Below are 72,089 nucleotides of genomic sequence, written 5' to 3'. Positions count from 1 at the left end.
GACCTCTCCTATAGGATTAGCACCCTCCTCTCCTGACATCCTCTGTGCTGCTGGGACCTCTCCTATAGGATTAGCACCCTCCTCTCCTGACCTCCTCTGTGCTGCTGTGACCTCCCCTATAAGATCAGCCTCCTCCTCTCCTGACATCCTCTGTGCAGCAAGGGACCAAACATTATGTTTATTGGGGACAGCAGTTGGGGGGGGGGCAGTAGTGGATTATAATGTGGGCGGATTGACCGGGGGGGGGGGGGGGGGGGCGTCATTCTATAGTTCGCCTCGGGCAGCAGAGAGGCTAGAATCACCCCTGAGTGTCTGTATGTATATACACTGCACAGTACCACTTCCCTCAGTGTCTGTATATATATAGACTGCACAGTACCACTTCCCTCAGTGTCTGTATGTATATACACTGCACAGTACCACTTCCCTCAGTGTCTGTATGTATATACACTGCACAGTACCACTTCCCTCAGTGTGTGTGTATGTATACACTGCACAGTACCACTTCCCATATACATTGCCACAGGGGCTTTATGTCATCGGCTGCCGGGGCTATATATATATATATATATATATATATATATATATAGTAGATCATTGCCGGTAAGATGGCAGCTGGCTGAGGGAACACACCGGCAGCAGGGGGGTATATGATTGTCAAGTTGCAAGTTTCCACGTTGATCGTTTTCAAACTAAGAAAAGAAAGAATCTAAAGGAGGAGGAGGCTGCCGTGGCCTCTGCACACAGTAAGTCCCTTTTAACATAACATTAATTTTACATGTTTTAAAATGTTGGCGACCAAATATTCTATTTGGCGCCTACATTTTTCAGGTTAGGAGCCAATGGCTCCTAGGTAAATTTTTTAGTCTGAAGCCCTGATATAATCCCCTCATGTGGCCCCTCAGTATACCACCAGTATAATACAGTGAGGTGTGACTGGTGTATACTGGTATATAATCCCCTCATGTGGCCCCTCAGTATACCACCAGTATAATACAGTGAGGTGTGACTGGTGTATACTGGTATATAATCCCCTCATGTGGCCCCTCAGTATACCACCAGTATAATACAGTGAGGTGTGACTGGTATATACTGGTATATAATCCCCCTCAGTATACCACCAGTATAATACAGTGAGGTGTGACTGGTGTATACTGGTATATAATCCCCTCATGTGGCCCCTCAGTATACCACCAGTATAATACAGTGAGGTGTGACTGGCGTATACTGGTATATAATCCCCTCATGTGGCCCCTCAGTATACCACCAGTATAATACAGTGAGGTGTGACTGGTATATACTGGTATATAATCCCCCTCAGTATACCATCAGTATAATACAGTGAGGTGTGACTGGTGTATACTGGTATATAATCCCCTCATGTGGCCCCTCAGTATACCACCAGTATAATACAGTGAGGTGTGACTGGTATATACTGCATACCTCCCAACTTTTGCAAAGAGCAAAGAGGGACATGTGCGCCGCGGCCCCCATAGCCACGCCCCCATAGCAACCCTCCATAGCCACGCCCCTACAGTCACCACATGCTGCTGACTGAATAGTGCCCTATACATTATTCAATCCTGCCAAAAATGCCCTATATAGTATCCAATCCCCCATTATAGTGCCCCACATAGTATCCAATCCCCCCCATATAGCCCCACATAGTGTCCAATCCCACACATAGTGCCCCACATCCCACATAGAATCCAATCCCCCATATAGTGCCCTACATAGTAGCCAATCCCCCATATATGCCCCACATAGTAGCCAATCCACCCATATAGTGCCCCATATAGTAGCCAATCCCCCATATATGCCCCACATAGTAGCCAATCCCCCATATAGTGCCCCACATAGTAGCCAATGCCCCCATATAGCGCCCCACATAGTAGCCAATCATCCATATATACCCCACATAGTAGCCAATGCCCCCATATAGCGCCCCACATAGTAGCCAATCCCCCATATATGCCCCACTCAGTAGCCAATGCCCCCATATCGTGCCCCACATAGTAGCCAATGCCCCATATAGTGCCCCACATAGTAGCCAATCCCCCATATAGTGCCCCACATAGTAGCCAATCCCCCATATAGTGCTCACATAGTAGCCAATCCCCCATATAGTGCCCCACATAGTAGCCAATCCCCCATATAGTGCCCCACATAGTAGCCAATCCCCCATATAGTGCTCACATAGTAGCCAATCCCCCATATAGTGCCCCACATAGTAGCCAATCCCCCATATATGCCCCACATAGTAGCCAATCCCCCCATATAGGGCCCCATATAGTAGCCAATCCCCCATATATGCCCCACATAGTAGCCAATCCCCCATATAGTGCCCACATAGTAGCCAATCCCCCATATAAAGCCCCACATAGTAGCCAATCCCCCATATATGCCCCACATAGTAGCCAATCCCCCCATATAGGGCCCCATATAGTAGCCAATCCCCCATATATGCCCCACATAGTAGCCAATCCCTCCATATAGTGCCCCACATAGTAGCCAATCCCCCCATATAGGGCCCCATATAGTAGCCAATCCCCCATATATGCCCCACATAGTAGCCAATCCCTCCATATAGTGCCCCATATAGTAGCCAATCCCCCATATAGTGCCCCACATAGTAGCCAATGCCCATATAGTGCCCCACATAGTAGCCAATCCCCCATATAGTGCCCCACATGGTAGCCAATCCCCCATATAGTGCCCCACATAGTAGCCAATGCCCATATAGTGCCCACATAGTAGCCTATGCCCCCATATAGTGCCCCACATAGTAGCCAATACCCCCTATTAGTGTGGCCCCAGCGAAAAAAAACAATAAACCAGTAACTCACCTGTCCGCCGGTCCCAGCAGCTCCTCTCCCGGCAGAGAGCGCACTCCCGTCATCCTCCGGGGCGGGCAGCGGGATACAGAGTCACTGACTGTGCCGGAAGTGACCTTCAGCCTCTCATGAATCACTTCCGGTACAGTCAGTGTCTCTGTACCCCGCTGCCCGCCCCGGAGGATGACGGGAGTGCGCGCTCTGCCGGGAGAGGAGCTGCTGGGACCGAAGGACAGGTGAGTTACTGGTTTATTGTTTTTTTCGCTGGGGCCACATGTAATGCGGGACACGGGGGGCCATTCCGGGACCGCGGGACAGAACCCCGAAAATGGGACTGTCCCGCGGAATCCGGGACGGTTGGGAGGTATGTATACTGGTATATAATCCCCTCATGTGGCCCCTCAGTATACCACCAGTATAATACAGTGAGGTGTGACTGGTGTATACTGGTATATAATCCCCTCATGTGGCCCCTCAGTATACCACCAGTATAATACAGTGAGGTGTGACTGGTATATACTGGTATATAATCCCCTCATGTGGCCCCTCAGTATACCACCAGTATAATACAGTGAGGTGTGACTGGTATATAATCCCCTCATGTGGCCCCTCAGTATACACCAGTATAATACAGTGAGGTGTGACTGGTATATACTGGTATATAATCCCCCTCAGTATACCATCAGTATAATACAGTGAGGTGTGAGGCTGCTGGTATACTGAGGAGCCCACATGAGGGGATGATGCTGCAGGAGGTATACAGCTATACACATTGGTGTGAGAGGATAGTATACTGGTAATCAGAGCTGTATATACAGTGTATACCAGTCACAGCCCTGATCACTGGCCTCTCACACCAATGTATATAGCTTTCCCTCCTCCACCATAATCCCCTCCTGTGGGCTCCTCACCATTACCTGTCTCCCTGCAGCACACGGCCATCATCAGCCTTCAGGCTCTTCTAGCCCAAGGTCAGGAGTGGTGTACCTTCCAGGGCCTGTAGCTGGGAGGAGAGAGCGGCATCTAGTGGCTGGAGGCAGAATATACAGCCTCCAGCCATTACTGCAAGCTTTACTTTACTTCGGCTTACAGTTTGCATTAGGGGCTGTCAGAGGGGCGGGGCTTGCCAGGACATACCCAGGACTGCCCTTTTAAAACTCAGGCAGTCCCGGCAAAACCGGGACTGTTGGCAACTATGTACCTGCCCCAGCACTTGGTGTACTAGGGCAAGTGCCGGAACCCACATTGCCTCTAGGGGCCCAGGTCGCCTACACTTTTTATTTCCGTCACTGTGGCTGCTGGAGGTGCCATCAGGACGGGTAAATGAAACATCTACTCCCCCATCCCTGCCTCCCCGACTCCTGCACTCACCACTTTAGCTGTAAAGAGCTCATAACAGGCGCCTATATTTAAAGGGATAGTTCAGTAAAAAAAAAAAGTACCAAATATTTGTAATTTATTTCTGTAAAAAAAAAAAAAAGGCTTCCAGTACTTATCAGCTGCTGCGTGTCCTGCAGGAAGTAGTGTATTTTTTTTCCAGTCTGGAGCACAGGAGAGAGAGGGCAGAGGTGGCAGCAGAGACCACTGTTTCAGACTGGAAAGAATACACCACTTCCCGCAGCACATGCAGCAGCTGATAAGTATTGGAGATTTTTAAAAGGTATTAAATTAAAAATCTATATAAGTTTCTGACACCAGTTGATTAAAAAGTAATTTCCATCCCTCTGTATACTGTTCTGTATGGCGTCCCTCAGTATATACAACCACAGACTGTTTGTTATGGTGAAGTGTTAGTAATGTTGTGGACGGTTTATTACTATGAGATGAAGAACAATCCATCTCCCCCCTACACACCCTGCTCCTCCTTCCCTCCATGTCACTATGACATCATTACTGACCAGTAGCGGATAATAATAGGTCCATTTCGGGCCCTGAGCTCCTGGGGGGCCCGAGACCACCCAAAAAGACCACGATTTGCAAAATATCACTGCTTTTTTTACTGCATTTTATTTTTTTTTTACCACAAACCAATTCATCATGATATTATCTATCCTGTAGTATGAACACCACGCTAGTGTTGCCATAGTTACTCCGTCCCTGTTACTGACACAGCCTCCCAGTACAGCTCTGATGAGTGATGACATCACAATGGAATGTGCAGTGTCCTATGACATCACAGTGCTGTGTGCAGTGCTCTGTGTGTCCGGGCTGCACCGGCCTCACTCCTGATTCTGCTCTTGTAGATGATGGAGGCTCCGAGTGTGCTCGTGCTTTATGTGCTATGTATGCTCTGTGCTTGGTGCTTTGGAGTAAAGGAGGTGACGGAGACATCAGGTAATGGCGGCATACTGGGGGAACTCTACTGCTCTACATGGAAATTACATTTCTCTATATAATCTCTGTATTTTCCTTCCTGGACAGTGACCTCAGGGATAGTGACCCCCAGCGGGCAGGACGGCGGCCAGAACAGTGAGTAGTCACTCCCACAGTGATATATACACACACACACATCATATCATATACTACTACTACCACAACTACCACTACTACTACTACTACTACTACTACTACTACTACTACTACTACTACTACTACTACTACTAATAATAATAATAATAATAATAATAATAATAATAATAATAATATCTGTCTCTGTTATTACCAGGCGGAGGCATTATCATCCTCATAGTCGCTGCGGTCCTTGTGTTTGTTGCCATAATCCTCTGGTAAGTTTCTGCTGCTTTTTTTTATTTTATTTCAGATCAACTGGTGTCAAAATTTTCTATAGACTTACAATTTGCTTCGCTATAATAATCTCCAGTCTTCCAGTACTTATCAGCTGCTGTATGTCCTGCAGGAAGTGGTGTGTTCAGATAAATGAATTATGTCATCTTTAGACGTTTACCTAAGGACTTTGCTTTGTTTTACAGCGCTATATATTGGATCAGACGCCGGCGTCGCCACAAGCTAGAAGGGACCGAATTACGAGAAGTCATTGTCCACAATCCAGGTAATACTTACAATATCATAAATGTCTTAAAGGGGGACTCTGGCATTCTTTTTTCTTCTTTTAAATTTACTGACGTCAGAAAGTTATATAGATTTTTATTCTACCTCTATTTAAAAATCTCTAGTCTTCCGGTACTTATCAGCTGCTGTATGTCCTACAGGAAGCAGTGTATTCTTTCCAGTCTGACAAAGTGCTCTCTGCTGCCATGTCTGTCCATGTCAGGAACTGTCTAGAGCAGGAGAGGTATTTGCTTTGTGTCAGACTGGAAATAATGTACCACTTCCTGCAGGGCATGCAGCAGTTGATAAGTACTGGACAACTGGAGATTTTTTAATAGAAGTAAATTACAAATTCATATAACTTTCCAAAACCTGTTGATTTGAAAGAAAACATTTTTTGCAGGAGTATTGCTTTAATATTTAGATTGTGATCCCCCTTTAGTTATCCTGTTAGTGTTATACTGGGTGTTGTTTATGGCGGCCTGTACTCTGTCTATGGCGGCCTGTACTCTGTCTATGGCGGCCTGTATTCTGTCTATGGCAGCCTGTATTCTGTCTATGGCGGCCTGTACTCTGTCTATGGCGGCCTGTACTCTGTCTATGGCGGCCTGTACTCTGTCTATGGCGGCCTGTATTCTGTCTATGGCAGCCTGTACTCTGTCTATGGCGGCCTGTACTCTGTCTATGGCGGCCTGTACTCTGTCTATGGCGGCCTGTATTCTGTCTATGGCGGCCTGTACTCTGTCTATGGCAGCCTGTACTCTGTCTATGGCGGCCTGTTCTCTGTCTATGGAGCAGCAGATAGAGGCTCATAACACAGGATGATACTGATGTCTTGCCTTTTACATTGCAGACGTTCCAGAGGTGGATATAATCCCGGATGTGGCGATTGGCTGCGGAGATGAAGCCGCCATTGTCGAGGAGGCTGAGCCCGTCATCCATCGCCTGCCACATATAGAGATCACCACCATGATCAAAAAAATGGCTGATTTCACGTCCAAGCCAAAAAAACGTCCACCAGTGGCAATGACGCTACATGAAAAGACGGAAGAAATCAAGAGGAAGAAGAGATTCCGTTTTAAGAGATTCCGCTCCTTCTTTAAGATCCAAAGAAAAAGATCTCTGACGAGGAGCCAAAAAAGGAAAGAACGAGATGAAAAATGCCGACAGGTCGGCCGGTGGCTGGAGCGGCGCAGAAACAAAAAAAATAGGATAGAAGAAAGAACTCCCAGAAAGAGCAGGAGATCCTCCCTCCTCTGCTGTGGATAAGGTGCCGTGCCGGCCATGGACCCAGCCTCATCCCCCATTATATTTCTCACCCACAATAAATATCTTCTGTGGAAATACTGATGACTTATGGCCGTTCCTTTTCCCATCACTCTCAATGGATTAGATCCCTGTGATTCCTGCAGTTACTAGGAAACCATTACTATAACTGGTGAAACACGTAGGGAGGTAGGGGCAGGTACCAGCGGGGGGGGTTCTTTTCCAGGACAATCTCACCACTCCACCAGAGGGGTCTAGATGAGAAGGATATACAAACGCGCTGACCATATGCAAATAGGAATACATTATCTATCCAGGTTGCAGGGCTCCTCTTCCTCTGTGCTTCTCCCCAGGTCCAGCGCGCTGCAGCTTCAGAGTGGCCTGTCTCAGTTGGCAGGCCGCTCAGCCAATCACAGTTCGGGACCGCCATGGTCAGTGATTGGCTGAGCGCCCTGCCAGTTGAGACAGGCCGCTCTGAAGCTGGAGCGCTTGGGACCCGGGGAGAAGCACAGAGGAAGAGGAGCCCTGGACCATGGATAGGTATGTATACAGTTTAAACAAAGGCTGCAAGGACATCGGTAACGATGTCCCTGCAGCCCTTGTTAAACGATTATCAGGCTGTGTAATAGGCCCAGTAAACGAGCGCCGATCTAGCAGATCGGCGCTCGTTTACAGGTATTATCGGCCCCCATCGGCCCGTGTAATACCACCCTAACTCATGAAGGACCAGGACCTGGTACAATCTAAACTTTTCAAGTCTGGAAAACATGTCAAAGAATTAGATAAATGACAGGAACACATTAAAAGGGTACTTTGGCGAAAATCTTTTTCTTTCAAATCAACTGGTTTCAGAAAGTTATATAGATTTGTAATTTATTTAAAAATCTCCAAAGCTCCAAATTTCTGCAAAAAATAAAAATAAAAAAATAAACGAGAGTGACACTTTAAGTCGGTACTTATCAGCTGCTATATGTCCTGCAGGAAGTGGTGTATTCTTTCCAGTCTGACACAGTGCTCTCTGCTGCCACCTCTGTCCGTGTCAGGTAGTCAGGTACTGTCCAGAGCAGCAGCAAATCCCCATAGAAAACCTCTCTGCTCTGGACAGTTCCTGACATGGACAGAGGTGGCAGCAGAGAGCACTGTGTCTGACTGGAAAGAATACACCACTTCCTGCAGGACATACAGCAGCTGGTAAGTACTGGGAGACTGGAGATTTTTAAATAGAAGTAAATTACAAATCTATATAACTTTCTGACACCAGTTGATTTGAAAGAAAAAGATTTTTTGCCGGATAACCCCTTTAAGGTATATTCTGAGAATTGTTTAAAAGAAAAAAAACTGCATAGTCAATAAAAGAAAAAAAAAAATTACGAGAAAATACCCCACTAATGCCAGGGATCGGGCGTTGTGCAGTTTACTACAAAGCTGCACATTCTAGTAAATACGTTACCTAGACCTGGCGTGTATGATGGGATTTTCTAAAATCCAATTCAGTATCATATAACATCTGGCTGAGGCTGTAAAATACCACAGGATAACCATGAGGTGTGAACAGAGCCCATTAGGGACAGCTAATTGCCTCATTATACCAAATGGGAATCCGCAACCATTAAAGAGATGAATGAGGAACGTTCTGCATTTTATCACAGATATCTGGAATATAAGGAGATGTGTCATGTTTAGACCATTGAAAACTTAGGAACGGAGGTGTAAGATGAAAGTCCACCACTTCAATTCATTCGCTGTAAAAGACCCCCCACCTGCCATGCACCATTGAGTGGCGGGGACTTTCTAACTTAAAAGATTCATCAAAAGTAAAAAAAAAAAAACTTTAGTTTTAAAGGGGTACTCCGGCAAAAATCTTTTTCTTTCAAATCAACTGGGTTCAGAAAGTTATACAGATTTGTAATTTACTTCTATTTAAAAATCTCAAGTCTTCTAGCACTTATCAGCTGCTGTATGTCCTGCAGGAAGTGGTGTATCCTTTCCAGTTTGACACAGTGCTCTCTGCTGCCATCTTAAGAATTGTCGAAGAGTAGCAAATCCCTATAAAAACCTCTCCTACTCTGAACAGTTCCTGACATGGACAGAGGTGGCAGCAGAGAGCACTGTGTCAGACTGGAGAGAAAAAAAAACACTTTCCGCAGGATATACAGCAGCTGATAAGTACTGGAAGACTTGCGATTTTTAAATAGAAGTAAATTACAAATTTATATAACGTTCAGAAACCAGTTGATCTGAAAGAAAAAGATTTTTGCTGGAGTTCCCCTTTAAAGACAGATGTGATGTCAGAAAAGGGGACGAATTCTGCTGTACAGCCCAGTAATTTGCAGTGGAAGTTGTATTGGTGGTTAAAGTGAATTTGTCACCTAGAATTTCAGGACCAAAGTGCTGACGGTGTCACATAGGTCCTAAAGGAGGAGTCTGGTTCAGGGCAAAAACAATTATTCTGGGCTGGGGGTGGGGGGAACATACAAAAGAAGTTATATTTATCAGTCCCGGTGCCTACGGAGCCGACCCCAGCCGGCTGTCTTCTGAGCTCCCAGCCGGCTACATCACGACCCGGTTGACGGATGCCCCACTCAACCAGTTAATGACTGGGGCGGGACACCACTGCAGTCACTGATTGGCTGAGCAGGCTAAATCCCACCCACTTGTGACGTTCAAACCGGGTGGTGACGTACCTGAAAACCGGGAGAGGAGAACAACCGGCAATGTACAGGAGCCGGGGATGGAGCGCAACGCGGGGACAGGTGAGCAGTTAAAGAAGCAGTTCACATAAAATTATTATTGGCCCCCTGGTAGTCGCTGGCAGGTATACTCACCGCAGCAGATCGGTGTCCCGCAGAGCGGCTTCGTTCTGGTCCTTCGGCACTGTTCAAATCCGGTGCGCGCTCACTTCATCCTCTGCAGTGACTCCTCTTCTGTGTCCTGTGATTGAACGCCGGAAGGCATAGAGAATGCATTGAAGCGCGTAAGTTCCGGTGTACAATCACAGGAGACGGAAGAGGAGTCACAGCAGAGGCGGATTTGAGCGTGCGCCGGATTTGATACTCACCACAGCTGATCGATCCGGTCCCTCAGCACCATTCAAATACGGTGTGCGCTCACTTCATCCCCTGCAGTGACTCCTCTTCTGTGTCCTGTGATTGAACGCCGGAAGTCACACGCTTCCATAGAGAATTCATTGAAGCGCGTAAGTTCCAGTGTACAATCACAGGAGACGGAAGAGGAGTCACAGCAGAGGCGGATGTGAGCATGCGCCGGATTTGTTACTTACCACAGCTGATCGATATCCCGCGGCACGGCTTCGTTCCGGTCCCTCAGCGCCGTTCAAATCCGGTGCGCACTCACATCCGCCTCTGCTGTGACTCCTCTTCTGTGTCCTGTGATTGAACGCCAGAAGTCATAGAGAATGCATTGAAGCGCGTAAGTTCCGGTGTACAATCACAGGAGACGGAAGAGGAGTCACAGCAGAGGCGGATGTGAGCACTCGCCGGATTTGATACTCACCACAGCTGATCGATGTCCCACGGCGCGGCTTCGTTCCGCTCCCTCGGCGCCGTTCAAATCCGGCGCGTGCTCACATCCGCCTCTGCTGTGACTCCTCTTCTGTTTCCTGTGATTGAACGGCAGAAGTCACACGCTTCCATAGAGAATGCATTGAAGCGCATATGTTCCAGTGTACAATCACAGGAGACGGAAGAGGAGTCACAGCAGAGGCGGATGTGAGCACGCGCCGAATTTCATACTCACCACAGCTGATCGATGTCCCGCGGCGCGGCTTCGTTCCGCTCCCTCGGCGCCGTTCAAATCCGGCGTGCTCTCACATCCGCCTCTGGTGTGACTCCTCTTCTGTCTCCTGTGATTGTACACCGGAACTTACGCGCGTCAATGCATTCTCTATGACTTTCGGTGTTCAATCACAGGACACAGAAGAGGAGTCACTGCAGAGGATGAAGTGAGCGCGCAGCGGATTTGAGCGGGACCAGAACGAAGCTGCGCCAAGGGACATCGATCAGCTGTGGTGAGTATACCTGCAAGCGACTACCGGGGGTGGGGTGGGGAATAATAATTTTTTGTGAACTGCTCCTTTAACCATGGAATCTCCAGTATATTTGTCTGTATACTGTGTGTATCAGTCCAGATTTCTATAGGACTAGGAGTGGAATATATACATATATATATATCTCACTCCATCCGGCACCCTCATCACCCCCCCCCCCCCCCCTCTGTGATTGAATGTGAGCCATTGCTGACTTGACTGTGGAAATTATCCCTCCAATTCATTAGGTTAAAACCGCCTTGTAAAGATTTCATTGTATGGATCCTAATAAAGCAGAATCCGTTAGTCAGAAGTATTGTTTTCTCCATGTGCCTAATGCATGTTAATGAGAGCGCTATATAGATGCCATTTGTTATTCGTGATAATGTACAGCCTGGGGAAGATAGCAGATTGAGGAAGCTGTAGACTCACAAATCACCTTGGTCCCTTCGGGGAACCCATGACACAGCCTCATTAATTTATATAGGGATCCGGAAAATATCAATATATCATCAATATTTACTTGGGGGGTTTAGAAGTTGCAATATTTATGAGGCGAGGACACTTTCTTTCTTCCCTCACGTCCGCTTCCTATTGATGTTTCGCAGGGGACAAGGCTCTGTACTGTTAATTAAACTATGCATGGCTGCCAAATGTCACTATTTATACTGATGATCATCAAATTATGACTGTAAGAGAAGCCAAACAGTATATCACCGCAACGACACTGCTGTAACGCTTATCACCGGACTACTGTAACTAGCGTCCACCATGGATGATGTCTAGGACACCCTCAGACCACAGGGGCTTATCTACAGATCTATAAAAGGGTTAAATAGAATGTTTTTTAATCAAATCAAAGTTATATAGAATTTTAAACTACTTTTATTTTAAAAATGTCAAGACTTATCAGCTGCTGTATGTCCTGCAGGAAGTGGTGTATGGTTGACAGTGTGACACAATGATGCCATCTCTGTCCAGAGCAGTAACAAATCCCCATAGAAAATCTCTCCTGCTCTGGACAGTTCCTGACATGGACAGAGGTGGCAGCAGAGAGCACTGTGTCAGACTGGAAAGAATACACCACTTCCTGCAGGACATACAGCAGCTGATAAGCACTGGAAGATTGGAGATTTTTTTTTTTAAAATAGAAGTAAATTAATCTATAGAGCCTTCTATATAACCAAAATAAAATAGAATTTTCTAAATCTTTATAACCAGTTGATTTGAAAGGGGGAAAAAAATAACACCGGAGTACCCCTATAAAGACTCCATAATAAATTGTCAATACCTTATCGTTACATGCTAGTAACACTCTATACGAGCCTAATTTACATCACAACAGTATAGACACCTAGGGGGGAGATTTATCAAACATGGTGTAAAGTGAAACTGGCCCAGTTGCCCCTAGCAACCAATCAGATTCCACCTTTCATTTTTCACAGACTCTATGGAAAATGAAAGGTGGAATCTGATTGGTTGCTAGGGGCGACTGAGCCAGTTTCACTTTCCACCATGTTTGATAAATTTCCCCCCTTTAGCATAAACTTCTACTGACGGACAATTACAAAATGATATATTATACCCCCCAAAGCCGCACATCTCAGCACATTTTGAGTCTAAGGCCTCTTTAATCCATTAATTCTGTCCTCATTTATGAACACGCAAATACAGGCAGAATGCGGACCCATTCATTTCTATGGCCCCATACACATATCGGTACATGGTATGAATCTGTGTTGCGGCTGTGATTCGTGCCAGGGGGCTTGGATCACCTATCTTGAATGAAGAGGCCTGTGCCATGGACGGTTGCCGGTGCTCGTCCATAGTCCTGTCCATAGCTGGCGGTCTATGACTATTGGAAGGACTATGGGTGTGTAAATGGGGTCTCAAAGAGGAACAAGTCTAAGGGGTGTAGGGGTATGGTTAAAAGTCCAGAAGAACCATAGGCCCCTCCGGCTCATATGTAGAGATGAGCAAAGCGAATCTGACGAATTCTGATTTGTAGCGAATTGGGTGTTTAATTCGCCTCATTGCGATTCACGAATTCGCCAGATTCGTGTAACATGGCGACCGCAATAGCGAACGCACATGTTAGCTTACACTTTACGCAGTTTTGTACATCACGAGATAAACGTTTGCATGTTGGAAAATGATCGTTATAACCATTCTGACCACCGAACAAATTGTTCATATCGGCGAACACGGACAATTAGCGGCATGTTCGTACGGACATACTAACATTGCCACTATTTTTGCCACTATTTTTAATGAAATTCGTTTGTATGAAGGGAGATTAGTCGCCAGCAGAGAGCAGAGAACAAAGGATTACACAGTGGGAGCTGCATGAAAGACGGTATTCAGAGGTCAGAGAGGTCAGTGCTGACTTCAGAGGAGTTAACCGGTGATGTAGCTGTAAATTAACTCTTTGTTGTCCTGTTTTGGTGCCTCATCTCCCTCCACCCCTCCTCTCTCCATAGACAACCATGAAGACAGAGGGGAGAGCTTCAAATAGCTTTTTCATGATATGGCTGGGTTCACACACAGTATACAGTATTTCAGTCAGTATTTTGCAACCTCAAACAGGAGTGGATTGAAAACACAGAAAGGCTCTGTTGACACAATGTTGAAATTGAGTGGATGGTTGATTTGATGAAATTGATTTAATGGTAAAGAACTGCCATTATTTCAATACAACAGCCATTAAATGGCGGCCATGCACTCAATTTTAACATTGTGTGTACAGATCCTTTCTGTGTTTTCAATCCACTCCTTGTTTTGGTTGCAATATGAAGACCACAATACTGCTTGAAATATACTGTGTGTGAACCTAGCCTTAAAATGCATTTTTCGGCTAATAAACCCAATTACAAAGTTTCTTAAAATCACCTGTACGATTGATTTCTCAAATAATAATAATAATAATAATAATAATAATAATAATAATTAAACGACAGTGACACTTTAAGACATGGTATAAACCAGGACTTGGTCTTCACTCTTAAAGGGGTACTCCAGGGTGGGGGCTATTTTTGGATCTGGCCGGGGAGGAGGTGGCTGAAAGAAAAGACGTCCACTCACCTCCCCGGTTCCAGCGGCGGGTCCCGCATCGCGGCGCTCCGGTGCCCGGCTGCTTCCGGGTGTCTGACGCAGGCCCGAGATGTGACATCTTAAAACGGATCCCGCCTCCTTCACTGAGTGGCTGAGCGCACCTGAGACGTCGCGTCACGACGAAGCGGCCGGGCACCGGAGCGCCGCGATGAAGGACCCGCCGCTGGAACCGGGGAGGTGAGTGGACGTCTTTTCTTTCAGCCACCTCCTCCCCGGCCAGATCCAAAAATAGCCCCCACGCTGGAGTACCCCTTTAAAGAACTCAACAAGATACTTCTATGGTACAAATACATTGTCTAAGAATTTTTTTCTGGAATTTTTTCCATTACAATCTCATAAGCAAAAGACTCTATAAAAAAAAAAGATTGTGTCCTTTCCATCATGGTCATCTGCTCCGATTTACCATTTCATATGCCGGTCGCTTTTCCATCTACCTACCCAGCATTCTAATCCAGAAGGCAATGACACAGCTATATGCAAGTAATATGTAGAAGTAGCATTTACAGTCAAGTGCTTGTAAAGGGTCCATAAATCTTGGTCCATAAAACGGTGGAATCCTAAGTAGGTAGGACAGGACTATGATCATATACCGTGTTATCACACTAAATGGAGCTATTTGACTATACAGATAGATTCTTTTTTTTTTTTTAACACTCTAGGCATAGGAAATCATAGATGATAATGTGGACGGCCAAGGTAAAGCTTTACGTTAAGTATCAGGCTTAGCCTTATGTGAAGGAAAGCTTCTCCTCTTGGAAAAGAGGCTTTAATTGTGGTATGTCGGATAAGCCAGGCCTAGAGTAATAAAGCTCATTAGCCTGCTGACTATGCTTACTAACCTTTAACCTTTAGATGTGTGTGCACTCCACAGGATCAGAAGGAGATTGGATAGGGTGTGTATTTTAGCCTAAGTTCCTATTCACTTTAATATAAGAGTTGGGTGCAGTACCGCAGTGCTACCACTATGCGGAGTATAGAGCCAACTGCTTCTGACTCTATTCTCAGTGTAGTACCAATGTCAAAGAGTTGATTGACAGCTGGGTGTCAACAACCCACTACTACCCAACCCACTACTGATTGGTTGGTAATTTTTAATTTTTTTATTTTTCTGGATAGACACTTTAAAGTAAAAGAACTTAAAGAGGAAGCTTTGCTCTTAAATTAGGTCATCAGATTACAAGGGGAATTTGGATTGGGCCCTATACTCCCTGGGCCAGATGCAGAGCCCTTAGCCCAGTGGTAGGGAACCTTGGCTCCCCAGCCGTTGCAAAACTACAACTTCCATCATGCCTGGACAGCCAAAGCTAAAGCTTTGGCTGTCCAGGCATGATGGAAGTTGTAGTTTTGCAACGGCTGGAGAGCCAAGGTTCCCTACCCCTGCCATAGCCCATGGAGTTAAGTGGCAATATATATCATCGGCATTTACATGCATGTGCCACTCAGTGAACTGTACAGGAGCAGGGACTCCTGTTACTATGAAAGGTATCCCTGATCTTCTTGGTATTGTAAAAATATTACTGTCTGTGGTCTGGGCCGAAATTAATCAACTTATACAGAACCGTTATTTCTAACACGCCAAAGTCGGTTTCTTGCTCCCCAAACTCATCAGTACTTGATAGAAGGATAATACTCTTTACGGGAAGGATGGCTTTTGAAGCTCCGCTTTTCCATCGGTTCGCAATAAATACAAAACACGTACATATAGTCTTTAGCAAATCAAGGGTGCGTGATAAATTGTGCCGTTGTGTACCACCGCACAGCTAATTTACACTCAGCTGGGAGAGTCCTGATTTACAGAGTGGAGAGAGATGTAAATCTGTGCAGAACCAGCAGCCGCAGGGAGCCCCAATCATACAAAATCATCACAGGAATATTTTATTTTTTTATTTTTGCGTATCCATATAAGAGGCTGTATTTGTGTGAACGCAGCTGTAAATATTGATCCACTAAAATACAGGCGAATCACTTACATATCCTATATAAGAGGAGTCCTGCTTTATATTCTGGGGTATGGACGACCAGCAGGCGTCCACTATTACTGTACTATTGTTGAGGGTACCATACAAGCAGAAGGCCCATAAAGGGATATATAGGCTCCTACAGGACTCATCGCAAGTTCATATTACTTATTTTAGGTGTATTTAGAGACATCCAATATAGACATATAATTGTGCACCATCTTGGGATTATACCTTCCCTTTAAGTGTGGTTAGAGGCAGCCCATACATTTTCAGGCTATGTTCACACTACGTAAGTTTCGTAATAATCACAGCCGTTGTTGCCGTGATTACTATGGTACTTTCGTAGTGCTGCCGTCTATGGAATCCCGGCCGGAGTGTATACCCATAGTATACACTCCAGCCGGGATCCCTAGTGGCGCCGCAAAGAACTGACATGTCAGTGCACACAAAGGACAACCTCTTTTTTAAGGGAACCAATCAAGCCGAAAACGGCAATAAGGCCATGTACCCTGTGTTCCCTGCTTAATTATTCCGGAATCTTACATTTATAAAGTCCCACACTGTATGCTAATTCCGTGCAAGTAGTCATCTGGGCTGTGGCTCCTCCATGTAGCCACTAGAGATGAGCGAACTATTCAAAAGTTCGTTCCGACTGGACTTGTGGATTTTTTTTAAAAAGTTTGGTTCGACCGAATTTTGGATTTCTTTGGATTTCATAGTTTAAAGCATCTATATGATACGGGGTCTATGTAGGAAATTCACCATTACAGGGTCTATGCAGGATACTCCCCATTACAGGGTCTATGCAGGAAATTCACCATTACAGGGTCTATGCAGGAAACTCACCATTACAGGGTCTATGTAGGAAATTCACCATTACAGGGTCTATGCAGGAAACTCACCATTACAGGGTCTATGTAGGAAATTCACCATTACAGGGTCTATGTAGGAAATTCACCATTACATTGTCTATGTAGGAAATTCACCATTACAGGGTCTATGCAGGAAATTCACCATTACAGGGTCTATGCAGGAAAAAGGTGAAAAATGCAGTGAAGGAGCAGCAGTAGTCATTGGAGGCCAGTGGAGGTCCAACTATAGTACTTGTATATCTGTATGGCACTTTTTTGTTCTGTGCACCCTTTGCTCTCCTATGCCTAAACTATCTACCTATCTATCTTTCGCCCTCTCTATTTTTCTCTCTCAATCACTATATGTTTCTCCTCTCTGCTTTCCTAATAATCTTTTTGTCTTTACTTTTATACAATATCTTCTCAGTGCAGCAGCGGCAGCGTTTTGTCACTGACGAGCTCTGTGCACTGCTAACAGTATGCTTCCTCTCTCTGTGCAGACTGCGTGGTGCGGTCATGTGACCACTCCTCTTAAAGCAATACCGACGTCACACGGGGTGGGCTAGTGCAATATCCCTGCTGATTGGATGTGTTCCGGGCATCATGGGAAAGCACTTTTCCCGCCTAGAACATTTCCTGCTTTCTAATATGGCGGCTGCCATTTTAGAAAGCAAGAAAAAAAAAAAAATTTGGAGCAGACCTCCAAAAATCCGAATCCGACCGGACTCGGACTTTTGGAAAAATCCGAACTGGATCCCATACCGGCCGAACCGGTTCACTCATCTCTAGTAGTCACGGTCCTAGGCAGGTTGCAGCGTTGTAATCACGCTCCTCTGGGCATGATGGAAAGCGCTGTACACTGTCTGTACACTGTCTGTATGCTGTACACTATCATTGTGCACATCGGCAGCGCGCCGATTTCTTTACTAAGCAGAGCATGCACAGTACAGTGGGTGAAGAAACTGCTTTACTGCGCCTACGTGGCGTAGTACAGCAGCAGCTTCTCTTGATGTACTGCGCATGCATGGCGTATGAGGATGAGAAAAATGATATGCGCGGTGAAATTGAAAAAAAAAACGCAATTCTTTTTCTTTGGGGCGGCTTCGTTTTTACGCCTTGTGTCCCATGGAAAAACATGTTATATATGTTCCTCAAGTCGTTACAATTACAACGATATGTAACATGTATAACTTTTATTTTATTTGATGGCTTGTAAAAAATTCAAACCATTGTTAACAAATATATGTTCCTTAAAATCGCTCCATTCCCCGGCTTATAGCGCTTTTATCCTTTGGTCTATGCGGCTGTGTGACGTGTCATTTTTTTGCGCCATGATGTGCTCTTTCTATCGGTACCTTGATTGCGCATATGCAACTTTTTGATCGCTTTTTATTAAAATTTTTCTGGATTTGATGCGATTAAAAATGCGCAATTTTGCACTTTGGGATTTTTTTGCACTTACGCCGTTTACCGTACCAGATCAGAAATGGGACAAATTAATAGATTGGGCGATTACGCATGCGGCGATACCAAACATGTTATTTATTTATTTTTATTTATGAAATGGGAAAATGGGGGGGGGGGGGTGATTCAAACTTTTATTAGGGGAGGTTTGTTTTTTTGTATTAATAAAAACACTTAATTTATTTATTACTAACAGTAATTAGAAGCCCCCTGGGGGACTTCTATATACGCAGCGCTGATCTCCTATTGAGATCAATGCTGTGTATATAACAGAGCACCGATCCACCAGATCATTGCTCTATTATAATGGTCTGCTGCAGACCATCTAAATGGATTGCCGAGCCGGGATCAGCATCATTCCGACGCTGAGCCCCGGCCGGCTCCTTACAACGGATCTCCCCTCCGCGATCGTGGGGGGAGATCCCCCACTAGACAACAGGGACAGGGGCCACATATACTATTTAAATGCAGCTGTCAGCTTTGACAGCTGCATTCAAATAGTTAATTAGCCGTCCGCGGCGATTGGCCGTGGCGGCTAATACCTGTGATCCCTGGCTGCACACAGCAACCGGGGACCGCGGGCTGCCCTCTCTGTTTACCGTTAACGGCCGCACGATGGGTATACCCTTCATGCGTCGTTAAGGGGTTAAGTGTTTCCTGTTAGGTTTTATACTTTACACTCTCCACCATTTTTATTACCTGTCTTTAGACATATTCTATTTGATCGGTATCTTTTTGCAGGTGTGGTCTCCAGAACTGGACACCGTATTCCAGAAGTTAGTCAATGTTCCCTCCAGAGTGGTGATACTGCAGACAGCCATCCCAAGACATTTTAATGCAATTGAGGCTGTTGCCATTACCACCATCCTGGAGTGAGCTCACAATGAGGAAAAGAAGGAGATTATTGCATCTCAGCCTCAGAAAACTCCAGTTATAGAGTCTATAAAGGGACAATGACATCACTGGAGCTTCCTGTAGATTTCTGTTAAACATCTGTTACCCATTGGCCAATATGATATGTTTCACGGATAATTTTTTTTTTAGAAATTTTTAAAAGATATTTTTTGCAGTGTATTGATCTATACCAGACATAAAGATGCCAAACGGACTCTATATTGGCCTGAGACTGACAATGGACCCCTACAGAAACATTCAGTGTGCATATTGGGGGCACGGGAAGGAGGATTATTTCTACTTGGAGGAACAGGAGGGAGGTTATTTCTACTTGGGACACAGGAGGGGGATAATCACTACTTGGGGCACAGGGAGGGGAATTATTACTACTTGGGTAACAGGCGGGAGGTTAGTTCTACTTGGGACACAGGAGGGGGATAATCACTACTTGGGGCACAGGGAGGGGAATTATTACTACTTGGGTAACAGGAGGGAGGTTATTTCTACTTGGGACACAGGAGGGGGTTATCACTACTTGGGGCACAGGAGGGGGATAATTACTACTTGGGGCACAGGAGGAGGATAATCATCACTTGGGGCACAGGAGGGGGTTATCACTACTTAGGACACAGGAGGGGGATAATCACCACTTGGGGCACAGGAGGGGGTTATCAGTACTTGGGACACAGGAGGGGGGAAAATCACTACTTGGGGCACAGGGAGGGGATTATTACTACTTGGGTAACAGGAGGTAGGTTATTTCTACTTGGGACACAAGAGGGAGATAATCACCACTTGGGGCAAAGGAGGGGGATAATCACCACTTGGGGCACAGGAGGGGGTTATCAGTACTTAGGACACAGGAGGAGGATAATCACTACTTGGGGCACAGGAGGGGAATAATCACCACTTGGGGCACAGGTGGGGGTTATCAGTACTTGGGGAACAGGGAGGAGATTATTACTACTTGGGTAACAGGAGGGAGGTTATTTCTACTTGGGACACAGGAGGGGGTTATCAGTACTTCGGACAAAGGAGGGGGATAATAACTACTTGGGGCACAGGAGGGGGCTATCAGTACTTGGGAACAAAGGAGGGGGGTTTACTGCTTGGGGGACAGGAGTTTATTTTTTACTACCTGGGGTAAAAGAGTATTTTTTTTTTAACTGTTTGACTATTATAGAGCTATGCGGTTATTTTCTGCATGTAAACATTTTTACATTTCATGGGTGGGGCACTATTTCAGTTTTTGCAAATATAGAAGTCAAAATCGTCCCTGACTCTCGTCTAACAATGAAAAACACTCTACTTTTTTATTTTTTTATTTTAAGACTTGATATTTGCTCACTACATGCCACTGGGCAACACACATACAATTCACTTAAAAGTCAGTCCTTTGGATGTTCTTCTATGGTTGGAATAAGCGTCTCACTACAAGTGCTTTAATAATTAGAGACATTCCTGTTACATGACACATAGTCGTTTATATAATAAGTTACGGGATAGAAATCAATAATATTCGTGTCGGACCTTTTCTCGTAACAAACATCTCTAGACGTCAACTAAAAATAACTTTTCCTATAGGAATAAAGAGACCAAAAAGGTCAAAAAGCTATATACAGGGATGTAACAAATTGAAACATATTGAATTGGACCTGGAAACCTCTACGTATCCATAACTTACCAATATTACAGTTGCAAGAAAAAGTAAGTGAACCCCCTGGGACTTCTTGGACTTCTGCATTGATTACTAATAAAAGGTGGGCTGATTGTTATCTAAGTCACCATTATAAACATAAACAATGTAACTAAACAACTATATACTGTATATACATTTTTTTGTTTTTTTCATGTTTTTGTGTTTTTTTTTATTCTTATGAAATGTGAAATCAAACCCATAAATATCAGAAATGTAATGAGTTCCGGCTGCTGAGTTGCTAATAAGGGATTCAGATCTGATGACTTGACTGACTGAGAAGTCCTGAGCGCGTCAATCAGCTCTTCCCGGTGTATGATTATGTGCCGTCTGAGCAATCTGACGAACATCCTCCCTGGATGAGACGCCGGTATGTTTAGAACTGGTACTTCCGATGAGTCCAAATTAGCAAACTGTTCCATCCGATCCGCCAGCATCTGCTCTGCCGTTTTAATAAATTTCATAGGGTCGCCAAAACGACGGAGCTAATTACTTCTAATTTCACATCAGTTTACAAATTTCCACCCCAACAGGATGTCCCTGGCTATGCAAGAGCCAAGAGGGAACTTCATCATCCTTATCCCAGCTGGCGTCTGTCAGAATCAGGAGCCTCATGGTTTGTTCCTGTATCTGAACTGTGTGAGACATTAGAGGCTCGCACCAGTCTTACATCATTATCAGGTTCATTTACCATGGGAGTTATTGTATGGCGGAGATGTTCGGGCAGCTATCCGAATGGTGCAAATAGAAACGTACAGGGAGTTGGGAGGCTTAAAGGGGGACTCCTCTTCTATAATACATCTATAAGGACAGGATCTTCCTCGTTAATATAGAGCTCAACTGGTTATAGAGTAAAAGGGACTTCTCCAAAACTGTGAAAAAAAATTCTGACTTGTCAAAATTTTCGATCCATCAGGGTGTTAGTGGTCAGACCCTCATTAAATACTTGATATAGTCATACCATAGCCAAATACTATATATAACCATACTATAGCCAAATACTAGATATAGTTAGTTAGATATAGCCAAATACTAGATATAGTTAGTTAGATATAGCCAAATACTAGATATAGTTAGTTAGATATAGCCAAATACTAGATATAGTTAGTTAGATATAGCCAAATACTAGATATAGTTAGTTAGATATAGCCAACTACTAGATATAGTTAGTATATTACTAACATTATTCGCTTTAGCTGTTCTGATATGCAGGAGGAACGGCTTTAGGTGCCACTAACTACTGGTTGAAAGCTGTCTGTCTATACAGAGCGTACATACACAGTACCGATAGACAACTGTCAGAGTGTGCTGGTGCTCATGAATATCCAGGACTACTGAACACACGTACATAATGGAGTGAACTAGTTATTGTTCTTGTTATTCAATAGGAGATCTTAAGGGGCTATCTACAAGACAACCTAGCTATGGGGGAATGTACCTTCTGGGGGCTTATACGCAGGACAAACCTTTCTATTGGGGGTCTACAGTATCTACAGAAGTAACCTACTTACTGGCATTCTATTTACCTACTGAGGTCCTATCTATAGGGGAATGCAGCCAACTGGGGCCTATTTATAGGGGTAACATAACTGTTGGGGGCTTACAATTTCTATGGGGGGCTTATCTACAAAGTTTAAGTACCTACTGGGGGCCTATCTATATGGGAAACACCCATTGTCAGTGCTATCTATAGGGAACCTATTGACTGGGCACAATCTATAGGGGGAACCTACATAATATTTGCCGATCCACAGCGGCAACTACCTACCGGGAACTGTCTACATTGGGAGCCTGCTTACTGAGGGCTATCTACAGGGGAAACTGCCTATTGTGGTTGTCGACATGGGGAGCCAATCATGTAAACTATTGGTAAAAGATTGGACCCTATAAACTGCTCAACTCCCTAAAGGACAGATAAAAAAGCCGCCATGTTTGAAATGTATGGGGTTATAATTGGATACAGAAATAACAAGAACACAATTTATAGCCTTGTTGATTGTAATTGTAAGACAAGAGAAATATGTCGGATATAATATATCTACAACTATTCAGGAAAATCACAATATGACTTAGCATGGACGTCAATTACAGGAGAGTATATTATAGGGTGTGAAGATTTATACTATATCGGTGGCATTTATCTTCTGCTGAGGTTTCTCTTTTAAGCCTCCATCAAAGACTGGAAGCCTAATTTACTGGGAAGTCACACATACAATCTGTTAGCCATGTGCGTCTGAAGACTAAGGCCACTATACAAATTATCTAAATTATATCTTGTGTACAAGCAGGATTGCAGGGAGTAGACTCCAAGGGGGACATTCACAAAAGTTACAGCAGGGGTGTACACCAGGGAGAAGGCGTAGATTTGCGGGGGTCTTTTGGTAATGCACTGACAGGTTCGGTCGCAGGGTCTTTTTGGTGATGCACTGACAGCCTGGGCGCGGGGGGTCTTCATGGTGATGCACTGCCAGGTCCGGGCGCAGGGTCTTCTTGGTGTTGCAACGCAGCAAGCGGTGGTCGGCACTACAGCCTGGAGCTGAACCTTGAACGGCAACCAGATGGTAATTGGGGAAGTGTACGGTGGTGCTAGTTATTGATACAGTCTCTGTAGCACACAATGGGTAATGAAGAAATGAAAACTGCACTCACCGGCACTAGTGATAAATTCTTTTTATTTCCTAAGTGCGGACATCATAGAGCAGACGCCAGCTGGCGTCTGCTCTATGATGTCCGCACTTAAGAAACAAAAAGAAGTTATCACTAGTGCCGGTGAGTGCAGTTTTCATTTCTTCATTACCCATTGTCTTCTTGGTGATGCACTGACAGGTCCGGGCACAGGGTCTTCTTGGGGATGCACTGCCAGGTCAGGGCGCAGGGTCTTCTTGGTGATGCACTGACCGCCCCGACGCGGGGATCTTCTTGGTGATGCACTGACAGGTCCGGGCGCAGGGTCTTCTTAGGGATGCACTGACAGGTCTGGGCGCTGGGTCTTCTTGGTGGTGCACTGACAGGTCCGGGTGCAGGGTCTTCTTGGTGATGCGCTGACAGCCGGGCACGGGTCTTCTTGGTCTTGGTGATGCACTGACAGGTCCGGGCACAGGGTCTTCTTGGTGATGCACTGACAGGTCCGGGCACAGGGTCTTCTTGGTGATGCACTGATAGGTCCAGGCACAGGGTCTTCTTGGTGATGCACTGACAGCCTGTGCATGGGGTCTTCTTGGTGATGCACCGACAGGTCCGGGTACAGGGTCTTCTTGGTGATGCACTGATAGCCCGGGTGTGGGGTCTTCTTGGTCATGCACTGATAGGTCCGGGCACAGGGTCTTCTTGGTCTTGGTCATGCACTGACAGGTCCGGGCACAGGGTCTTCTTGGTGATGCACTGACAGGTCAGGGCGCAGAGTCTTCTTGGTGATGCACTGACAGGTCCCCGTGTGGGGTCTTCTTGGTGATGCACTGACAGGTTCGGGGAGGGGGCGGCAATTCCAGGCGGGGTGGGGGGGTCGATGGGGCTGGGATACAGGTGACATGGGATCCCTGTTTTTCACAGATTCCACAGATGTGACAGATCTGCAATCATGGATAACTTTACGGGACGTGTGAATAATCCTAAGAAATACTCATATTTTGATGCTTTTAGATTAGACAGAATTGCTGAAGCTCAACTCAGCAAAGAGGGACGGCGTCTGAATGTTAAAGAATTCCACCATTCAGACCATAAACTTTAAACATTTTATTGCCCTTGAGCCGGGCAGAGTTACCAGGTGATTTCTACTTTTATAGCAAACTATTTAAATTACAACTATTAAAAATAATTGAAGGCAAATGGCGAGGAAAAAAAATGCAAGATTAGAACTGAAAGCTGCTCTGGAAAATAATAAAACCGGCAAAATGGGATCTGTTAGCGGGAGTTAAAGGGTTGTCTGCCTCAGGCAGCTCCTCTTCTTGTATCCATAGAAGTTATATAAATGTATTAGGGATGTGGTCGTCTATTCAGGACCCTTATTTATTATCCAGAGCCAAAGCTGGTTACAGAGTGTGTCTCCTGGTCTGGAGCAGGCAGAACAGAATTGGTTCCAGTTGGCTTGGAGTAATGCTAAATGTGTCCTGTGGTGGAGCTGCATTGAACACTTAGTGGTGGATTTCCCTAAAATCCCAGTTTATTGCTGGTTTATGAGGAGACCCTTCCCTATAAAAAGCAAATGTTACACGCTGCAGTACTGTCCAGGTCTCCTGTGTGCATCCTGGAATAGCAGTGGGTATTAAAGTGTACCTGTCGTTTTAACTTTCAAAATCTAAATCAACAGTGGATGTGATATTAAGCAAGTTTGCCATATACATTCATTATTTCTTTTGTTGTGATCATGCTGTAAAACAAAGCTGAACTTACCAGAAGTCCAGGTCCAGTCTCCTGAAGGCATATTTTATGACTTGTGCTGGTTGACTTGTGCTCTTTGAGCAGCATCTTTATAACATCCGATGATGTCTTATTCCCGTAGGAAATTTCCAGTGGGATGTTTTCAAAGCGCTACCCCGTTGCTGCCGGGAACCAGCAGCAACGGGGTGGCATCAAATAGGTAAGTATGATTTTTTTTCCTGGACAACCCCTATAAGTACAGTGAAGCTAACAAAACTAAAATGAAAACATAAAATGAACACCCAAATCTTCTACTACACCTTAGAATTGGCACACCCCAAACGCCATTTTGGACAGTTGATTAAACAACGGGCAAATGGAAAAATTTGACACATTTTTGGGGTTTAATAAATTCACAAAAACTACAACCAAATCCAAATTTTGATTTTACCAACCCTTGTTAGCCCCATTACATGGACCATGGGGGATATAGTCGTTGGTCATTATTTCAGACTTATGTGCTATAAATTAGATTTTTTTGATCGAGTGTAACTCAATGGTGTTACTCCTGTGTTTAGAAAGTAGGTTACGTCGACTCCAGGGCCCCTGTGTTGTAATTTGCTTACTGAACGTTACAGTCTAGTCGAGTTGTTCGTATGGAAGTTTAACGTTTATCTTGCACCCCAGGAGTATTCAGGTTACTGCACAGCAGGCTCATCCATCACTGTTGTGCCGGAGAATGATGCCTCATTTATTACTGACCTCACATCGTACAACTCCTTTGCTGCAGATTCAAGCATGGCTGCCGTGTCAGCATGAAATCTGCTCCTAATTTAAGGACTTAAAGGTCTCCCAATCTAAGTAACTATAATGAGCAATTCACTCGTCTTCTCCTCCAGTAAAGAACAGAGGCAGAATATTCCTTATTTATAATGCTCTTGTAGTATATATGTATCACAATGCGGCATGCATTGTGTATAGAGCATTAAAAATACACAGTAAATTGTTGACTCTTTAGCACTTAAAGGAGAAGTCCGGCCATTCTTAAAATCTAGCAGGGACAGGGACAGGGGGAATTTGATAAGGAGTAGGAACTTACCTCTCCCAGTGCCCACGGTGAGTGCCGGGACTTGTATCGGGGGCCCAGACTGGCTCCAAGATCTCCGGCACTAAACATGTCACGACCCGGCTGATGGACTGGACTCAACCAGTTAGTGACTGGGGTGGGATGCTGCTCCAGTCACTGATTGGCTGAGTGGCCAGTCCATCAGCTGGAACAGGCATTTTCCCAGAGTTGTGACATTGTAATGACGTCACAACTCGGGGGAAAATGCCTTCCCTGAGGCCACTCCTGCCACTCACCTCAGCCAAGAGGAAGGGTAAGTTATTACTCCTTATCAAATTCCCCCCTCCACCTGCAGGCTGCTGGATTTTAAAAAATGGGCGGACTTCTCCTTTAGTTTACAGTGACTTTACCTGGGACCGGGAAGCTGAAGAGCACAGGAGAGAACACTGGGAGTGGGGGGAGGTAAGGTATCAGGTGTATGGGCAAGGGCTTCATGGACATCACTAATGGTGTCCATGCAGCCCTTGTTGCCTGAAAATCGGGCCATGCAATAGGTCCAGTAAGCGAGCTCCGATTTATCAGGTCACTCATTTACTAAAATGATTGGGCCGTAGTCAGCCTGTGTAATAGGGCCCTAATGATTGTTAACCCCTCTACTTTCTAAGAAAGAGTTTTCTCGGTCTTGATTTCTTACTACGAAGAGAAGCCTGTGAACTCTGGCATGTTGCACGCACAAGTAATCAAAAGTTTTTGTCTGTCGGGATCTGAACTTAGCTCTAAAACAAGTTGCTAGAAGAGCGTGGCTGAGCGTTTCCCTCCCTGGAACACTATGATCTCCATGATCACTATAAGCTCCATTATAAGTCTGAGGAGCAAGAAGATGGGTAAGTCAGTGAGCTCAAGGGTTTTGGAGACCGGTGCGGGTCAGAACACTCCGTACCAGCCAAAACGTCTGACGTGTCAAAATTTTTCCTAATCTAAGAGCCCTATTACACAGAGCAATATTCTGCCAAATCAGGCCCATACTGCCGATTATTGCTCCTTGTAATAGAGAGAACGATCAGCCAATGAAATGGTCATCGGCTGATCGTTTCTTTAGGTCTAGACCTAAAATCATTGGGCGTCAGGCGTGCATCATTACATGTAATAGCGATGGCTAATGATTGTAGTATAAAATAATAAAGTATTAACTCATCGTACCACGTTCCCGGCTGTCCTCAGCAGCCTTCTGTTCCGTTTTTGCACTGACAGGCCATGGCCGCTCAGCCAATGACTGGTCGGGACTAAAGATGATTGAACATCGGGAAATGTCAGGTTCGATCGAACTCGAACCTTCAGCATTTGATTCCCGATGCCTTCCGGTTCCATGGGGGAAGGTGGAGACAGCCCGAGTCCTGCCCTAAATACAGGGATACAGACTAGGTATTCCCTGTATTCCAGGCAGGACTCGGGCTCGTTCTCGGAACGAGAAGGCATCAGGAATCAAATGCTGAAGCTCCGAGAAGGTTCGAGTTTGATCGAACCTGACATTTCCCGATGTACGATCAACGATCATGTAGTTTCAACTTGAGCTTTATGACAAACTTTAAAAACTCTTATAAAATATAGAATAATGGGTTGAAAAATAACAAAATTTTCAATTGTACTACAGATGGTCCCCCGGTAGTTGGGCAATCATAAAATCCCTTCTATAACCAAACCTAGTTACCTACCGAGCCATTAAAGCGACTGAGCTCCCAGGAATAACTTTATATTTCCAATGGGAACCGAATCAGCCAGTATAACCATTGACTCGAACCCCAAAGAGAAGCCACCACTGGGTTTTAATACTACAAAGTTGTCTTTTTCCCACACTAACCCAATGACAGGTTAAGAAACAAGTAAAAGGATGATACATAAGTGCCCTCCAGCGTCTTCCTCTTTTGGAATCCAAACCACGCACACCCCAAAGACAATATGCTGTCAAATAACAATTCAATTAAATGGGCAAGTCATCTATCATCAGGGCCCCGTGATTAAAATGTCGTCTGTTATCAACACTATCATCCATTAGCGCAAAGTCGGGCAAGATTTCACCGCGGCGTCTCAGCAAAATGAGGTGTGGCAAGTCTGATTAATCAGATCTTATTTACTCAAATCTGGCAGAACGCTTCAAAACAGGAGCAAACTAGCATGACAAGAGAGCGATGAGAAAAAATGAGAGGGCGAGCGGCGGGGAGGTGCGCCATCAGGTGACAGAGGTGACATTTGCAATCCACAGGCGTCTGCTTTGGGTATTAACCTTTTCATATCACTCGCTCGCCTCTTACATCTTTATGTCTGCTGAGAGATAAAATTGAGATTTTTTTTTTTTTTTTTGCTTCGTTTAAACTACACAAGATCTGGAAGGGGGGAAGGCAAATCAGTCAAACTCCTTGCAGTCGTCAGAAGTCTGGAACGGCAATGTGGGAAAGTTACACAACGCTGCTGAGAATACTGAAGTATATGTTTGCCATTCTTCTTATTTTTATTGTATTTATGGTAGTTATAATTATTTTTTAATTATCTTTTTTTTTTACTATTTTTAGTTATTGTTCTTGTTGTTATTACTGTGTATATATTCATTTATATATTTATTTTCTTTTTATTATTACATTATTATATATATATATATATATATATATATATATATATGTACTAGTTATATATGATAAGGATCACTGTAGCACTCTAAAAAATAGTGTGAAAAAATGTGGTTTATTTAGCCCAAAACCGCAACATTTCGAACTCACTAGCAGGATTGGAACTTTACGGTTTCGAGCTAAATAAACCACTATTTTTTATGCTATTTTTGGAGTGCTGCGATGATCCTTTTTTATGTCTATATATATCAGCACCTGTGGTCATAGTAGGGCACAACGCCAGGCATCAAACCATTTTGTGAAACAGCTTCTCATCTGCTTTCTCTCTCTCTCTTTCTCTCTCTCTCTCTCTCTTTCTCTCTCCTATTTATCCTTCTTTTTCTATTATTATTATTATTATTATTATTATTATTATTGTTGTTGTTGTTGTTGTTAACATATAAATATATAAACCCATGATACAGCAGCGATCTGCTGCCGTCGCTCCGTTGAATAGGAGCATTGGCAGCAGACGCTGCTGTATCCTATGGGCTGCCCGGACGATCAGCGATCACCCGGGCAGCCCCCCCCGTAGGTCCCCACCTCCCCTCCCGCACTCACCCGCTCGCTGCTGCCTCGTTGAATAGTGGCGGCAGCGAGCGGGGAACGAGGAGCAAACAAGCGCTGAGAGCGCTCGTTTTGCTCGTTTTGCTCCTCTAAACGACCCGTGAAATAGGGCTTTAACTCGGCCGATGGATGCCCCATCAGCCAATCAGTGACTGCAGCAGTGCCCCACCCCAGTCGCTGACTGGCCGAGATTCCATCAACCAGGTCGTGACATGAAGGAGGGGATAGCTGGAGAGTGCTGATAGCAGGGCCGTCTTAACAGCATTATGGGCCCCTGGGCAGAGGTGCAAATTGCCCCCCCCCCCAACCGCCGCCATCAAATCCCCCACATCTTTGCATATAGTAGCCAATTCCCCCATATAGAGCCCCCCATAGTAGCCAATCACCCCATATAGTGCCCCCATAGTAGCCAATCCCCCCATATAGTGCCCCCATAGTAGCCAATCCCCCATTGTAGCCAGTGCCCCCATAGTAGCCAGTGCCCTCATAGTAGACAGTGCCCCCATAGTAGACAGTGCCCCCATAGTAGCCAGTGCCCCCCATAGTAGACTGTGCCCCTCATAGTAGCCAGTGCCCCCATAGTAGCCAGTGCCCCCCATAGTAGGCAGTGCCCCCATAGTAGCCAGTGCCCCCCATAGTAGCTAGTGCCCCCCATAGTAGGCAGTGCCCCATAATAGCCAATCCCCCCATAGTAGCCAGTGCCCCCCATAGTAGGCAGTGCCCCCATAGTAGACAGTGCCCCCCATAGTAGGCAGTGACCCCATAGTAGCCAGTGCCCCCCATAGTTGCCAGTGGCCTCTATAGTAGCCAGTGGCCCCCATAGTAGCCAGTGCCCCCATAGTAGACAGTGCCCCCATAGTAGCCAGTGCCCCCCCCCATAGTAGTCAGTGCCCCTATAGTAGCCAGTGCCCCCCATAGTAGGCAGTGCCCCCATAGTAGCCAGTGCCCCCCATAGTAGCCAGTGCCCCCCATAGTAGGCAGTGCCCCCATAATAGCCAATCCCCCCATAGTAGCCAGTGCCCCCCATAGTAGGCAGTGCCCCCATAGTAGACAGTGCCCCCCATAGTAGCCAGTGCCCCCATAGTAGCCAGTGCCCCATAGTAGCCAGTGCCCCCCATAGTAGGCAGTGCCCCCATAGTAGGCAGTGCCCCCCATAGTTGCCAGTGGCCCCTATAGTAGCCAGTGGCCCCCATAGTAGCCAGTGCCCCCATAGTAGCCAGTGCTCCCCATAGTAGCCAGTTCCCCCCCATAGTAGTCAGTGCCCCCATAATAGCTAGTGCCCCCCATAGTAGCTAGTGCCCCATAGTAGACAGTGCCCCCCATAGTAGCCAGTGCCCCCATAGTAGCCAGTGCCCCATAGTAGCCAGTGCCCCCCATAGTAGGCAGTGCCCCCATAGTAGGCAGTGCCCCCCATAGTTGCCAGTGGCCCCTATAGTAGCCAGTGGCCCCCATAGGAGCCAGTGCCCCCATAGTAGCCAGTGCCCTCCATAGTAGCCAGTGCCCCCCCATAGTAGTCAGTGCCCCCATAATAGCTAGTGCCCCCCATAGTAGCTAGTGCCCCATAGTAGACAGTGCCCCCCTAGTAAACAGTGCCCCCATAGTAGGCAGTGCCCCCCATAGTTGCCAGTGGCCCCTATAGTAGCCAGTGGCCCCCATAGGAGCCAGTGCCCCCATAGTAGCCAGTGCCCTCCATAGTAGCCAGTGCCCCCCCATAGTAGTCAGTGCCCCCATAATAGCTAGTGCCCCCCATAGTAGCTAGTGCCCCATAGTAGACAGTGCCCCCCTAGTAAACAGTGCCCCCATAGTAGACAGTGCCCCCATAGTAGCCAGTGCCCCCCCCTAGTAGTCAGTGCCCCCATAGTAGCCAGTGCCCCCCATAGTAGGCAGTGCCCCCATAGTAGCCAGTGCCCCCCATAGTAGCCAGTGCCCCCCATAGTAGGCAGTGCCCCCATAATAGCCAATCCCCCCATAGTAGCAAGTGCCCCCCATAGTAGGCAGTGCCCCCATAGTAGACAGTGCCCCCCATAGTAGCCAGTGCCCCCATAGTAGCCAGTGCCCCATAGTAGCCAGTGCCCCCCATAGTAGGCAGTGCTCCCATAGTAGGCAGTGCCCCCCATAGTTGCCAGTGGCCCCTATAGTAGCCAGTGGCCCCCATAGTAGCCAGTGCCCCCATAGTAGCCAGTGCCCCCCATAGTAGCCAGTTCCCCCCCATAGTAGTCAGTGCCCCATAATAGCTAGTGCCCCCTATAGTAGCTAGTGCCCCATAGTAGACAGTGCCCCCCTAGTAAACAGTGCCCCCATAGTAGACAGTGCCCCCATAGTAGCCAGTGCCCCCCCCATAGTAGTCAGTGCCCCCATAGTAGCCAGTGCCCCCCATAGTAGACAGTGCCCCCATAGTAGCCAGTGCCCCCATAATAGTTAGTGCCCCCCATAGTAGCCAGTGCCCCCATAGTAGCCAGTGCCCCCGAAAACAACAAACCAGTTACTCACCCATCCACCGCAGCAGCTGATGTCTCCCGGCAGCGCGCACTCCCGTCATCCTCTGGGCACAGGCAGCGGGATACAGAGAGACTGCCTGTGCCGGAAGTGTCCTGCAGCCTCTATCATGAATGATAGAGGCTGCACAATACATCCGGGTCACAGGCAGCATCTCTGTACCCCACTGCCTGTTCCCGGAGGATGACGGGAGTGTGCGCTGCTGGGAGAGGAGCTGCTGGGGCCGGCGGACGGGTGAGTAACGGGACCACTATGCATATGCATAGTGAGCGGCAGTAGAGGGGGCGGGCGGGACGGCTTCCTTGCGGTGCTCAGCACTGCTTGGGAGCCGTCTTCGCTTTATAGGACGCACTTAGTTTTATAAGTGCGTCTTATAAAGCAAAAAATACAGGTATGTCACAGAGGGCAGGGGCCCCCTAGGACACAAGGGCCCCCGGGCAGCCGCCTACCATGCCCAATGGGTAAGACGGCCCTGGCTGATAGGTGCCCCTGGAGCAGGACGCGGTAAATATAAGTTCTTTATTACCCGTCTTTCATTTTGCAAAGAGTCTGTGAGGGATTAAAGGTGGAATCTGATTGGTTGCTAGGGGCAACTGGGCCAGTCTCACTTTACACCATGTTTGATAAATCTCCCCCATCTGTCTACTTTCTCTATGCTCAGCTGCGGTGTGGATGCAGACTAGCCTCAGTGCTGCCCCTAGATATTCTATATACTATATACCAGTGCTTCTCAATTCCAGTCCTCAGGCCTCCCTAACAGGTCATTTTTTGAGGATTTCCCATACAAAGATCACCTGTGCTAATACCTGAGTAAATCCTAAAAACATGACCTGTTGGTGAGGCCTGAGGACTGGAATTGAGAAGCAATGCTGTATATAATCCTACCTCACCATAGCAAACCTTCAGAAGATCCCAGACCAGGACTGAGAAGTCTGACCTGTAATTTTAGCCATATATCCTCCCTGTCTGCTTCTTAACACTTCCTGCTCACTCATCTTCCTCAGCTCCTCCCCCCTCCATAGACTTGTATGGGAAGTGTGAGTACAGAAAGAAGCTTTTTTTGTCTAATAAGATATATTATAGAGTTCCTTATATTTGCCTGCGGTATTGATTTTTGTAAAGTTGCTTGAAATGACAGCTTCACTCTAAGTATTAACTAATTAAGAGACAATGTATTGCAGAATGTGTATTTTTCCTTGCCCAAAAGTCATGATATCTGTGTCAGATAAGAACAGTTTCACAGGTATAATAAACATAGAAACATAGAAGATTGTCGGCAGAAAAAAGACCACCGGGTCCATCTAGTCTGCCCTTTTAGTAGTTTCTTTCTTATTATAAATATTAATATTAATATATCAACAAAGGTGTATTTCTTCATCTACCACATATAACTCTGGGATATGGAACTACCCCCCCCCCCCCCCGCTTTAGTGATCAATCCAGTCAGACCTCCTACTGATCATTCCCTTTAGTTTACTTAAAGGGGTACACTGGGATTTTTTCCTCTCTTTTTAAATCAACTAGTGTCAGAAAATTATTAGATTAGATTTGTAAATTACTTTTATAAAACAAAAAAAGTCTTCCAGTACTTATCAGCTGCTGTATGTCCTGCAGGAAGTGGTGTATTCTTTCCAGTGCTCTCTTCTGCCACCTCTGTCCATGTCAGGAACTGTATAGAGCAGGAGATGTTTTCTATGGGGATTTACTACTGCTCTGGGCAGTTCCTGACATGGACAGAGGTGGCAGCAGAGAGCACTGGAAAAAATACACCTGCAGGACATACAGCAGCTGATAAGTACCAACTTAAAGTGTCACTCTCGTTTACATTTTTTTGCAGAAATTAATAGTACAGGTGAGAAACTTTGTAATTGGGTTTATTAGCTGAAAAATGCATTTTTATCATGAAAAAGCAGTTTGAAGCTCTCCCCCCTGTCTTCATGGTTTTCTATGAAGAGGGGAGGGGTGGAGGGAGATGAGGCCCCAAAACAGGACAACAAAGAGTTATTTACAGCTACATCACCGGATATCTCTTCTGACAGTCAGCACTGACCTCTGACCTCTGAATACCGGCTTTCACACAGCTCCCACGTGTAATCCTTTGTTCTCTGCTCTCTGCTGGCGACTAATCTCCCTCCTCCCCCCTCCCCTCTCCATAGGTTGCACAGGGCCCGACTGATGTAAAAGAGTTGAGATTTCCTGATAATGAGCAGTGAATAAGAAAGAGGAGGGAGAGGGGGGGGGGGGACCTGGGGAAAGCCTTTTTGAATGCAGATAATGGCATATTTGCCTAAAAAACCCGATTACAAAGTTTCTTAAAATCGCTTGTACTATTGATTTCTATTGAAATAAAAGTTTTTCTTAAATAGAAGTAAAGTACAAATCTGTATAACCTTCTGACATCAGTTGATTTATTTTTTCCTCTGGAGTACCCCTTTAAGGATTTCAACTTCTTACGAAAAAATCTGTAAGCCAGAACCCTTATTCGAGAACTGATAACACATCCATCTCTCCAGAAAAGTACGGAGATCTTGCTAGGCCACAGAACAAAAGGGAATTTCACTTTTCAGCTAATTTTCCCCTCAGCAGCTCAAGACAAAGACGATGAATATTTGTGTCTATTTAAAGTCAGTAAATTTCCCAAATAAATACAAGCGGGATCCTTCCTCTCCACGTCGAATGTTCTTATTGTTATTTCCGCTAAGAAATTACAGCTGGTAATTGAGCTCGGTGAGAAGACGGGAAAGTTACTTGATGCACACTTCAAACATCCAGCCAGCAGCTAAAACACATAGGAGGCTGGAGGCTTCATTGTGCCGGCTCTGCTGGCGTGAAAAGAAATGTGTTTCAAGGAGATTTTTGTGTTCTCATGAGCTATAAGTAATGACAGAAGAGTAACAATTACTTCTAGGGGGAAAAGGAAGAAAACATTATGGCTAGGCTATATAAATCTGGACTATCTGCCTGCGAGGGATAGTATTTAACAGCCTCTCACCTCACTATCTCATCTGGCCAGGAGGCCCATTTCTAATAACTGCTTCCTACATCATTTCCCCTGGATTTTGTTTTTAACCCATAGGGTCCGAAATTGCCTGCGGTACGAGAAATAGTCGGGATTTGTGGTCACAGCCAAACGTTAAAGACGTAGGAAGGTTGTATTTCTCCTCCCGAGAAGGAATGTAGAGGTGTCAATTTGTGAGGTTTATTTTTATTTATTTTTTATTTGTTTTGTTTTATGTTGCCACTATCTTAACTATGCTATTTTATAATTGTCATCATTACTATTTATGGTATTATTATTATTATTATTATTATTATTATTATTGTCATTATAATAAGTAGTATTGTGAAAGCTGTTACTACTATTATAATTTCCTCCTCCTCATCCCCACCTGATCCTCCTCCCTTCTCCTCATCCCCACATGATCCTCCTCCCTCCTACTAATCCCCACCTGATCCTCCTCCCTCCTCCTCATCCCCACCTGATCCTCCTCCCTCCTCCTCATCCCTACCTGATCCTCCTCCCTCCTCCTCGCCCCACCTGATCCTCCTCCTCATCTCCACCTGATCCTCCTCCCTCCTCCTCATCCCTACCTGATCCTCATACCTCCTCCTCGCCCCCACCTGATCCTCCTCCTCATCCCTACCTGATCCTCCTCCCTCCTCCTCATCCCCACATGATCCTCCTCCCTCCTACTAATCCCCACCTGATCCTCCTCCCTCCTCCTCATCCCCACCTGATCCTCCTCCCTCCTCCTCATCCCTACCTGATCCTCCTCCCTCCTCCTCGCCCCACCTGATCCTCCTCCTCATCTCCACCTGATCCTCCTCCCTCCTCCTCATCCCTACCTGATCCTCATACCTCCTCCTCGCCCCCACCTGATCCTCCTCCTCATCCCTACCTGATCCTCCTCCCTCCTCCTCGCCCCCACCTGATCCTCATCCCTCCTCCTCGCCCCCACCTGATCCTCCTCCCTCCTCCTTGTCCCCACAGGATCTTTCTCCCTCCTCCTCATCCCTACCTGATCCTCCTCTTTCCTCCTCGTCCCCACATGATCCTCCTCCCTCCTCCTCATCCCCACCTGATCCTCCTCCCTTCTCCTCATCCCCACATGATCCTCCTCCCTCCTTCTAATCCCCACCTGATCCTCCTCCCTCCTCCTCATCCCCACCTGATCCTCTTCCCTCCTCCTCATCCCTACCTGATCCTCCTCCCTCCTCCTCATCTCCACCTGATCTCCTCCCTCCTCCTCATCCCTACCTGATCCTTCTCCCTCCTCCTCGCCCCCACCTGATCCTCCTCCTCATCCCCACCTGATCCTCCTCCCTCCTCCTCATCTCCACCTGATCCTCCTCCCTCCTCCTCATCCCTACCTGATCCTCATACCTCCTCCTCGCCCCCACCTGATCCTCCTCCTCGCCCCCACCTGATCCTCATCCCTTCTCCTCGCCCCCACCTGATCCTCCTCCCTCCTCCTTGTCCCCACATGATCCTTCTCCTCATCCCTACCTGATCCTCCTCTTTCCTCCTCTTCCCCACATGATCCTCCTCCCTCCTCCTCATCCCCACCTAATCCTCCTCCCTTCTCCTCATCCCCACATGATCCTCCTCCCTCCTTCTAATCCCCACCTGATCCTCCTCCCTCCTCCTTGTCTCCACATGATCCTTCTCCCTCCTCCTCATCCCTACCTGATCCTCCTCCCTCCTCCTCATCCCCAGTAGTCTGCAGAGCAGACTGAAAATAAATCTGTCATTTACTCTTATGCTGAATTAGCAGATTTTCCAGAATATAAAATGAATTTAGAAAAGTCATTAGACGTACAAGGAGGAGGTCTCCTTGGAAAGGAACAGTCAACCTATGAAGCCAAAATAATATAGCCTGTAACTTAACATTGTGCTAGAATTTTGGTTTTAATTTGAAGTACAGAACTCTCACAATTCATTTGTTTGGCTCAAAACCGCGCTTCTGATCTTGCAAAATTCGAAGTGCTAATAGAAACATCCCTGCCCCCTACCGCGAGGGTCCTTTGGCCAGGCAGATGCACTGTAGAGATAGACTTCTCTGCATAAGTAGTAGGGATCCACAATCTTGTCAGTCTGCCATACTCCCTCTAATTTGCACCACTAGAATGGCTTGGCACCAAGGACTGGAGCAGAGACACTGACTGACAAGACGTTCTCCAGAAATATCATCTACATGTCCTTTTAATAAGACTGAAATTGTGGCTTGTGGGGCTGTATGCTAACCACCCTTAGGCATCTTATAGATGTATATATCTAAAGTGACACTCTTATGACAACGACACTTTATTAGTCTCACTAATGAATCAATATATATTCCCAAGAATGGAATATAACGATGAGTTTGGGCTCCATTGGAATCTTAGCAACTGGCCGGATTGTCAGCAAATCCCTTCTCTCCTCCAAAGATATTGGTAGCCCCAGTATCCTTTGCTATGTTCAGGTGAGTGACATCTCCTTTAATGATTGTTACAGTCAGGGGTGTGACATCTTTTCTGCTGTACATAGGGTAGTGACCTCTTCTTTTGCCCCTTGTTGTACTCAGGGTAATGACCTCTCCTTTGCCACTTGCTGTACTCAGAAGTGTGACTTCTCCTTTCCTCCTTGCTGCCTGTACTCATAGAAGTGACCTTTCCTTTGACCTTTGCTATCCTCAGGGGTGTGACTTCTCCTTCATTCCTTGCTGCCTGTACTCATGGGAGTGACCTCTCCTTTGACCCTTGATCCCCTCAGGGGTGTGACCTCTCCTTTGCCCCTTGCTATTGTCAGAGGTGTGACCTCTCCTTTGCCCCTTGCTATCGTCAGGGGTGTGACCTCTCCTTTGCCCCTTGCTATCGTCAGGGGTGTGACCTCTCCTTTGCCCCTTGCTATCGTCAGGGGTGTGACCTCTCCTTTGCTACTTGTTGGACTCAGAGGTGTGACTTCTTCTTTCCTCCTTGCTGCCTGTACTCATGGGAGTGACCTCTTCTTTCTGCCTTCTGTACATTGGGGTCTGATATCTCATTTGTTCCATACTGTACCCAAAGGAGTGCCATTACCTCTACTCCTGTACTCAGTGGGTTAATGTCTACGCCTTTTCATAGTCAACTAACCTCCTCTTTGTTCCTTGCTATACAGTGAATGGAAGGAGTGACGCTTGACAGCAGAGAAACCACTTGTTGATCAACGTAAGTAAACATTGCCCCCTGGGACAACAAACACAAAAATTACTAGTGGGATCAAAGCCTAGTAAGTGCATTCAACGGAATGATGGTTGACCTTGGGGAGATCAACCCAAACTCTGCGGAAACGCCATCACATGTTTCTCTGTGTGTAGAAAGATGCCCCTCTGGGTAGACAATGTTTCGATGTGGCAATGTTCCTAGATTCAACGATGTTGAAAAACACATGATTGTGTCTCTGCAGTGTTTTGGTTAATCTCCCTGAGGTCAACCATCAATCCTTTGAATGCACTAACTAGGCTTTATCAGAAATTCTCCTCCACACTGATGAAGAGCAAATATCCTGAAACAGCTGTCTGTGGATGAATACCTTGCTTGGGTGTTTCTGAAGTCACATTATACTTGACTGTGGCTTATTGGAAGGTGGTTTCCTTGACTGGAGACCAAACTTGGCTTGGTTGTTTTTTCTTGGTAGAAGGTCTGGCTAGTTCACTGATGTTGAGAAACATGTAATGGTGTCTCCGCAGTTTTTTTTGCATTATAGTAAATAGGACTCATGACGGTCCAAGCAAAGATACAACAACATATCTTTGTCGTGGAGGGACAAATCATGGTGTGAACAAGCCCTAACTTAGGGATGGTCAGGAAGTTAAAGTGTACATTTAAAGGGCTGATTTAAGAAACCCAATTGGAAATATAACGAATGTCACAATGAAATAAATGATTTTGTCCACTTAAATAAATATCTAATATTTCTACTCCCAGGATATTAGGGTTAAGTGTCCTGTTATTTAAAATAAATCCACCGGCCAAGTTTTATGAGAGAGAACAAAGAGCGTCTCTTACAATGACATTTTTTTTTCCAATGAGCTTTGTGATATTAATCATCCATAATGCTGGAAATTATGAGGCAGCCAAAGTCAGAATCAGGATATGGCTGGATTAGGTTATCTCGAAAGTCATTTCTGAGAGAATGAAGCCGTCTCATCTCTCTATCAGTAGAGGAAATTAAAGACATAAGGTATCATACATTGGAAGAGCCGCATCACGTCATCTGGATGTCGCTAACCCATCTCTGGCTCACATTTATCTTGTCTTGTAACGGAGGATTTATCTTCCATTTTGCTCATTTTCAATTACAATCTCCATTCTTCCTCACTTTATTCCATGGATGTCATCTAAATGAAAATTATGTTATATTTCTCTGAGTTATTATGTAACATCTATTTTGTCTCCGAAAAGGTCAGAAAAATATAGTCTAAGGTGGTCAGCCAATGCTTACCTCAGCAATATACGGAGACGGAAAGGACTGTACAGTCATCTGTTCCTGCTGAGGATGCAGGTTCTGACACCATCGGGCCATCCGAAGAAAATTTTACTAATTTTGGGGAATAATTAAAAAATTTAAGGAAAGCACGCAGATAACTTGCCGTGGATTCCGTCTCACACACACACACACGTACTCCCTTTTGAAACTCCACCAGTCCCATAGGGTCCAATCTATGGTCAGGCGGCTTCCATCGTCCGCCCAAAGAAGTGGCGTGTCAATTCTTTGGCCGTACGGCTGAATCTGCCCAAGCATTGAATGGAGTCTATGGGATGTGCCAAGAGTCAAGAGAGAGACGGAATCCACGGCAAGTTATCCACATGATTTCCTTAGTGTAAAATAAAAAAAGTATATACTGTACATATCTCTACACACTTACTGGTGTCTTCCTGGCTTCTTTTCTCTCCTCATGGTCGCCACTGCAACCTCAAAGCTGGTCTCTGAAGTTACAGGCTGCTCAGCCAATCACTTTGCGTGGTTGTCCACTCCCGCCCAGTGATTGGCTGAGCAGCCTGCCACTTTAGAGACCGGATCTGAAGTTGCTTCGGCAGCGGTGGGGATAAGTGACGAAGACACCAGGGAGTGTAGGAGAGATACGTATATACTTTATTATTTTCTTTACACAGTCATCAGTTATATTAGACGCAGTCCAATGGTTTTAGGTCAGGACCAAAGGACAAGATCAGCCGATGATTGGTGTCATGAGCTGATCATTGTCTTCATTACACAATGTGATAATCTGACAAATCGCCCTGATTCAGCAGATTATCGCTCTGTGTAATGGGACCCTAAGTAGGTTTGAACACTATAGCTAAATAAACAGAAAAAGTTACATAGTTACATAGTTAATACGGTTGGAAAAAGACACATGTCCATCAAGTTCAACCAAGGAGGGGATGGATACAGGGAAGGGGGAGGGGTGATAGGTTCTATACATATGCATTTATATTATTTTGCTCTAAGAACTTGTCTAGGCTGGTTTTGAAGCCCTCTACTGTTTTTGCTGTGACCAGATCCTGTGGTAGACTGTTCCACAGATTCACAGTTCTCATTGTAAAGAAGGCTTGTCGCCTCCGGAGATTGAACCTTTTTTCTCCAGGCGGAGGCAGTGCCCCCTTGTTCTTTGAGGGGGTTTTACCTGGAACATCTTTTCCCCATATCTCTTGTAGGGGCCATTTATATATTTAAATAAGTTAATCATATCTCCCCTTAAACATCTCTTCTCCAGACTAAACAAATGTAATTCTTTTAATCTCTCCTCATAACTAAGATGCTCCATTCCCCTTATTAGTTTAGTTGCCCGTCTTTGTACCCTCTCCAGCTCTAGAACATCCTTTTTATGAATCGGGTTCCAAAACTGGACGGCATACTCCAGATGGGGCCGCACCAAAGCTTTATAAAGCGGTAATATTATATCCCTGTCCCGTGAGTCCATGCCTGTTTTAATGCATGACAATATCCTGCTGGCCTTAGAAGCAGCTGCCTGACATTGTGTGCTGTTCTGTAGTCTATTATCTACAAGTACACCCAGATCCTTCTCCCTCAGCGACTCTCCCAGAGTAACTCCCCCCAGGACATATGATGCATGTGGGTTATTAGTACCCAGGTGCATAACTTTACATTTATCCACATTGAACCTCATTTGCCAAGTGGACGCCCAAACACTCAGTGTGTCTAAGTCATCCTGTAATATCTGCACATCCTCCATAGACTGTACTGTACTACAAAGCTTGGTGTCATCTGCAAAGATAGAAACATTGCTGTTAATTCCATTCTCAATATCATTAATAAACAAGTTAAACAGAAGAGGGCCCAGTACTGACCCTTGGGGTACACCACTTATTACCGGGGACCATTCGGAGTAGGAATCATTGACCACCACTCTCTGGGTACGATTATTAAGCCAGTTTTCAATCCAGTTAGTTACACATTAAATTTTCCAAACCGATAGACTTTAACTTACCCATCAGACGTCCATGAGAAACTGTGTCAAACGCTTTTGCAAAATCCAGGTACACTATATCCACAGCCGCGCCGCCATCCAGGCTTCTACTTACCTCTTCATAGAAACATATTAGGTTGGTTTGACAGCTTCTGTCCTTAGTAAAACCATGGTGGTTATCACTTATAATACTATTAGCCACTACATATTCCTGGATGTAGTCCCTTATAAGCCCCTCAAATAGTTTCCCCACAATGGACGTTAAGCTTACGGGTCTATAGTTACCTGGGGAAGTTCGAGAGCCCTTTTTGAAGATCGGCATTACATTTGCCTTACGCCAGTCCCTCGGCACAATACCAGTAAGCAAAGAATCACGGAATATTTCATACAAGGGTAGAAAAATTACAGAACTGAGTTCCCTAAGAACTCTGGGGTGCAATCCATCAGGCCCTGGAGCTTTGGTTACATTGAGTTTGTTTAATTTATCTTGGACCATATCTATAGTAAACCAGTTCAGTACATTACATGTGTTAGCTGCACTGGCCCCACCCACCTCAGTACTGGCCCCACCCACCACAGCTCCATTCTCTTTTGTTGACTTTATTGATAAAGAGTAGAGATGAGCGCAACTCAAGCATGCTCAAGTCTGAAAACATGGATACAGCCATAGGCCATAGGCTGTATTATGCATGTTTTTCCAGGCTCCCTAGGGCTGCATCCAATTTCTTCAGCTACCAGTATTCAGATGCCGAATGATCTTACTCGAGCATGATCGAAATGCTCATCTCTAATAAAGAGTAAAGCAACAAGAGTATCAGTCTGGAGGGTCAGTCCAGCCATTTTTGGGCCATTACAGCCTAAATTGATTGACTGCAAACTACACTTTGGAAAAAGATATTGGGGATGGCATCTTGCTAGAGTAGAGTAGGGGGTCCTTTGGATGCTGGATATAACTGGGAGTCAGAAAAATAAGATTTGTTTCTTCTATATTCAATGAGAATAACCTGTATATCGATGATGGCCTATATGTTAAAACATGCCTATAGGTACTTGTCTATAAAAACAACAATGGGCAACATTATGGCTCAGTGGTTTGTACGTCAACCCTGTAGATCTGGGTTCAAGACCTCCATCCCCCAACACGATCTATGTGGGGTTTTATGTTCTTACTGGGTTTAGTGACATTAAATGGGAAGTCCAGGGTCGGACATTTTTTTTTTTAAGAGTCACAGAGGAGATGGCTGAACATAACAACATGTACTTACCTCCCCAGCTCCTATTCCGGTCTCTCAGGTGCATCCTGGTCTGAGCAGGGACCCGTGTCATGTCAGCCCTGTCAGCCAATCCCGCCTCAGCCACCGACTGGCTGAACGGGGTTGATGCATCATGACTTGGGTCCCCGCTCAGACCAGGAAGCACCCAGGGGCCCGGGAACTGGAATGGGGGACACCAAACCCCTGTGCTTGAGCTGGGAGGTAGGTGATTGTTGTTATGTTTAGCCTCCTCCTCCCTGGCTATTTTGAAAAAAATGTCCGACCCAGGAGTCCTTTCATGTGAAATAAAAAAATGTTAAATGTTTTTGACATTGAAAAAGCACGGAATGGTTATCAACCTCAATGTAGCTTGAGCGAAAATATGTAAGCATTATACAAAAAAAAAAAAATTACCATATGATGAATATGACATATTAGCTCTTTTCTTTGACCTCCAGAGCATACACCATATTATTTTTTCCAGGCAAAAAAAATCGTATTACAATTGTGTGTATTCAAATAATGTTTGTCAAGATTAATGCATTAAAAATGTGAATAATGCATCAGCTAGTTATACCAGAGATTACCGTGACATTATAGAATAGGATTACTGCCGTACCCTGAGATGTCATCGTTTTTGACTATATAAAAGTGGTTTTAGCGTCGGTGCTTATTTGTCTGAAGATCCAGAGTGGATTTAATTAGAATTTACTGCATTTTTTGAGTCAGTAAACATAGCGGCGGTCTCCGGATTATCTCGCTGAGCTGCTGCTTTAATGCTGGGAAAATGATGGATATGGTTGGAATTATTGCGGGAGTCACAAGCGGTAGGACAACACAATGCCAGGAGGGCTCCGGGCCTTCCCATGCATGGAATTAGAATTGTATTCAATTCATTTCTTTAAAAGTATAACATGTATAGCCGCGATACGATGCCAAGACAAGCAAAAACAGCCTCCTTTTTGTTTGGTCTTCTACTTCTTTTTTCCTTCTTCTTATTCTTCCTCTTCTACTTTTTCTTCTTATTGGCTGTTACTTTTGGGTTGGGTGAAAAAAATGATGATATTTTTCAAATACAAAAAAAAGGAAGGAAGGAAACAGAGGTTTATTAAAAATCATTTACATTGGTGAAAATGGACCAAAGCTGTGGATTTTCTCTTTCTCTTTCGCATTTAAGTTAATATCACTCAGATGTGAAAACTTAAAGGGGAACTTTGGTGATTTTGTCCACCAAATCACCTGGAGTCAGAAAGTTATATAGACTTATAAATTATTTTAAAAAATCTCAAGTCTTCCAGTACCTATCAGCTGCAGGAAGTGATGTATTCTTTCCTGTCTGACTCAGTGCTCTCTGCTGCCACCTCTGTCCATGTCAGGAACTGCCCAAAGCAGTAGCAAATCCCCATAGAAAACCTCTCAGCTCTGGACAGTACTGTAAGGAAGAGTCAAAGAGGAGTTCTGGCTCAGCGTTTGTGCTGCACCCTGGCACGCCTCACCACTGCTTTCTCTTCCCTCTCAATCATAAATAATCTCTGCTGCCCGGCCTCCTGCTCGCAAACGCTGTCAGTCAGTATCTCTGAGTGTTTATTCCTGACAGAAACTGCCTACAGAGCACTGATCTGCAATCAGATATAGCTCAATCTCCAAACTTAACTGTGTTGGACTCATGGTCTAGGGGTAAATCACTTTTCTTTGAGGCCAACGATACTTTTTTTTTTTTCCTGGGTTCAATTCCCCTAAAGGAAATGAAATATAGTTATTATTTTTTTTCCTCAGGATTGTATAAAAATGTTAAATTTAAAACTAATTTGGAATGGGAATTCTTTTCACTTTAAAAAATGATACAATAATGGGGGGGGGGGGGGGGGGGGGGAATTGAAGCTAGGGGAAAAGAAACAACAACTGTTGTTGCATTCTAGAAAAGTGATTTACCCCTAGAGCACAGCTAGGCTAGAAGATGTAACTATATCTGACTGCAGATCACTACTCCTTTGGCAGATACCGACCAGGCCCGGATTGGTAATCTGGCGGAGCGGGCGAATGCCCGCTGGGCCGCCAGGATTACCAATCAGAGGGGCCGCTGGTCCCCGTGCACACTTCCATCAGCCCCTGCAGTGGTTGAGAGAACAGCGCTGCTGGTCGCTGCGCTGTTCACTCAGCCTCTGCCAGATTAGGATGGGCCGGCATATTCCTCGGCCCCCCTCCCCCCAGAACAAAGGGCCGCTCTGCTCCTTTAGTAGTACCCAGGTGTTGTGGAGGTGCCGCACAGGCATGTCTGTCTACTACAAACTTCTCTATGGCAGCTGACGTCATTTCCTGGACGCGCTGTAGAGAAGGGGGACAGAGGAGAAGAAGCTGCAGCACAGGAGGGGGACTGAGGAGTCACTCAGAGGGGGCCTCTTGCTGCTAATAACAAACAGCACTGCAGTGAGAATTTTCTTCCCACCAAGCTACAGCCGGAGCCTGCTCTCTCCCCCTGTGTAAGGACGGCAGCCAACTCTCCCTGCCCCCACACAGGGACTTCATCATCTCCTTCCTGCTGAGCTCTGCTGTCGGTGCAGGGAGGAAGAGGCAGGGGAGCACGAGCTGGCTGTGAGGGAGGAGCTGTCACATCCTGACATGTAAGGAGCTTATTGATGGAGAGTAAGTGACTGTTTCTTTTCTTTGAGTGTGAGTGCATATGTTATATATAGTGTATATCTATATGTATATCAAGTATGCAATGTGCACAGTATGTGTATTGTGTGTGTAGGGATTTCTGTATGTATAGTGTGTGTGTGTGTATATATGTATGTAATATATGTGTGTGTATATATGATATATGTATGTACTGTAAGTGTGTGTATATATAGTGAATGCATGCCTCTTTAGCATGTTTATGATATATGCATGTATGTATGTACAGTATATATGTGTGTTTACATGATATATGTGTTATGTACAGTGTGTGTGTGTGTATAGTGTAAGCATGCCTCTATATTATACTTATGATATATGCATATATGTGCAGTAGGCATGCAGTATAATGTATGTTTGTACAGAATGTGTTATTCTACTTCATGCAAAAACTGTGTCTTTTTATTCTGACATATTGCACATACAGTATTATATATATTTTGTATATGCAATGTGGTAGAATATGAAAACACATTTTTTGCATGAAGGAGATGCTGTCCTAGTGTATAGTGTACATTGTGTGACAGGGATGCCATGGTTGGTTGTAGTGCAGCCAGCCCAGGGAATCTGCAGTATACAGCGCTACCAAAGTGTATTCTGCCTGTATTAGAAAAATCGTGCTGCCATGTGACCATACACGAATTGTAGCGTCTGCACAATCTGTTTAATACCGGCTACATGTGTACGTATGTATGTATGCACAGTGTGTGTGTATATATGATATATGTATGTATGCACAGTGTGTGTTGTGTGTTTATGATGTATGTATAGCATGCATGATGTGTGGATACAGGTGAGCAGCACATCCTACAGCACTTACACCACTGCAATAATCTGTATTTAAAGGGAACCAATCAGCACAATCTGATATGGTTCCCTGAACTGCTGTATACAGCTCCTGCAGCAGCTGTGGCACATACTGGCCACGGCTGCAGCAGGAGCTGTATACCCGGAAAAAGCACTTTAATCCCCCGGGTGCATGACAGGCATCGGGAGGTAGTCATCTGGGCTGCTCCCCGCCCGGATCTAGTCACCACTGCCTGTCAGCGCGCTCCAAGGAGATGAATGACAGGCAGAGAGGTCCCTTACTGGCCTCTCTGCCTGTCAATCATCCCTACGAGCGCACTGACAGACAGAGAGCGGTGCCTTGATACAGGCAGGGAGCAGCCCAGATGACTACCTGTCACGCGCCCGTGGATTAAAGTCCTTTTCTCGGTTAAACAGCTCCTGCTGCAGCCGGTATGTGCTGCGGCTGCTGCAGGAGCTGTATACAGCAGTTCAGGGAACCATATCAGCCCGATTGGGCTGATTGGTTCACTTTAAATGTGACTAAATGTATGTAGGATTCCAGATACAAAAGTGCAGCACTTTCTTTCTGTGTAATAATATTCACAACTCTATAGTAAATCCCTGATACAACACGCCATTACCATCACATAGAGCATTTGTTGGTAACAAATCGTGTCGTGCATCATGGACCTGTTATAGAGTTGTGAATTTTAATACACCAGATTGAACTCTTGGACTTTTGTCTGTCAGGCTATGTTCACACACACTTTTTTGAGTCATACAGTAGCTGCTCAAAAAGTCCTTAATGATCCTTTATGGTGTATGGCGTTCAATTAATTAAATTTGATCTTAAAATGGCTGTTTGTGCACACATGTAGTAACTTTATGGTCATAATTAGAGATGAGTGAGCCTGGCCGAGGTTCGGCTTCATACAAACCCGAACCATTGGCATTTGAATTCCTGTTCCACAGAGGTGGAGATAGCACGAGTCACACCTGGAAAACAGCAATGCAATACAGCCTAGATCATAGGCTGTATCCCTGTTTTCCAAGCGAGACTCGTGCTATTTCTACCTTCCCAAAGGAACAAGAAGACAGCGGGATTCAAATGCACCCGAACCCAAACCACGGCCTGGTTCACTCATCTCTAATTATAATCAATACTATAAAATTAAAAGGATTATCCAGGATTAGAAAAACATAGTAGTTTTCTTCCAAAAAGCGGGCTCAGGTTGTATGTGGTATTGCCGTGCTGTTTTTGGGAGAAAGCAGACATGTTTTATCTAATTCTGGATAACCCCTTCGCAAGGAGTGTCATCAGGAGAAGGGCACACTACATCCTCCTGATGACGCTCTTTGCAAGTGAAACTAGTTGAGGGGCTATGCAGCTTTTAAGATATCACTTGGTCATCAGTATTCTGTTGATAGTAGTCTGCAGCTACTACAGTATAGGCAGAGGCTGTGTAAGCCGCCATATCCATACACTTCATATACTGGTGACCTGGAGTGTATTTTTAATAGTGTCACATTCATCTTCATGTTAAACTTATACTTTTATCAGGTATTAATTAACAGTATGTTTTAATAATAGGGTCATGTCCAAGGTGTGAGTGGGCCATTGGCCCTTTTGTTAAGGGGGCCACAAACACTTTGGCTGTATGGGGCTCCAAAATCCCTGTTGGCGGCCCTGCCTATACCATGTGGAGGCTCAGAGAGGACAATTATAAAAGTTTACACTGGACTTGTCGCTGTCGCTTATATCTCCCCTGCACCTTTCTGCTGGGATCTACAGCTCTGTACCTGGTATGGACCTCATAGATTCCCTTTAAGTGCACTGACACTAGTAATCCATTGATGCTGCTGAAATACATAAATATGCAACAACAAATCCACAGCAGATTATGTTGTTTTTTTATGTGTTGATGGTAGGGTTCATATATTTAATGAAGTAGTGAGCATAATTTGCTACAGCATGTTTAGAACACTGCTATCTATGATATATCGGGGGGGGGGGGGGGGGGATATATGTTATGTGGGCTGCTGAGGTTTGAGTGCCAGGGCTGATTTTAAGTTCCAGTCCGGCCCTGATACCGACTGACAGCTGAGTGATCAGGAGGCCAGGCAGCATTGATTATTTATAAAGAGGGAGGAGGAAGGAGGGGTGAGGTGTGCCAAAGTGCAGCACAAACACTGAGCCACAACTCCTCTTTGACTCTTCATTATAGTAGGAGACCCGATATTATGCATTATTCACTGCATAGACAAATTACCAAAAAGCAAAATGTTCACTAGGGGACTGCCAGCTACAGCACACTGACAGCACCCAGGTAGGGCTCAGGAGCTGAAAGATTCCCTTCAATATTGTGACGTTAGAAACACTAAATGGAAAATATTTTTTTTCCCCCCTTTTAAATGACAAATTCATCTTGGAACAGTCAATATGTGTTCAAAACACACATGCAACACATTATACGTGGCCATGCCTTGTTAAGCATGGATACTCATACTTGTGTACTCCAGCTCCGTAATTGCAATGTCTACATGGATCTCTTGATCAGTGGCTTTTAAGACATCACCTAATTAGAACAAAGAACATGTTCTACTCTCTATCAGCACAACGTGTTCTGTTTGTTGGCGTTACCAGTATACCGAGCTCCGTAGGTGATGCACTGCCCTCTAGGGATTTCCGACTTGAAAGCGAAAGGAAGGCGCCAACAACAACTTAATTACCTACTTATTGCAAAAGTCCAAAACTGTTTAATATTCGCTTTGTGTTGACGCTGTTGTCTGATCATTAATCATGTTTAGTTGCACCTGCAATTATTATTATTTTTTTTTCATATCTTTAATATGCCAATTTTATTGCAGAGACGTCTCTCAGGAGGTTTGTAAGTGATTAAGCCTTGTTAATTGTTGCATGAATTTTCAGATTGTTTGAAAGTCAGCGTGATCAAAGCAGAAATCAAGGTTATTTTTTTTTGTTGTTGTTGTTGCAGAGCCGATATAGTTGGGATATGTTTACGAAGCCTTGGCTAACATCGCATCCCGGTGTAAATTATTCCTCCAAGCTATGGTACCTTCAAAGAGTCCGCCGCTTGACATTTTAATTAATGCAAAGCTGATAAGTTGACCAAAATGGTCACCTCTCCGATAAAAGAAGGCTTTGATTTGTCGTTGCCCATTAGGCAATCTGATTCATGATGTTCCATGGCAATAATAAGGCTTGGCTGATTGTTTTAAATTTTGGATACAATTTTTTTTTTATTTGGGGGAGGGGGATTTCAGTCATGCAATTTATATAATATTTTAGCATCAATTAAAAAAAAAATTATGATGTATGTTAATATACCTGCCTAGGAATATAGACTGAGCCCAGACTCTGTCAGGGGTTAACCCCCTCCTACCGCTACACTGTTAATTAGCATCTCTGCAGCCTATGCCCAATGCAGCAGCAATGTTAATTTACAATTAGGATGACACAGGCGCAGGCACTGTGCCTGTGTCATCCACAGTGGGTCCTGGCTGTCAGTGATAGCTGGGGACGCACCACAACTGTCAGCACCAGAGAGCGATTAACCCTATATATACTGGGCTTCTGTAGACAGGGCTTCTTTAGAGGGAGAATTCTCTGTCTAATAACCATCAGGGTTCTGAGATGTGATTGCCTGGCTAAGGGGGCCGTCAGGGAAGGCTAGCACATGACCACTGTTGGCGTGCGTCGGCAAGATCTGCCCCTTCCCCTCTTTCCTCTGCCGTTGTTACAGGCTTCTAACAGCAACAGGGGACAGAGGGGGGGGGGGGGGGGGGACTAGGCACTTCTGCTTATGGGATCATTGATCCCATAAGCTGAAGTCCAAAAATGACCTGGGCATTCAGGTATCAATGACCCATGGTCAATGAAGTGTTAACACAGTGAAGTGTTACCCCGATGCAAAAGCTTTGGCTTGAGCCCATCACCCACCTTTCATCTATTGTTATATAAATATACACATAGACACTCTTATGCTCAGTTGAGTGTTCAAATGTTCGAACATGCTCCAGTTGTACTTATCTCTAGTTAACACACAGTTCTTATCTCTTCTGCTTCTGTCGGTACAGCTTCTTGTTTTGACTTCTCAGACGTCTGCAACACCTCTGTTCCTGTTGGTGCTGCTGCACAGACCTCCATATACCGCTGAACACCTCAACTAAATTTTGGTAGATCAGGCATAAGTATTTAACCTTAATGCGGTGAGGGATATGCCCTAAGTATTGTCCGTTCTAGTCGTCAACCTTTTCTTGGCTTTAGACGTTTGACCACAGCCATTGTGGTTTTCCGATGACGAGTAGCACTTCTCTTGACGTCTTCCATCAAACTGAACATGTGATTAAATTCTCACGTGACATTTAAGAAATTTCAGGGTTACCTGACTTTTTGCGCAAGATAATTTGGGGTTTTATCTCTCAATATTATAGGAATAGGACCAACCTTGGCAGACCTTTGCCCATCAACCCATGATTTCCTTGGTACCACACATCTTTGATAGGTATGCCACTGCTTCCTCCCATGTAGGTTTTCAATGACTACTAATATGGACTATTGTGCATTGGTCTATGCCATTCTATACATGTGTATTCAGGCATTCAATGAAGGGAATGTAAAGTAGACTGGTTTGGAATCTGTGTGAACATTAAGCACCAGCAAACAAAAGCAGAAGAGAAAGTCAATAGTTCTGTTTATTCGTAAAATCCAATCTCTTGCCTTAACTGTATTAATGGCTTGCTTGTATTTTTAGTCATGTTTCAGCTGTAAAATACTTTGCTTTTCTGTTTGACATGCATTAGCAGACGGATATTTTTGGACTCTGATTAAATATGCCGACAGTAGAGCATCAGCGGAGTTTGGAACTGAGCCAGTTTCAACAAGTCACAATGGCATGGAACAAAGAGAGTAGAGTAGCCATGCTGAAAGCCTTTGTCGAGGACCAAAATTAAATTTAAACATGCGCACCAAGATTTTCAATTATAGAGTGTTTCAACCCAAAAATAGTAAAAATACCAGTAAATAAATTTTCTCAAACCATCCTTTACCAATGCCGATTGACAGGCAGTACAACCAAAACTCCAACCCCGCAGGGACTGTCACCATAACTTGACCCAATACGAGATTTGTTACACTCTACCATGTTCCATATTGATAAGTAGAGATGTGCAAAATATTTTGGAGTTAAACAGATTTTTTTCAAATTTGACGAAAAATTCAGATTTGAAATTTAAATTTCTGTGTGTTTTGCTTCAGGTGAATTGATACCATGGCAAAGACTTCGGTCCTGTTTAAACATGATAAAATTATCTCAAGGTGTCCAATCTCCCCCTTTTCTCTGACCATCAAAGGGGTATCCCACCCAAAGTAAGTTTTTGATATGTTGCTGCCCCTGGTGAGAAACATTGTATTCTTACCTTTCTGCGCTCCCCTTGTGTCACCTTTAGGTCCCTGGCTAAGCGATCCCGCCTTCACTACTGAGACAGACTTGTCTGAGGTGACAGCCTACTCAGCCAATCACTGACCAACAGTGCCATGTCTCATGATTGGCTGAGTGGGCTGTCACCCCCAGATAAGTTCAGAAGTAGAGGCAGTATTGCTATGCCAGGGACCCCAAGAGGACATAGGAGGACACCGGGGGAGCATGGAGAGGTAAGAATAGGCTGTTTGTCATATTTTCACCAGGAGCAGCTAAATATCAAAAGTGTAAAGTCTACTTTAGGCGGAATACATCTTTAAATATCATAGCTGCTAATAAGTGAGGCATCTGAGTGGTTAAAGGCCATGATCTGAGTTATCTCTGCTCCTGGTGATTGTAACAAAGCGTCAGCTCCTGATCCTGCCTCCTGCAGTCCCCTGTGAATAGGAACATACAAACAGTATATGGGGGATGTCAGGAAATAAGAGCAAAGAGAAACAGAGCCATAACAACAAATATCATAGCTGCTAATAACTAAGGCATCTGAGTGGTTAAAGGCCATAATCTGAGTTATTTCTGCTCCTGGCCATTGTAACAAAGTGTCAGCTCCTGATCCTGCCTCCTGTAGTCCCCTGTGAATAGGAACATACAAACAGTATATGTAGGATGTCAGGAAGTAAGAGCAAAGAGAAAAAGAGCAATAAACAGAAATTCCTTGACCCAATACAAAATTTGTTACAGGACCCAATCTATCCCATATGAAATAAGAAGAGCAATTCCATCTGGAATTAACCAAATCCCATCTGAATTTAAAAATAAATAAATAAAATTGTCTACATCTGAATTTTCTACAATTTGCTTGGTTGTTATTTGTTGTGGCATCTAAGTGGTCAGAATCCTTGTGGAGTTATCTCTGATCCTGGCCACTGTTGCAATGTGTTAGCGCCTTAACCTGCCCCATATAGTCCCCTGAGGTTTGGAACATATATACATTATATGGTAGATATGGTTAAGAGATGGTTAAAAGAAGAGGAACAAGCTAAATTCAGCAAATCAATAGATGGTATAGAAAACAAAACCTGACAGAAAAGAAATCAATGACATTAACGGAGAAAGAGGTAGGTGGCGTCCAAGACGTTAAAATGGTAAATTATGCTGTGATGGCTTTTACCTGATGTAGTGATGGATGTGATATAATGAAAAAAATATTACAAAACAGTGAGAGGAACTACGAGCGCAAGGCTTGACCCCTTGCACCTACAATGCTTGTAAAATATAGTAGGCTCTCATGTAGTATTGCTAGTGTTGAGCGAGCGTGTTCTATCATAGTGATCAATTGAGCATTGGGGTGCTTGACTGGGCACTATGCTAGACCGAGCACCTTGCAGTGCTTGGGTTACTGCAAGACACATTAGAACTCCAGTGGTATGTTGCTAGTTGGTGGCATACCGCCAGAGTTCTAATGCGTCTTGCAGCAACCAATTACAGTTTTTCATTCTAATTTTTGCATATTACATCCCTTGAAGGGATGTGTAAATGAAATATACAAAAATTTCTACGAAAAAAATGCAATCGGTTACTACAAGATACTTTAGAACTCCAGCCGTATGCCATCAGTTTATTGCATACTGCCAGAGTTCTAATGCGTCTTGCAGTAACCTATTGCATTTATTTCATTCCAATGTTTGTACAGTTTGTTTACACATCCCTTGAAGGTGAACAAGACCCCCCCTCAGGGGGCACCTGATTACATGTACGAGTCTCCTGTTGCTTCAAATTGGGTTTGTTTCTCAAGTCAAGCACTCGAGCATTAAAAAACGCTTGACTCCAGTAACAAGCACTCAAGCATTTTAGTGATCGCTCAACACTATTGCCTATTTCTGTATCAGAATGTGATGTTTATATGAGTATCACTTGGCAATACACGTGGCAATGGGAACTTCTATTGAGATCTGTTATAAAAGAATGAATGGTAATAATCAATGGTCATAATCGTGATATTTTGTTACAACCCTTCTCCTCTTCCATAGAACCCATCTACCTTTGCACAGAGTAACTTACCATCCAGTCCATGAGATTTCCTGAATGCTCCCCCCAATACACCAGATTTCAGTAAGCCAGTTACAGTAGTGATGCAGTGTGACAGACAGTGATATATGACTTCCATAAGTAGGATTACAGTAACATGGAAGGGCGTATTGAGTATATATGCGGTTTCGCTGTACAGACTTGTTTCCAATCCCGCCTGATGAACTCTTTTCCTCACTATTATATTTATATGGAGCCTTATGTCAACGTGTATATACAGAACTATCCATGATATCATAGAAAGATTGGAAATTCCATTTTACCAGAGCCCTTTGATCCCCAACATCATAGACCATGATCACTGGACTCAGCCGAAGATGAACAAACAATGGAAGCCATCCATCCATGTAACCTATTTCCTTCATTGTTTCCAGAAAGCAGAACAGGAAAGTATATTGAATTTTATCATTTCATGAACACGTCAGACAGACCATGGAAATGAATGCAGATTAGACGCCATAGCATCAAAATAAAGGGAGATCTTTTTTATTTATTATTTTTTTTGTAAAATTTGGTGCATCTTTATTATTTGACACCTAAAAGGTCAGATATTTTACTTCCCATATTTAAAGGTTTGCTCAGATTCCTGGTTAAACAATATACATGATACCAATGGTGACATCATGGTAGCAGCTCACAAACCCACATAAACAGGTATACATGTATGGGTTATGGTTGGCCCAAGGCAAACTATGGAGCCTGCCCAGTAGAAAAGCCCCACTGGTATTTCATCCCTTAAAGGGTTTTTAAAAGGGTACTCCGGGCTGGGGTTATTTTTATTGTATGGCCGGGGAAGGGGTGGAAATAGAGGCTGCCGATCACTTACCTCCCTGTTTCCAGCCCCGGTACCTCCCTGATCTCCCGTCCATCCGCTTCCTGGTCTGAGCTGTGGCTTGAGACGTGATGTCTCAAGGTAGCTTAGCCATTTAGCGGCCAAGGTGGGACCCCACTACGACCGCTGAATCACTGAGCTGTCTTGAGACGTCACATCTCAAGCTGCAGCTCAGACCAGAAAGCGCCGGCGGATCCGGGACCCGGAGTTGGAACCGGGGAGGTAAGTGACCGGTGGCCTTTATTTCCACCCCTTCGCCGGCCATACAATAAATATACCCACAGCCCGGAGTACCCCTTTAAGGCAGGCCTGCGCATGCTATTCAAATTCATTTCCTCCCCTTGGCCGTGATGCACTCCGCTTCCTTGCCTCATGCATGCCTGCTATTCTAGTTACGCCTCCTATGCTAATCTGGTAGGTCCTACTGTGTGCCGTACAGCCCCGCCTCCTGTTTTTTGCCCGGCCGTCCTGACGTCATGCTGGGATCACTGTAGGACCTGCCATATTAGCATAAGAGTCAGTACTATATTAGAAAAGGAGGAGTGCATGATGCACAGAAGTGGTGTGCATCATAGACAGGGGAAGGAAATAAATTTGAATAGCATGCGCTGGGCCTGCCTCCACTGCTTCACCTCGGCTCGTTTGTATATCCGTTCAGCGGCGAAAATAACGGTGACTGAGAGGCGAATTAAAAAATTATCCACACCAGCTGATTGTACAAGTCAGCGCCGACAGAATGGTATGTATATCTCCATATTACAGCTGTGATGGTACATGACTGTGCATTATTGAGTCCTTATGCTATACCAACCCCTACAAATAAAGACTACACCATGTGGATTTTAATCGGCCACAGCAGCCGAATTTTTATTACAAACAAGACATCAAAAATGCATAACCATAAATAACTGTATACCATTCCCAATAATAATCTACGGCGGGGTGGTCCTCGAAGCCCCAAAATTGCCATAGGCGGTCACCACCAAGTACACCCACCCACAGGTTGGACCTCCAGCCGGTAAACACCTGCTCGGAGGCATAACATTAACACCTGCGGGCCCAAAAATCCCTTTTTACCCCATCCGGGGTTACAATCCACAAGCCCCGTTGAGATTCCCTGTGACCGCCAACCCGCACTCTAAGTGCTTAATTAGGGAACCGACCGTTGGTTCCATACCAGAACTCCCTCCACTCCGAATTATCTCCAACCGACTCCGAGGACCCCCCCACGCCACAGAGCAAACGCGGAAAACCTACGCGTTTGCGTCCCCCCACATATTGACCGCCACCTCAAGGCCATCTTGCAACGCTAGACACCACATATCTATTCCCACTGCATTCAGGTGCACTCCATCCTTGCGCCAGTATGCTCCCTGGCCTTTTTCCAACTCCACATGCCGCACCGCAATTGCACCATTCCTCACCATAAACCGGGAAATCGCCCTGTTTACTTTAATGCGAGCCCTATTGATACGGGACACTGACCTGGCCCCATTCCATTTCTTCCTGGGAACTATGTCCGACCACACTGTCACCATTTTGGGGAATAGAGACCAGAGGCGCAACAAGTAAAATTTTATATCTCTGATCAGTTCTCTAAAAGGCCTGGCACCCAAATCGTTACCCCCTAAATGCAGAAGTAAAACATCCGGGGGGCGATCATACCTCACAAACTTGTGTACTTCCGGTAGCAACTGATGCCAAACCATCCCCCCCTTACCGATCCACCGGACCAACGCCCGACGCCTGTCAAATCCAAGCTGGCGACCATTCGGCTGCACATCGGCCCTCACCGCTCCCCAGGCTACATAGGAGTGGCCGACAATCCACACCAAACAGGGCGAGCCATCTGAAAAACACAAGGAACAATAACCAACACCGTACACAAGAAAACAAGGCCCCGCTCCCTAACACCATGTCCGCACAACGCCCCGACTCCACACCCTATCCTGGATTAACCGTCCAACCGCACATAAGACCGGAAACGCACTGACTCCCAGCGGCCAATTCTACGGATGACCTCCTCTCCCAGCCCCAGACGCGCGGCTTCAGTAGCGGCCCCTATACGAAAGGAATGCCCACCGAACACCCCCGGCTCAAGGCCCAGGCCCAGTACACATTTCTTAAAGACAGCCACGAATTGATACCGGGATAAAAAAGACCCATCCCCATGTACCAACAACGGCCCACCCAACGCTACACCAGGCCGCCAGTACGCACGGAGACAAGAAACCGGGCACATGACCACTCTGGGAACTTCAAACAAAACAACCATTCTCCCTCTCCCTTGCTGATCCGCCTTGGACCTCCGTAGCCGAAACTCAACCCTGTCCTGATACAGATTCACGTCCTCGGCCAACAATCCCCCCCCCCACACACTTGGAAGAAGCACACACCAGCTCACCTATCCGCATGGCACCAAAAAAGGCCAACGAAAAAGCCAATCGAAACAAAACTACCTCAGCGCGCGAAAAACAAACCAAACACAAATGCTCCCCTAGCTGCTGCAACAAACCAAAGGACACAGGCCTCCTTTTGTCCATCCCTTTCCCCCCCTTCTATAGCCCTTCAGCGCCTGGCGCACTAAGAAGGTTTTTGTCACATCCATCACCCCTCTGGCCTTGCATCCAAATGACACACCTGCTACCAACTTGTTAATTCTCACTACAGACCACCCCCGCTCTGCACAGTGACCCACCAGCAATAAAAACAAAGATCCACCGTCCCCCACGTCCCCCACAGCGCGCTGCCAGCCAACCCATTCCTCCCAAGCCGCCCCATAGGCTACCCAGGTACCTTCCACCAGAGACCGCTGAACTAGGAGCTGCGCCGATTGAAGGGCAGATCCCACAACTCCGCTGGACACTGCTCTCCTATCTTCTCTGCTGTTGGCGCCAGCTCCCGAAATCGCTGCCACTGCGAACGAGAAATTGCGTCAGCAATACAATTCTGGACCCCCGGAACATGCACCGCCACCACCCAGATGTTTTCAGACAGACACAGCAGCACCAGGTGCTGCAGCAAGCGCACTACCGGGGGGGACGAGGCCGACACCTGATTGATCGCAGACACCCCCCCCAAATTGTCACAGTGAAACAGCAACTTCTTGTTCCTGAACCTTTCCCCCCACAATGCCAGCGCCACCACTATGGGAAACAACTCAATGCATACCAGATTCCGAACTAACCCCGCCTCTTTCCAAGCTTCCGGCCACAACTCCCCACACCAACGCCCCTGACAATAGACGCCGAAACCCCTACTGCCCGCCGCGTCCGTAAACAATTCAAAATCCGCCACATCCCGCCCCGGCTCCACAAACAATGACCTGCCATTGTATCGGTCGAGAAACTCCTCCCACACAGCCAGATCATCCTTTAGATCCGCCGACAACCGGATAAAATGATGCTGCGCTCGAACCCCAGCCGTTGCCATAGCCAACCTCCGACTGAACACCCTGCCCATGGGCATAATCCGGCAGGCGAAGTTGAGCTTCCCCAACAACGACTGCAGGTCACGTAAGGTGACCTTCCGAGACCGTCTAACCGACTTCACAGTCGCCCTCAGATCCTCTAGCTTGCCCACCGGCAACCGGCATTCCAATCTAACTGTGTCCAGTACAATTCCCAAAAAACATAGTTCCGTGCACGGCCCCTCAGTCTTCTCTTCCGCCAACGGCACCCCAAAACGCCCCATAACCTGGCGCACAGTGTGTAGCAAAATCGAACAGCCGTTCGAAGCAGCGGGCCCGATGCAAAGAAAGTCATCCAAATAATGAATGACTGCCTTTGACCCAGCCGTGTCCCTGATTACCCATTCCAGAAACGTGCTAAACGCTTCAAAGTATGAGCAAGACAGGGAACACCCCATTGGCAAACATCTGTCAACAAAATAACTCCCGTCCCAAAAAGAACCCAACAATGGCTGGCTCTCCGGATGAACCGGCAGTAGTCTAAACGCCGCCTCCACGTCTGTCTTAGCCAAAAGAGCACCTGCCCCAAACCGTTGAACCCACTCAACCGCCGCATCAAACGATGTATATCTCACCGAGCAAAGCTCAGGGTCGATCCCATCGTTGACCGACGCCCCCTTTGGAAAAGACAAATGGTGGATGAGCCGGAATTTATTCGGCTCTTTTTTCGGTACCACCCCTAGCGGGGATACCCGCAAATCAGGCACCGGCAGACTAGGGAACGGGCCGGCCATCCTGCCCAACGAAACCTCTTTGCTTAGCTTCACAGACACCACCGCCGCATGTTCAACTGCTGACCGCAAGTTACGCCTAACACCCCCTGTCACCCCCTTAACCCCAGGAATACGGAACCCCTCCCGAAACCCATTCTCCAACAACTCAGCCGCCGCCCTGTCTGCATATCTATTTAGAAAGGGGACCATCTCTTCCACTCGAACCGGCGTCTCCCCCTTTTGCAAGACCGTCACCGCCACCTCTCCCCCGTCCTGCCTTAAAACATCGGGAAGCCCCGTGAGACCCCCCACCACACACTGAACATTCATGCTTAAATTTACATTTTGACCCAAATTTACAGGACCCATCATTAAACATGAAGCACAGCCCCTTCTGCAGTGCCGCCGATTGCCCTGACTGTGAAGAGCCACCGGCGCTCCCGGGAAAGGACTGATAATTACCCCAGGGCGCGTCGGCGCCGTAACCCTCAACCAAAGACTGATGTCTTTATGGTCCCAGCGTATATCGGGCCGCAGCGCCTTCCACTGACGAAATTGCTCGTCATAGCGGAGCCACCCTTGTCCCCCATACACCCGATATGCCTCCCCTATCGCGTCGAGGTAGCAGAACAACCCCGAGCAATTCTCCGGGGCCTTTTCCCCAACCACGCTGGTTAATATAGCGAACGCTTGCAACCAATTGGCAAACGTCCGCGGGATCAATTTATACCGCCTCCTCTCCTCCTTTTCAGTCTTCTCCTCCACCCTCTTTCCCCTATCCAGATTGAACTTCTCCAGCGGCAACAGGGAGAATATTTCTACATAGTCTCCCCGCCATATCTGCTCCCTAACCTCCTTCTTCAGGTGGGCCCCCAAGGGCCCCTCGAAGCACACGTATACTTCGGACTTAGCCGCGTCGTCCAATCTGACCACCTCCCCTTCCCCCACTGGCGTAACAACCCCCGACTCACTGGTACCAACAACTGTACCCCCACTCACCACTGCGGTACCCCCAGCGACCCCCCCCTGTGTGCCAGACCCTACCGGCCCGCCCCCCCCGGGACCCAGGCTGCCGCCGGTGACGGATTCCGCACCCCTAGGGAAGCCTCCAGCCCTTTTACCAAACCCTGTAACCCCACTAGCAATGCCCCCAGTGACCCCTGATTACCGGCTCCCCCACCCTCCGGTGGCCCATGCCACCCCCCGCTGGCCCCCCCCGGGGATGTATGTAGCTCACCTGGCCGCCTGGGTGCTGTGTCCCCAGCAGCCGATGGTCCTGCATCCAGCCGGTCTTCTCCCATCTCACGTCGGGCCTCCTCGACAGGCCGGGCCGGAAGTCCTCCACTCTCACGTTCACTTCCGGGATCAGCGGCGTAGACAACGTCATGACGTCCACTTCCGGCGGACCCGGAAGTGACGCGTCCACCAAGGAAAGCCGGGCCGAGGCCAAAGGAGGCGGGGCCAGCGCCATCTTGCCCGGTTCTCGCCGGCTCCAACGGTCGCTCCTGCGACCTCCGATCCGCCACCTCACGTTGCCGGGTCCGGCCACCGCGGCCCGCGACCGTTCCAGGTCCCGCCACCACCGCCGATCGTAATGTCGCAGGGGAGGGGGACTCCTCCCCTGGGTGTAGGCCACGCCTGACAACGGGATTCCTCCCGGGCCGAGACCGGCGCACGGATGAAGTTCCGGCTGCGGCCGGGCCCGGAGGGTCCCTAGAGGGGCTCCCTATACGGCGCCTGGCCCTGGGGGTCTCTTCAGGACTTAGGCGCGCAGGAGGCCTGGTCCTCCTCGGCCGGCGACGGGATGAAGACGCCTCAGCAGCAGGCGACTCCGACCCCCCAAGCAGGCTTTGAAGCTGAGCCTGCAGCCATTCTGGATCTCTCCCTTCGGCTGCCCTCTTGAGACGATCCCATTACACTTCCACAGCCTCCATTATGCAGCAGCAAGATAACGGGTTGTCAGCTCTTCTAGGTACTGACTAAAAGTGAGTAATCACACCCCCTTTTTACTACTTTTATATATCAATCCTCCCCCCTTATCAACCCCCCCCCCCTTTTTCTCTCCCCACCTTTTCTTGACCAATGCCTGGGGTTTACCCCCTCTAACCCCCCACCCCCTATCCCCTTGTTGCCATCACAACCCCACATACCCTACCACCCCCTCATAAGTCCTCCCCCCCACCTCATCCATGACCCCTCACCACTGTCCCAATAAGCCACAGTCATGCTGGCCTACCCTGAGCCTTCAGCTTCTGTACGGCCATTACTTCCTCTTTAAAAACACATAGAGGAAAAGATACTGCAGCTGCATCCCCCTCCTCCCCTTACTTCTTACTTTGTTACCTAGTTGGATTTTTTTTTAAGACCGAGGAGGATTCTTTGTACCAAGGGAAATGCAAGGTGAAGTAGAGACTGCCTAAAATATATAAAATTTTATATATTCGCATATTTAAAAAAGGCGAAAAAAAGTTTGACTTTAAGCGGTATTGTAAGAATACAAACATTTTTATATTTTATATGGAAATTCTTTTATGCCATTGATTATTCATGGAGTAATTGCATAGCCCAAAGTCAAACTCTTTCCCGATTTTTTTTTTCAGGTTAAACTCTCATTTGATGTTAAAATTTGTCCAATAACTCCAGGATACAGACCTTCGGGAGTCGTACTGTACAGGTGGATGAATGTGTTTTGTATAAAAATGTTATATGTGAAATATGTGCATTTTTCAAGCTTATTTGGAAGACAAATGGCGCGTTATGAACCACCATGTAACCATCTTTCACCGAGCCCTGTTTATTAAGATGCATTATAATAGTAGAGGCGAGCATCTAATCAACATAAAAAGCCAAGATTTCTCTCCAATTCAATGGTCTACTACAGAACCGGGCTGAGAACTCATGAATCCTTTCAGCAACAAGGCTGTGCGAGAGAGGTTTATGAGGCTATAAAGTCAAGCGACCTGCTTCAAGGAAGCGATGAAAGGTCCTTTAATGAAAATGTGTTTTATACACAGACAACTGGCTGGAGAATGTGATAAGTATCGATGGCCTCCTGTACCGAGCACAGGCCTATGGCGGAAGCCGACGCAGGGTTTGCTGAAATGTTTGCCCTGCCTTTGTTTGAAGGTTCATTTACTTGATGGAATTTTATAGGCAAAATCGGGATTTATAACGGGTTGGGATTTTCGATATATTTTGAAAATGTAATTGAAAAGAAATAATTTTTAAATAAATAAATATAAATAAATAAATATCTAAATAAATAAATAGATAAATAAATATTTGAATAAATACACGTTTGAAATTTTTGCAATTTGGGGCAAATTTGTTATCCACAAACTAGTAAGGACAAGTTCACACTGTGTTTTTGCAGTCCATTTAATGTATCTTTTTAAAAAAAAAAACTTTCAATTTTTACGGTAAAATCGTAAGGCAGATAGGGTGGGGGAGGGTAGACGAGAAAATAATAAACAAATGAACTTACCCGCGCTCGGGCCTCATAGCGCTGCTCCGGGGTCCAGCTTACAGCAGCTGGGGTCCTGCAGCTCGTCCAGCTGCAATGTCAGGTCCTCGAGTGACTTCCCGCTCAGCCAGTCAGTGACTGGGGCAGGACACCCTCGCAGTCACTGACTGACTAAGCTTGCAGTACCTCAGCCGGGCCGTGACGTTGCAACTGGAAGAGCCAGGTACGTGATCTACCCGGTTCCCAGCAGAGGATAACACATGGCTGATGTGAACAAGACCCAGGAGTGGCGCAACAGAGGCCGGAGGACAGTGATTGTGGGACTTCCTATTTAACATACAGAAAAACACGTCAACTGTATTTTTGTGTATGATTTAAAAAAAAAAAAAAAGGAACAGTTTTGATCAATTTTTAAAAAAAATAATGGAAGTCAATGAAAAAAAAAAAAAGGATTAAAACAGAGGCACACAATTGCATCCATTTTTACGTCCCCCCTCATAAAACATATATGTTAAACGGTACAAAAACTCAGTGTGAACCTAGCCTAACAGAAATTTTAAACAAAATCAGGGTTGATTTTTTTGACAATTAAAAAGGAGGGGGACCGCACAAACCTAACTGGGTGCTTCCTATAACAGACCAATAACCAATTGTAGCTCAACAGAAAAGGACAGAGGTATGTTATAAAAAGGAGCACTCCGACAAAAAAATGCAAAACTATGAAAATATTTATTACAAGTTCCAAAAAGCGAAAAATATACAATGGTATAGAAACAAAACAGAATCCCTATACACTATTGAAAAACACTTAAAATATCCACAACCATGAGAGACCCGTACAATAAAAGGACCCCCCCCCCCCCCCCATTCCTGCAAGACGGGAAACAGTACAACCCACAGACCCTCCTCCTATAACATATAAAGTGCTATGTGCTGAATAAGAAGGTGTGGCCACTATATCAATCAATGACCCACAGTGTGTACCATATTATATCACATACCATATGAGAAAATATAATATATGAATAAACAAAATAAGCTAGTGCAAAAAAAAAAATTCCAATACACATAAGTGCAGAAAGAATCATCATTTCAAGAGGAAGAGGAGCATACACATGGCGACCCATAATACCCTACGCGTTACGTCCCAACAGGAACTTCGTCCCCTTGAACTTTTTTAATTTTAGAAAGATTTTTTGAAAACATAAATGTTTTTGAAAATGTAAACTTAAATAAGCTAAAAATAAATAAAGGAAAGCAGACATCAGTTACATACATAATGTATTGTATTATGAATGTACCTTTAGTTTAACCGAATAGCCCCTTCGGGACTGTTTGCAGTCAATGATGGTAATATCTATTCACCACAATGTCATTATCATCATGGTGTAAGAGCAGCTGGTGTCATGGGATCTCCAATATCTCTAAGCCTCGATGTCAATGGTTCAGCCTATACCAGGTTTATATTCTCGGCTCAGTGCTAAATTTATTATATAAAACTGTAATAACATTATCTATCTCTCTATCTATCTATCTATCTATCTATCTATCTATCTATCTATCTTCTATCTATTATCTATCTATCTATCTCCTATCTATCTATTATCTATCTATCTATCTATCTATTCATCTATCTATTTATCTATCTTCTATCTATCTATCTATCTATCTATCTATCTATCTATTATCTGTCTATCTATCTATCTCCTATCTATCTATTATCTATCTATCTATCTATCTATCTATCTATCTATCTATCTATCTATCTTTCTATCTTCTATCTATCTATCTATCTATCTATCTATCTATCTATCTATCTCCTATCTATCTATCTATCTATCTATCTATCTATCTATCTCCTATCTATCTATCTATCTATCTATCTATCTATCTCCTATCTATCTATCTCCTATCTATCTATCTATCTATCTATCTATCTATCTATCTATCTCCTATCTATCTATCTATCTATCTATCTATCTATCTCCTATCTATCTATCTATCTATCTATCTATCTATCTCCTATCTATCTATTATCTGTCTATCTATCTATCTCCTATCTATCTATTATCTATCTATCTATCTATCTATCGCCTATCTATCTATCTATCTATCTATCTATCTATCTATCTCCTATCTATCTATCTATCTATCTATCTATCTCCTATCTATCTATCTATCTATCTATCTATCTATCTATCTATCTCCTATCTATCTATCTATCTATCTATCTTCTATCTATCTATCTATCTATCTATCTATCTCCTATCTGTCTATCTATCATCTATCTATCTATTATCTATCTATCTATCTATCTATCTATCTATCTATCTATCTATCTATCTATCTCCTATCTATCTATCTCCTATCTATCTATCTATCTATCTATCTATCTCCTATCTGTCTATCTATTATCTATCTATCTATCTATCTATCTATCTATCTATCTATCTATCCTCTTCCACACCTCAGTGTTGTATGATAGACCATACACTATGGTGCAAGCAGTGCTTGTGTAAGTGCATATACATTATTGATCATCGGTGTGAACAGTGATTAGTTATGTGCATTTATCATCGATTAGTTGTGTCTGCCTGATTTGTTCAGCAATCCATCAGTGACCACACTTTATGTACAGTCTTCATGCTACTACTATACTATTTGATGCATTGCTATTTTGACCATCCCCTTTATTATGTAGGTCTCCCTGATGAACCTTCTGATTGCAGGGGAAACACGTTGAACAGGATAAAGGGGGAGTATAATAAAAGCAATACATTGTGGAGGAGTCTTGTCTCCCATTCACTGTATATTTGATTGCAGTCACTGGTCGGTCACTAACCACAGGATTGATTTTTCTTCTTGTAATGACATCTCTTGTGTGTGTTTTTTATTTTTTTACATGCCTTCTGTAACACTTTGGAACCGCATGGTGATGTATCCTTCTTACAATCTGTTTCATCTTTTTTAACTCGTGATCCTTTTTTTGTCATCATTTCTTAAAATCGGATAGTTATAGGCTCAAATGATGGGTCTTCCATACTGAGATGGTTGCTTCTAATAACCAGGTTAGCATTAGGCCATGTTCACACAACGTAATAAAGTATTAATCACGGCCGTTGTTGCTGATGTGCAACAACGACCGTGATTAATACACAACTTATGTGCAGTGCAGTTAAAGGGAATCCTGGCCGGAGTGTATACACATAGGGGGAGATTTATGAAAGGGTGTAAATATACACCTGGTGTATACTGCCCACAGCAGCTATAGATCTACAATGTTCCACACTTTTCTATTGCTTACGCCATTCCTGGTCTTACATTAATATTTTGTTCTAAAAGATTCATGCTTATCAATAATACATATGGCATGTACCACTTACCCATGCCTAGATTTTTTCTAACATGTCCAAAAAAACACATAAATTTGTAGGGCATGTAGGGAAGCTTTATGGTACAATGGGAGCCAGATGTCTAGTAAATCACCTACTATGTTTTGTTATTAACTTCTTCATAAGTTTAGTTATCAACACCTAATACAGGTATACTTGAGTGCAGCCAAATTATTAGGCTGAGACAGCTGCGGTCTGCCTAATATCAGAAAGGACACAACACAACTCCGTGTTCAAGCTGAAAGGCTTCTGTTTAATTAAGCGGTAAGAATCTTGTTATAAGCATAGATAAGGAAAGAGAAACAATAACAAAATACATACCCTCTTCTACCAGGAGTTACATAGCTTTTGGCTATAGCTTTTGGCTATATACCCAGACTTAGCTGCTACTTTCTCGAGGTTAAGAGGCAGACTGAAGGGTCTCCCTCTACGCAGCTCCTGCTGCAGACTATTATCACTACAGAGCATTACAGAATTGCTGAATATATGTTTTTCCTCTTACAGAATTACCTTCAAAAGAGACTGGAGGGCAGAGGTGTCAACCATATAGTCGTCCCACCCACGCTACTATAATATTGCCAGTATTATGTGCAAATCCCTTTAAGACGCCGTGAACACTGCAGGGGATGATTGTTCTACGTTATTCATCTCATATTCCCGCGCATGTAAGCGAATGTTAAACAATACCAGATTAGTGCACCTGCTAGCAAATTGGGTTTGACCAAGTAAAACAGTTCAAAGCCGGTTCCTCTTCTTAAGCTGAAAAGAAGGATTTCAACACCATGACAAATAGCCCAAAATAGATCTTCCAATCAATTAACAAGATGGCATGGAGCCGGATTTCATTGCCCATGTTGAGATTAATTTAACTCCGAGTTTGTCATGCTTCAGTCAACAAAAGCACTTCATAGGAGGTGTAATTTAAAAAAAGGCAAAAAAAAACAAAAAAAATTAAAAAAAAAAAACATTAGCATGAAAGAGCCATGATAGGTTTCCCACTGTGATGGCTTGGATGTGTAAAGCTTTCATAGACACACACACATATTCCATTTTCTTCCACTCTGAAGACTCCTATCTTGTAATCTCGGTGATACATTATTCATGTACACATCCTCCAGTTGTCGAGCAGGCTGGCTAGCAATCTAATGAAGGCAATGGAGACCAGAAGACTTAACAGTACTTAACATTAGCGTTATGAAATGCTCCCCATAGTAAAAGCTCGGAAGAATGTTACTGTACATCATAGGTGAGATTATTCAACCCATAGGTTTTATTCACTTGTTCGGCTCTACGGAATACAAGGAAAATGAAATGTGGAGTGAATAGAAGAAGAGATTTTATCTAGAAAACCAGATCTAAAAAACCTAACGCCGCCATTTCCATATTATGTAAAGTCATAGAACACTTATAAAGCTGAGAGGGAACATGAAGCAGCTCTTTCTACCTCTCTCTCAGCAGTAAGTCCCAGCAGGAAGTTCCTCAATGTTCAGCTACTGCATTATAAAGTTATAAAACTTTATCAAACTGGTGTAAAGTAGAATTGTCTTAGTTGCCCCTAGCAACCAATCAGATTCCACTTTTCGTTCCTCACAGATTGTTTGAAAAATTAAAGGTGGAATCTGGTTGGTTGCTAGGGGCAACTAAGACAATTCTACTTTACACCATGTTTGATAAATCTCCCCCTTTGTCCTTGAAACCTTTCGTAGATACTTTGGAGGGGGATTGTGTTTCTGGGATGGAAATGGGAGCCGGAATTTTAATTAGAGGGGCTAAGAATTTTAAAGGGGTATCAAAGGGTATTCCCATCTCAGCTTCTTCTTTCCTATGTCCTGTCCAAAGTATAGGGGATATCAAGCAAATTTGTAGTGTTCCAGTACAGATGGTCCACTAAGCCTTATACCACCTGGGTAAAGTACCTTTGTCAGGTGTCCTCTGTGTTTCCCCACTAGGTGTCACTCTTTTTTTTTTGTGTTTTCTATGGAGCACAGCTGAAGGAGAGACATGGGTTAAGTTCTATTTGTCATGTGTTGTTATACTGTCCAATCACAGGTGCAGGGGTTTTCCCTCACTTTTCCACCCATTACACTTCTTCTCTCTCTTATCCCCAATATTTCCTATCAATTACAGATGCAAAGCTCAGTTGCCCCTATAAAATGGAGAACTTTTGTCAGTAGAGGTGTGGAGGGACTAAGACACTCTAGAGAGTGTCTTCTGCTGCGGCAAGTGTTCCAGCATGCAGTGCTAAACTCCAGAAGGGGTAACAGTGAGGGCACTTACCACCGTAAGCAACTGATCCCCCATAGGACAAATATCAGGAAGCTGACGTATCCTACTGAAAGTGCACAGCAATTTCCGGGAAATCTTGGAATGTCTGCTTCACCCAGTGGTAAAGGCTTGGGGCTCGTACTACTTAACTTGGCACTTATTGAACTTGTTAGGGCAGAAAGCAGAAAAACCTGACGGGTTCCCTTTAAGTGGGTCGTCCAATCACTTGGTTACCTTTAAATTTTAAAATACAAAAAGTCTGCCCTAAACTTTGCAAGAGTTGTGTTTTCTCGGCACGAATCTGTAAAGCTGACTGAGCTTTGAAAGTGAAATCATGCAGATGTGCGGGAGAGAGCAGAGACATCAGTCGAGATATTAAGCGAGCAGATGAAAATCGCAAAATGCCATGTTTGCCTCCATCCTTAAAATAAGCTGTCAAGATGCTGCAGACGTCACCGGTGTTATATTCCAAACCATCAATGTGAAGATTGTTTCTCGTCTCCCCGGCGCTTACAAGGTTATGTCTGTTATAAGCCAACTACAGATTCCATTGTTCTTTTCACTTTTTCCTTTCCAATCTCCTCCCTTCGCGGAGAGACAATCTGTCATCACCAATGTCTTCATTCCAACAGCTATAATCATCACTCCGACCAAATATCTTTACAGAAAGCAGTTACTAGGAGCGTAATGAGAATCTGTCTACCCATGCGGCTGTTTTTCTTTTGTAAAAAATAAAATCACCTGTAAATAGATAAGCCCTTGACTCGTCCTCCTCCTCCTCTTCCAAGTTTAGGAAATTTGCATTCAGATAATTTTTTGGGGAAAAGTTCAGTAACGAGCGAGGTGGCTGCCACGGTAATTATCAAATTGATGGCGACACCTCTGATTAGGCTGGGTTCACACTACGTTTTTGAAAATCTGATTTTTTGATTGATCGGTTTTTCCATTGACTTGGATCAAAACTAGAGATGAGCGAACCGGGTTCGGGTTCGATTCCATCCGAACCCAAAGGTTCGGCATTTGATTAGCGGTGGCTGCTGAACTTGGATAAAGCTCTAAGGTTGTCTGGAAAACATGGATACAGCCAGTGACTATATCCATGTTTTCCACAAGGGCTTCAGCAGCCACCGCTAATCAAATGCCGAACGTTCGGGTTCGGATGGACTCGAGCATGCTCCAGGTTCGCTCATCTCTAATCAAGACGCATCAACGAACACAAAAATAACAAACACAAAAATGTGTTAAAAAAAACGGATGCATTTTGATCTTTTTTTTTTAATGCAAATGCATCCACTTTTCCATCTTTTTTTCATCCTTTTTTTTGTTGTTGCAAAAACGGATGAAAAAACGAATTGTTGCAAAAACATAGTGTGAACCCAGCCTTACAATTCCCATCCCAACTACTGGGGGAAGACATGCCAGCCCAAAGGGGGACATTTATCAAGACTGCTGTATGTGATATGGCTGGCGTACGCCAGGGGTGCATCTTTAGAGTCTTGTTTTTTTTTTTTTTTTCTTTTCCAGTTAACTGTTTTCATAAAGTTATATAGATTTGTAATTTACTTCTACTTATCAATCTTAAGTCTTCCCATATTTATCAGCTGCTGTATGTCCCGCAGGAAACGGTGTATTCTTTCCACTCTGACACAGAGCTCTCTGCTGCCACCTCTGTCCATGACAAGAACTGTCCAGAGCAGTAGCAAATCCCGATAGAAAACCTCTCCTGCCCTGGACAGTTCCTGACATGGACAGAGGTGGCAGCAGAGAGCACTGTGTCAGACTGGAAAGGATACACCACTTCCTGCATGACATACAGCAGCTGCTCCATTGTGTGCAATGGTGAATTAGGATGCAGTACCAGTCGGGATGATCTTCTCTGACAACGGACATTCTGTGACACGGTCGGGTCATTGAACAGCCGGTCTCATACGCCATGTGAACATGACCTGAATCTGTATTTGTAGATCCACAAAAAACACATCCTGTAGAATGAACAAAGGGAGGCCCGCGGTATCATCTATATAATATCGCCCTGTATATGTCAAGATTTACAAGCCACTCCCATAAAAACTGGGACTGTTGGGAGATATGTATGGGAGAAAAAGAGGACTAGTTTGAGCGGACTTGCCGAGCTGTTCCAGTTTGGCAATATTTTCCGATTCCTGGACGCTCTGTATTTGACTGCCAGTGTCTGGAGAAGTTGGCTGCCTTTCTAGGGTTGCAAGACAAACATAGCTGTATCCATGTTCTCCAGGACTACCTAGGGCAACATCCAACTTCTCCAGACGCCGGGAGTTAAATGCCAATCGTTATGATTTGGAAAACTTCACCAAACCCAAACAGTTCAGCAAGTCCACTCAACGCTAAAGGAGACTCATTCCTAGTTGGTAAAATTGTCATTGTGTGACCATATCCAGGACTTATTGGGATAATTTTTGTTAGAATATAAATGAGGTTTAAGAGCCCATGGGGTATTCCCAAGCAGAGCAAGGGCTTAGATATAGCCACCGATCTCCTCTTATTCACTTCATGGTTGCTGTCCTAGGACTACCCCTCTTTGATAAAAAACAAAACAAAAAGTGCAACAGCAACCTAGAGGTGCAAGTGCTTATCGTGTATACTCGCCCTGGCATACAAACCTGCTCTACAGATATAAAAAAAAATGAGGATCTTAGCAAACCATTTGATCAAGCAGAGTGTACCATGTCACCACGTTAAGGTGTCCTCAGAGACATGGTCCCTATTCTAGCATTTTCACACTAGCAATGGCCTCTCCTGGGCTAAATAAGCCTACAATTGGGCAGATAGGAGCCATATAATCTCTATTTATAATACCCACAGAACATGGGTGAAGGGCAAGCCAACAGGAGATAGACCCCCCCCCCCCCCAGTGTGCAACCTACAGTGTGAACAGTGCTGCCAATTTTTGCTTTTTTCTACCCCTCTTTGATTGACAGCTGCTAGGCTACCCAATTTTTACTATTTAATGAGACTACCTGTACAGCCCCATGGTTGGATTAAACTTGAATGAGACTTCAACAAAGAGTAAAATAAAAAGACAGATTAGTGGTTTTCAACCAAAGTGAGATAAGAGTTTGCATGGAGGTGGTAAATGAGAGGGGATGGGCTGGTTATCCATGGTCTCTCTAGACACACCCTCTGGACACTTCAGCCTCATTTACATAATAAAAAGGCTTATATCATGGCCCTGGAAATGAATATGTCTACAATACAAACTTAAAGTGGCAATGCGTCCCTAGATGTGCACCTAATCACCTCACTATAAAGCTGCACCTGTTCAAACTAGAGATGAGCGAACCTCGAGCATGCTCGAGTCGATCCGAACCCGAACTTTCGGCATTTGATTAGCGGTGGCTGCTGAACTTGGATAAAGCCCTAAGGCTATGTGGAAAACATGGATATAGTCATTGGCTGTATCCATGTTTTCCAGACAACCTTAGAGCTTTATCCAAGTTCAGCAGCCACCGCTAATCAAATATCAAACGTTTGGGTTCGGATGGACTCGAACCCGGTTCGCTCATCTCTAGTTCAAACCCATAGTGTGTGGTCCCTGCTCTCCGGGATTTGTGCCGCCTTTGGTTCCAGCCATGAGTCCTGCTTTGTTCCTATCTTCCTATGGGTCTCCAGCTGCACCTTGCCCGCCACCGTGAACACCAGCGGCCCCTTAGACTCTGCTACTTGGTGTGGTGGTACAGCGGACCTGAGATCCAGTCGCTACAGGTGTAGCCAGATGAGGCAGCTGTCAATCAAATTAAAATGATTTGTTCCCTTAGGGTATAAACCCACACACCGTATATGCAGCGTATTTACTGCTGCGATACGCAGCAAACTCACAGCAAACTCGCAGCAAACTCGCAGCAGATTAGATCTAAATAATTGAACACAGCATCAAATCTGTACCAACAAATCTGCTGCGTATTTGTTGCATATCTGCTGCATATAAGGTGTGTGGGTTTATACCC

At 45.1% G+C, this 72,089-nt stretch overlaps 1 protein-coding gene and 1 long non-coding RNA gene across 3 annotated transcripts; both read left to right on the top strand.

Moving 5' to 3' along the window:
* The first annotated feature begins 5,073 nt into the window (after positions 1–5,073).
* Positions 5,074–7,189, top strand: LOC138789449 (uncharacterized). 2 transcript variants are annotated; one of them, XM_069968097.1, is made up of 5 exons: positions 5,074–5,168; positions 5,256–5,303; positions 5,500–5,560; positions 5,765–5,844; positions 6,697–7,189. In XM_069968097.1, the coding sequence occupies exons 1-5, from the start codon at positions 5,078–5,080 to the stop codon at positions 7,110–7,112; spliced, it is 696 nt and encodes a 231-aa protein (XP_069824198.1). In that variant the 5' UTR covers positions 5,074–5,077; the 3' UTR covers positions 7,113–7,189. The 2 variants fall into 2 exon arrangements, with proteins under 2 accessions (XP_069824198.1, XP_069824199.1); XM_069968098.1 differs by lacking the exon at positions 5,256–5,303.
* Positions 7,190–28,944: 21,755 nt separating this feature from the next.
* Positions 28,945–49,599, top strand: LOC138789448 (uncharacterized). Its single transcript, XR_011362719.1, has 5 exons — positions 28,945–29,033; positions 35,353–35,468; positions 37,620–37,738; positions 38,413–38,462; positions 49,440–49,599. It is a non-coding gene; the product is annotated as an uncharacterized lncRNA (long non-coding RNA).
* Positions 49,600–72,089: the final 22,490 nt, after the last annotated feature.

This window comes from Dendropsophus ebraccatus, chromosome 4 (assembly GCF_027789765.1).
Source record: "Dendropsophus ebraccatus isolate aDenEbr1 chromosome 4, aDenEbr1.pat, whole genome shotgun sequence".
In the NCBI taxonomy this organism is placed as follows: Eukaryota; Metazoa; Chordata; class Amphibia; order Anura; family Hylidae; genus Dendropsophus; species Dendropsophus ebraccatus.
Note: the sequence above shows the minus strand (reverse complement) of the source record. Positions and strands in the feature narration are given on the sequence as shown.

Coding starts and splice junctions, on each gene's coding strand:
- LOC138789449 (XM_069968097.1), top strand. CDS start 5,078: ATGATGGAGGCTCCGAGTGTGCTCGTGCTTTATGTGCTATGTATGCTC. Junction 5,304..5,499: donor GCAGGACGGCGGCCAGAACA/GTGAGTAGTCAC, acceptor TGTTATTACCAG/GCGGAGGCATTATCATCCTC. Junction 5,845..6,696: donor AGTCATTGTCCACAATCCAG/GTAATACTTACA, acceptor TTTACATTGCAG/ACGTTCCAGAGGTGGATATA.